The following is a 72,089-nucleotide window of genomic DNA, read 5'->3' as shown; positions in this document are numbered from 1 at the left end:
GCCGTCTACTCTTTCTGATCGCAAATTCATATCATTTATATATGTTTTTGTCATCATCAAAAAGGGGGAGATTGTTAGAACAAGATTTGTTCTTATCAATTATCTTAGTTTTGATGATAACAATAATATGAATTTTGCTTAAGATAATATGGTACTCTAATCCAATGCAATTTCCCTTTCAGGAAATATATAAAGAGTACGCATAATTCAGCGCTCAGAAGTTGTATCTCAAATGGTTCAGCATGCAACATCAGAACATGGTCTGGCAAGACATCAGAAGATGGTCGAAGCAGAATCAGAACATGGGTCTATGGAAGCATCAGAAGAACAAGAGATCAGAAGCACTGAAGATCAGAAGATGGTATCACGCTCAGAAGCACTTCAAGGTCAGAAGATCAGAAGATGCTATGCACCAAGCTGTTTGACTCTGATGATATTCAAACGTCGTATTCACAAACATCAGATCAGAAGGAAGTACACGTGGCAGACTACGCTGACTGACAAAAGGAACGTTAAAAGCTACTAAAGGCTACGTCAGTAGACACAGCGTGAACAAGGCTCGAGGTAGTTGACAAAAGCGTATAACATTAAATGCGAAGCTGTACGGAACACGCAAAGCATTAAATGCATTCAACGGTCATCTTCTCAACGCCTATAAATATGAAGTTCTGATGAGAAGCAAGGTTAACGATCCTGAACAAAGACAATTCAAATTAACTTGCTGAAACGCTGTTCAAATCAAAACTCAGAATCTTCATCTTCATCAAAGCTCACTACATTGCTGTTGTAATATCTTAGTGAGATTAAGCTTAAACTGTAAGAGAAATATCACAGTTGTGATTATAGCTTTTAAGAAGCATTTGTAAACTCTTGAATTGATTACATTAAGTTGTAAGGAACTAGAGTGATCGTGTGATCAGTATACTCTAGGAAGTCTTAGCAGTTGGCTGAGCAGAAAGTCTTAGGAGTGAACTAAGCCTAGAGTGATCGTGTTGATCAGTAGACTCTAGAAAAGTCTTAGGAGTGAACTAAGCAGTTGTTCCTGGAGTGATCAGGTTGTGATCAGAAGACTCTGGAAGACTTAGTTGCGGACTAAGTGGAAAACCATTGTAATCCGTGCGATTAGTGGATTAAATCCTCAGTTGAGGTAAATCATCTCTGCGGGGGTGGACTGGAGTAGCTTCGTTAACAGCGAACCGGGATAAAAATAATTGTGCAATTTATTTTTATCGTCCAAGATTTTAAAGTCACACTTATTCAATCCCCCCCTTTCTAAGTGTTTTTCTATCCTTCAAAGGTAAGGGTGGGATTTCATGTTACTATGGGTGTATATGATGTATGCAATGGGTAGGATACATGATTTAGGAATGGGTACTTCAATTTCTAGGTTACGAATACTTAGGTTTTGAAATGGAATCCATGATTTGGTGTTTTGAATCTTGTTTTGATAATAATAATCGAATGTTGTTTGATAAAGTAGTGGGGTATTTGCTTTCAATTGATGCATAAAATGTATATTGGTTAATGGTGGTTGTATGAGGTGAATAGGGAAGAAAAATTATGATTTATGGGTTTTCATGCAGTATGAGTCGACTGCTGCAGAGTATGAGTCGATGTATGGGTCGACCTGAGCAGTCCCGCGAGTTATCCAATTTTGACAGATTTTGTAAACACCATAGCTTTTGAACCGTAACTTCGTTGTGTGTGTCGTTCAAAGTGTTGGGAAGTTAATGCAATAACCATTATAATAGAACTAGGTTTGTTGGTATTGGATGATTTAATCATTATGTGGTTATGTAAATGACATTTTTTTATGTATACGTATGTGATGAATTGATAAGATATGAATAACATGTGTTGGTATGACACGTTATATGTTATGTGTACTATGTGTAGATGTTTAATGCTATTTAAATGCATTGCTGATGTTGTTTACATGATAAATGTATGTTGTACAATTTATGGATAATTCAATGTGTTGAGTTTTGGTGATATGCTTGGATGTTAAAATTATATGGATAATCTTAATTTCATATGTTTTTGGTAATTGTCTGTATACATGATGCTTGAATTTAGCAAATGTATATGTTGTTTTTTGTGATTGTTGAGAATAACATTGGTTGGCTTGTATGCTACATCTTATTTGTGATTGATAAATGCTATGTGAATGCTTTATTGGTAATGTATGTATGTTGTGCAACGTTTTGGTGGATAATTTGATGTGTGTGAATTATTGTGATATGCTTAAATGATTTAGGTTGTGAGATAATCTAAATTGCATATATTATGAGTCTTGTTACACATGCATTCATGGGAAGATTGTACTCCATTTTGTGACTTTGATCCTAGTGTGGAAACAAAAGCAGTGGACTATATGTTCATATTTGGGCTTTGGTCCTAGTGTGGAAATGGTAACGGTGGATTATATGTTCATATTTGGGCCTTGGTCTTGTCTGGATCAGAAGCGTGACTCTGATTCTAGAAATTGAATCGAGGGCGAGGTGATCTAGATGTTCATGTTGGTAGCACATGCATGAGTCACAATTGAGTTGCATTGGAGTCTCGTATGTCAATGTATGATGATTGTTTTGATTGTGCTATATGCGATAATGAAGTGGATTACGATAATTGTGATGTTTTGCTTTGGTGTGCAATGTATGATAATTGATTTAATTGTTACATGTGATAATTATGATGAAATATCTTTGGTATCTAGAATTAAAGTAATGTTGCATACGTGAACATATGACATGCATTGGAAACAGTGAAATACATGAGTATGTGAATTGTTGTATTAATGTGCAATATGTGCTAAATAATGTAATTTGTTACATTGGGGGATTTTGTGATTGAATTATCTTTGTACCTTGACTTTTTGAGTAATGTGGTATATGTAAACATGTGAATTGGATTGAGATATGCTAATTACATTTTCATATGAAGTGTGATGAATTGTTTTGGTGTTTGTATGTTATACATTGCTTATTATTATATTTTTTATAATGATGTGAATTCTCACCCTTCAGTTGGAATGATGTTCTATGTGACCTTGCTCAGATATCGAAGAATAGTTGTACTTTGCACGAGGAATAGCCGAGGAGCTTGTTTGTTTATCCACTTGATTAGGTAGTGAGTCGATGCTCTGGTCATGTAACACGAGAGGTATTTGAACTCATGTTTATGTTGATAGATATTGTTATACTCTCTTATTTTTTGTATTGTATTCTGAGATGATATGTTGAGTGGCCTTAGCGCCCAATGTTTAGATCATATAACTTATTATATATGAAATGAATATATTGTTGGTATATGATTATAGTATGAGATATAATCATTAATATTTTTGTGAAAGAATTATTCCGCTGTAATATGCATATGAAACATGAAGTTTAAATATGTGTTATTATTATGACCAGGTGTATGTTGTTTTGTTGGTTTTCATTGTTGTAGAAATGACATGTGGCACCCTTTGTTTTATGCATGCTATCTTACTCTGTTTTTATGCTAAATTATTTGAGGTTAGAAAATGGGTGTTATATGGGTGACTGAAAAACACAAGAGACTCTCAAAACCTAAGAATTCTAACCTTCCCCTAATTTTACAATTGTGAAAAACTTGGTTACATTAGGTCTAAGGATCTCTTTAAATAGTCTTCAGCAGTCCATGTGTAATGCCCGTTATATTTTACTTAATTATTCAATTTCTTTATTTTGAATTATTAGGTGAAATAGGAATTTATTAGTAACTATGCAATTATATTATATAGTTGACTAATATTAATAATAGTAAAAGATAAAATAAATAATGAATTGGGTCATAATTATGTGTTAGTGTGTTTATTAGTGGGGGTGTGTGTGTTAAGTCCAATAGAGTGAAGAGTTAGGGAAGGATTAAGAAAAAAAAAAGAACAAGGTACGGGCTTACTTGAAGTTTTGTGAATAAAGTCATTTTTCCAAAATGGTAATGGCGCCTTTAGTGCAAAAATGGAATGATTATTTGGTTAATGATCAAAACACTTGGACAATGAATCAAATACTTGTGTAAACGTATGACTATAGGTAGATTTAGAAGAAATTGGACCTGCAACACAAGATTATGCAACTTTGGTTGGGTTTGCAACTTGGTTTGGACATGGAAAATGACCTTAAGAGCATCTTCATGGTGCCATCTTTATAAATTCGAATCTCCTAGCTCACAAATACTATGGAGGAATTGTTGTACTTTTTGGAAAGCCCTAAAAATCCTCTACAACTTTGGTGTTTGGAGTTTTCCCAAATTCACAAGGGATGTTGATGGAAAATGGCCTCAAAGTTGGTTACTTTTTGGAAGTAAATCTGTCTTGCAAATTTTTTGTAAGTGTTTGGAAAAAGTTAACAACTTCATGGCCTTATAACTTGAAATCCTTTCATTTGTGGAAAAATCTTCACATAGACAAAGTTGTAGATCATGACTTACTCTTCAATTCAGGTTTGGGAGCACAAAAAATGGTTATTTATTGAAGAACTTACTGACTTTCAAAGTTAATCATAACACATGTGTTTTCTTCATGAAAAAGTCAAAACCCTAATTTTGACTTTTGGTTCCTTGGTTGATTTTACTGATTTTTCTTGATAAATGACTTCAATAATCTCATATTCATTATTTTGATCCTCAAAAGTCCATGGTTGGCAAAATTTCTCAAAAGTCAAAGGTGATCTTAAATAGTTTACTTTTTCTAAATGAATTGCATTCTTCCAAGTATCAATTGAATCAAGCTCTTCTAGCCAAATGAATGTTATGAGTGGATTATGATGAGGCATTGGAGATCCTTAAATCATGTTTTGACCCATAAGACTTTACTATGACCAAAAGTCAACTTTCGAGAGAATCAGGTCAAAAACCCTAATTATGTACCTGATGAACTTGAAAGTTGTTGACCTTGATTTGAACCATACTTGGGTTTGAATATTTGTGAGGGAAATCACTTGAGTATATGAGAAAGCTTGAGCCACCTTGTGAGCCACAAAAATATAATTTGTCTGAGCTCTTTGATTAGTCATATATCTTGTGAAACAAGCAACAAGCAGACACAATCCTTTTTTTGTATATTTTAGTTAGTAAATGATGCATGAATGATTTTGATATGAAATGAATGATGGTAATGAAGTGAGATCTTTGGGTCAAAAATTGGGTATGACATTAGGCATGCAAAGTTAATTTGTTAGAACATACATAACTAGATCATGAGAAAAACCACCATAATCAACATAAAAAATACCCACCAAACTGAATTGAAACAAAACATTTGCAATCTAGCCTTCAATTTGCATGTAGAAGGCTTCACACCCCAGCAAATTCAGGTCAAAAGCCAATTCAAGTTGTCCTTATATGACTTAAAACCACTTGATTCCATTAGCTCTACGACAATAGATTCTATCTATCTTATATTCTCAGGTTTCAAGTTCTTGATTGTAATCTTCTTATTGCATAATGTTCCATCATAAGGTTTAACTATGGTGATGTTATTCCTAACATCTCCAGCTTTCTTGGCCTTATTTATCCAAGACTCTAGCATATCACTAACATCCTCAGGAACCTCAATTTCTTTTACATGTAAGCTCTCACTTGATTAGTTGGATGAATCTCCAGAATATTGATTCATGTTGAGCATTTGAGCTCGAAGAATCAAAGATAAATCTCTAATTTGAGAGCATGTTAACACAAGATGTTTGTTTATCTTACTTGTAATTGCAAACCAGTTATACCACACTTGGGATAACAAAAGAACCTGCCTTATTTTTTGTGCTAAAGTAGTCTTAGATGAGATAGACACTTTTTCTCTTTTCGCACAACTCCATAGCATTAATTGACATAAACCTCTACAGATGCAAATACCAAGGACCCTCCTTAGTTTTTCAAATTAATTTGCATCCAACACTTTAGTGAAGATGCCACAGACCAATGTCATACATATTGTCTTGCATTATTCTTCTTCAATATTTGCTTTATCCAAATTAATTTCAAACTATTGCTTTTTGCTGCAATGAATTCAACTTCATCAGAAGATACGATTGTAACATCATGCTTTAAAATTTACGTTTAAACGAGTCGCCACCCATTATCTATTTTATGGGAAAGTGGGAAACCCTTGAAAAAAGAGATTTGGGTAAATAGGTAAATTAGGCAAAGGAAAGGTGTTAAGCACCATTTGCATCCCTTGTACTCAGTGAGACCCATTTAGCCTTTAGGTTTTTAAAAATAGGCTTTTGACAATTGTTAACTAATAAATAAAAAATTATAAAAAAAAAAAGAAGGAGGCCTCATATCAGGGGTTTAATCACTGGCCAAAAATAAACATTTTTAGAAACGGGGACCTCATATGAAATCATTGGCCCCAAAAGCATAGGAATTTTGATAAAAGGTTTAAAGCTTTTTTGCGTAAAAAAAGAAAAGGTTTGTCGTTGTCTTTTAAGTCAACACAGTTAGGGTTTGTTCAAGACAAACTCTAGGACAAACCTACAAGAGGGAGGAGAGAAGCGTAGAAAAAAGAGTTTGAAGAAAGTATTTAAGAAATTGTACGTGAATGTAAAAAGAATCCTCCTCAACTTTGAAAAATAGAGGACTATTTATAGATTGAAAAATTAGGTTAAATTGCTATAAAAGGAAATTATTCAAACAAAAGAAAGCCCAGAGATTATATATTGACCAACAAGTCTAAGAATTTGGACTTATTTGTGACTAGATGCAAGATAGATTTGAAAAGATTTAATTTATTTTTTTAGGATTTTTGACTATTTGTTGAATAAAATAATGATTTTAATGAAAAAATAATATTTTTGAAAATGCATTAATTCAAAATACGAAAATTAAAATAATAAAAAAAATATAATTTTGTGATTTTTGAAAATAATTTAAAACAGAAAAAAAATTAGTAACAAATAACAGAAAAATTATTCAAAGTGTATCATGTGAGATTTGAATCTCATGACCTCCATACCAATTATGCTATATTACTTATTAGAAATAAAAAGCTATTTAAAAGCATATGAAGGCGAGCAAATATTTGCTATTTAAAAATACAAATTATTTTAAATTAAACAATTATATATTTTTAAACAGACAAAATAAAAATAAATATAAAACCCAAAATATTGTTGTAAATAAACAAAAAAAATTTAAAACCCAATATGTTAGTTGTAAATAAACCAAAGAATTTTAAAACCTGAAATGCTAGTGTAAATAAACCAAAGAATTTTATAAAACCCAAGTTTTAAGATTATATGACTTTTTGAAACAGGGTGGGAAAATTTGGGGTATGACAACAATCACATTGATTTATTCCTTATTGATGAGGTTCTTCTTGTCTGTCACATAAACTTTCTCCAACAGTTCTACAACTTCTTCAAATGTCAAAACTTCTTTGGACAAAAAAATATTGAAATTTTGGTATAGCAGATTCCAAATGTCATATAGGATCGCGACATTGGATTTGTCTTAAACAATACAGCAAGGGATACATCACTCAAAACAGTACTGAAAAGTAAACATCACACCAAAATTGTTAACTCAGTTCAGTGTACAACAACACCTATTATGGAGCTATCAAGCAAGGAAGGAAATCTTTAACACTCTTCTAAACCTCGCGAAAATTATAACATAAATCAGAGTAAATTAATCATGCTTGAAAGTACTTGTTTATTGTCTTATTGGCATCCATGCTTGGCTAAAACATAAAAGAAGCTGAATGTAATACATTGTACTCTTGCATATATTAATAAGTTCAAAACAGGTACTGAAGCAAGATGTTACAAGTAATGTCATGACATCAACCATGACATCGCGCCTGCAGAACTAAGGAAGAAAGGCTCAGTTTGGTTTTAAAGATACAAAGCCTTATGGAATCCTATGTGGCGCAGTTTTAAAGGTCAAAGAATCAAGTCAGAATATTGAAGAATCAAATCTGAAGATTGAAGATTCAACTGTTACTAATTTAGGAGATAAATTAGGTAACTTATGATTAAAAGACCTTGCTTGTAGCAGAAGAAATCTGCTGATTTGTAACAGCAAGGAGTGTTGTGATTTCAAGCCCAAGTCCAACTAGAATTAGGTTATATATAGGATTCTTTGTAACCTTGTAAACCTAACGATCATAATGTAGACATTAGGGTTTGTTGTATAAGTGAACCTCCCGGATTGTGGGAAGGTCACCATTGTCCATCTCAAAGCCCGTAGGCAGGAGATGTGTTGTTATTCTCGAAACTGTTAAGTAAGAGAATTATTGTTCTCACTCTAAGCCATTAGGTATGAGTTGAGTATTGTTCTTGAAGGAAGCTTTTAAGCAACTTCAAGATAGTTCTAAGGTGGGAGTATTACGGCTCTTAGTCTTAGGATAATTGTGCTGGAAGTGTAACTTCTATTTGAAGAATAACTGGTACAGTATTGATCTAGGAAGAGAGATGGTGATATCTCGTATCTAAGTGTGGTATCTTAGATAGAAGGATCATTGGGTAGTTATTAGGTATACTGTGGCAGTTGCCTGCAAACCTGAGGTTGTTTGTAAGAAAATAATACTACTGATAGTGGACTTCTCTCCTGGCTTGGTATGCCCCCAGATGTAGGTTGTTTGAACCGAACTGGGTGAACAATTCTGAGTGTTATTTACTTTCTGCTGTGTTAATTATACGATGTCACAACATCAGGGATGACATCCGGTATTCAATTGTTAAGCAGTCTGTAACAGAACCAGTTCAGAGGTGACTCTGCATAATTCAGCGATGCAATGTTTATAATGGTTCTGTAGTTTGTATGATCTCAGATTAATCATGGTCAGAAGATAATTTAAGAGATCAGTTGTAATACCCTGCATAATATATCTGCACAGCTAGATGTCTTAACATCGTGCTTGACATCTGAGACTGTCATACCAGAATTTCAATTGGTATCAGAGCGGGCATCCTGTCTGTTTCTGGATGAGATCTTTGGGAGATACTTTCTGGTTTTATGCAAGGTAGATGATGTAATCAACAGATAGAAGAGGAAGACAACAAGTGGCAGTTGGCTTTTCTCTTGTCTTGGATTAAATTACTCTTGGGCAGAAGGGTGATAAGATTGAAGACTCAAGAAGATGTGTGTGCTCTAAGCTGGTTGATTGTGTGTGCTGAATGTTTTTGATTGTGATACAACATTAATAAAGAACCATGAAGGGAGCATGAAGTCTGAGTACTGAGAAAGATTGTGTTCAATGAGGAATTGAACAGAGGGTGCGCTCTTGAAGACATGAAGATGCGTCTTATGTCTTCCATTCATCAAAGTACAAGGAAACATGTGTTGTCCTGGATAAGGGGAAAGTATTACTGTTGTTGTGCTGATTGTGTTTCCAACATGTTGTTTTTCTTGGTGGAAGGTGAGATTACCAAGGATGTGTGTGATGTCACACCTCATGTGATAACTTGCTCTGCTTAATCTGGAAGTGAAAGCAGACAAGGTACTGAAGCTTGAAGAGCAACACTATTGTCAAAAGTGGCAGCTTTGACTTAGTGTGGATTGGAATGGGCAGATTCCAATCTGGATGGCAGTAGTGTTCTAAACTACTTTCATGTTGAAGACTTCATATGACATGAAGAGAGTTACTTGATCTTAAAATTGTAAGATCTTGGTAACTAGGTGTGTTTGACTGGTGCCAGGACCAGTTTGTTGTGTGAACATAGGGGTGTTCATATTGTTTGGTTCCTAGAAGAGAAGGATGGACCAAACTGTAGGTCTGCTAGACCAAATTGACCAGTAGATGTTGTCCAAGAAAGTAAAATTTAGAAGATTCAAGCAGGAGTGAATATTCTTGAATTGCTTTGTTCAACATTCAACACAGTAAAGACTATGATAAGGTAATATCTGTTACTATCTGATCATGAGTAGGTTTTTGGGTCTAGTGTGTAGCTTGAAGATGAAGCAAGCTATTTGTTAGGGTGAAACCGTTGTTATGCCCTATGTGTGTTGCTTACTATTATAAGATGTGGAGTAAGCAATGTGTTTTCTGTTAAAATGAGACTGTTTTCCGCTGCTTAATCTATAGATCACAGTCTAAGTTATTTCAACAGAAAGTATTTTAAGAAGATTCCTACAGCCATAATTGAAGTGTCAAAGATACTTGAGTAATCTCTCAAGTCCACTCATTTTTGACATGGTTCATTATTGCTGATGAATGACTCTTGATCAAAGCCATTCATAAAATCTGCATGCGGTTTCCTGAAAGGAGGAATAAATGTCACACTAAAAGTTGTGACATCTGTGCTGGTATGCAGCTACCAGTTGAAGAACAGATGTTCTGGTGCTAAACAAATGTAGTGTGAGTACATATGTTTGGAACCTACTCCTGACCTGGAAGAGGAGACATCTGACTATGATTGATCAGGACACGATCAATTAGTAATTCTACAACAATGTTCATACATGTGGAAATTACTTATTTTGCTCAAAGTGCCATAACTGATTTATGAAGGTATACCTTTCTATCCCTTTATATTAAAATCAAGTTGAGCCTATATCTGGTTTTTTCTTCTGATCAAAGGAACCAGATGTATATTGTGATTCATTACCATAGAACAGTTGTTGGAACTGAATACTGTGTCTTATACACAGTGAAATATGGTTATGGATTGTGAACTTCCCTAAAGTAATATTCAAAGAAGGAAGTTATGTTGAAGAATCAAGGATGTCAGATGATCCATTGAAAATCTGACTTATTCAGTGTCATGCCATTCCTAAAGTCTTTCCAGAAATCTCTTGAGGGAATCTCCTCTAGAGGTATAGACTATGGCATCCAACATCTCATAATCAGAGTGTGAGTCTGTAGTGGTATATTGAGATGCTGGCTATCTATTCCTTGATTATGCTGATAAAAGAACTCTACTATCTTCACCAAACTGTAATGAACAAGCTATTGGAGATGTTAATCAAGAATCATGAAAGATGATGTCTCATCTGATGCTATAACATCATCTCAAAGTCTTCATGTGTTAAAGTTAATTTAGTGCTTATCATTGAAGACAATCTCATGGTTATACATTCTAAGTTCTTCTACAACGAGATGCAGTAAGTGGCAGACTGTATATTGTGTAGCAAGTAACTAAAGTATTCCATATTTGGAAACTGTGGCAAGTCCAAGTGAAGGATGCTTTAAGTTCAAACATCAAAGATATCCTCTGTTTGTATAAGTAAGGGGGAGTAAAGGAGTTTGAAGATCAGCAATGACAAAGTTAATCTGCATATAATCTTCATGGAAAGTCTATCAATGACTAATCTCAAAAGCAGATGAACAATGTCATATGTGATGACAGAACATAACTCACAACATGTTTTATCCTTGAAACCAGCAAGGAACATTCATTGATTTATCAACTAAAACATGTTCTGATGGTGTGTATCACTTGTTCTGATACGGTGCATATTCCAACCATTGCACAAATTCACCTGAAGCAGAATTCTCAAATAACATCTCTTGATCAAGACATTTGTTAAAGTCTAGGTATGTTATGCATTATGCTCAGGTTTATCGAGTCTTTTGTTTCAATCTATTCTTTCTGTATTTGAGTCACTTATATTCATTGTTGAATATAAGATTAGTCCTCTGTCTAGAGTTTAGGTTATGTTTATCAATCTGTGATAAACATAGGGATTAAGGGTAGTGTTCAGATTTTGCAAAGTCTGAGGTCAATCTTTGCAGTTGTTTTTGCATAAGATCTTGTGTTTTCTTCTTGCTCTTGTTTTGAGTCTTTATTTTCTAGTCTGAATACATGTTGCTTCTTGTATTCTCTGTTGTTCAATATAGATGTGTTGTCTATTTTGAATATGTCTTGTGAGTCTATAGTCTTGAACATTGACTGTCTTGTGTTCTGAGTCATCCAACATAGAAAACTGGTTTACTATACAAGTAATTGGATGGGCCAAGTGATTTTAGTATCATAGTGTGTATCCTCTTCTGTTCCATAGAGGAAATAGAGTCAGTGAATGGAACTGTGAAGTCAAGGAGGGGTGGTCTATGGTCTATGATTCAAGAAATAAAGTGTGCTTCCCAATGTAACAGACCTGAAATGACAATGTCTGATCTGATGTCGGGACATTAAAGAATAGATTCTCCTGCATGTAATGTCATTGGTTATTCATTGAAACTGTTCTTGTCTTTAGAAACAGTCAAAAGAGGCTGGGCGGTGGTCAGTGTGTAACAGAATTCCTGCCCTCAATAAGCGCTCCACTCTATTAAAAGCCTTGACTATCGTTACTTCCTATGATTCTCCTATGGCTATAAATAAGCATATCTGCAGCAGGCTTCAGTTATCAGATCACTCAAAGATGTGTTTCCTATGTGTTTGTGTTGGGTGTGTCCAGATTTGGTATTGTGATGGGTTCCTCTATCAAAATCTAATCAGTATATCACAGGGTGGGGAAATCATGGATCTGTACCAAAGATGTTACAGAAATAACAATTACATGCATCCTCGTGTTCTGTCTTTAAGAAGGAAGACTTTAGTTGTGATTTGTGATCTGAGTTATGAACACAATTGTGATTTGTGTTCTGAGTTACAAGGGCTAGTTCTTGAAGAACTACAGTGGCAAGAATTTGTTCTCGTATCTTCTTCCTCATGTGCAGGGGGAGTTACAGGTTCTTCCACTGCATATTATGACATCGTGTTCATCTTTGTCATATTATGGCTAAAAAGGGGGAGAGAGGTTGATGCTGATTTTGCTAAGGTCAAAAGAAACAAAGGAAGATCTGAAGACAGAAGTAGAATCAGGCTGAAGATGTTATGATGTGGTCCAACCTCTGAAACCTGAAATCTGAAAGTTGAAGCAGCTGCTCTTGGAGTTTTTTTTTATGTTTTTGTTTCTAGTTTTTTTATATATATGTGTTTAGTTTTAGCCACAATAAGACAAAGGGGGAGATTGAAAGTACTTGTTTATTGTCTTATTGGCATCCATGCTTGGCTAAAACATAAAAGAAGCTGAATGTAATACATTGTACTCTTGCATATATTAATAAGTTCAAAACAGGTACTGAAGCAAGATGTTACAAGTAATGTCATGACATCAACCATGACATCGCGCCTGCAGAACTAAGGAAGAAAGGCTCAGTTTGGTTTTAAAGATACAAAGCCTTATGGAATCCTATGTGGCGCAGTTTTAAAGGTCAAAGAATCAAGTCAGAATATTGAAGAATCAAATCTGAAGATTGAAGATTCAACTGTTACTAATTTAGGAGATAAATTAGGTAACTTATGATTAAAAGACCTTGCTTGTAGCAGAAGAAATCTGCTGATTTGTAACAGCAAGGAGTGTTGTGATTTCAAGCCCAAGTCCAACTAGAATTAGGTTATATATAGGATTCTTTGTAACCTTGTAAACCTAACGATCATAATGTAGACATTAGGGTTTGTTGTATAAGTGAACCTCCCGGATTGTGGGAAGGTCACCATTGTCCATCTCAAAGCCCGTAGGCAGGAGATGTGTTGTTATTCTCGAAACTGTTAAGTAAGAGAATTATTGTTCTCACTCTAAGCCATTAGGTATGAGTTGAGTATTGTTCTTGAAGGAAGCTTTTAAGCAACTTCAAGATAGTTCTAAGGTGGGAGTATTACGGCTCTTAGTCTTAGGATAATTGTGCTGGAAGTGTAACTTCTATTTGAAGAATAACTGGTACAGTATTGATCTAGGAAGAGAGATGGTGATATCTCGTATCTAAGTGTGGTATCTTAGATAGAAGGATCATTGGGTAGTTATTAGGTATACTGTGGCAGTTGCCTGCAAACCTGAGGTTGTTTGTAAGAAAATAATACTACTGATAGTGGACTTCTCTCCTGGCTTGGTATGCCCCCAGATGTAGGTTGTTTGAACCGAACTGGGTGAACAATTCTGAGTGTTATTTACTTTCTGCTGTGTTAATTATACGATGTCACAACATCAGGGATGACATCCGGTATTCAATTGTTAAGCAGTCTGTAACAGAACCAGTTCAGAGGTGACTCTGCATAATTCAGCGATGCAATGTTTATAATGGTTCTGTAGTTTGTATGATCTCAGATTAATCATGGTCAGAAGATAATTTAAGAGATCAGTTGTAATACCCTGCATAATATATCTGCACAGCTAGATGTCTTAACATCGTGCTTGACATCTGAGACTGTCATACCAGAATTTCAATGCTTCTCATACATAATTCAAAAACCACAAACACCTGTCATGCTCAATAACACTTAATTAAAATTCATACTTTTTATACACTTTCACGTAGTATGTAGCAGCGGAATCAATTTCATTCATAATGAATATAATAATTAATCTCATAATCAACTCATTTATTTCACCACTTAATTCAAATAAAGTAAACAAAATAGAATAGAGTATACTATAGTGGAATTGAAATTGCTAACATCCTGCAAGTCTGGAATTGTATGAAATCTCATGGTACTTTTCAGATGATGAAGGTGTATCATGCACTCATGGGAGAGGCTACTAGAGTGGATTGGTATCATTTGATGAGCCATAATTTAGCTAGACCTCGAGCTAAAGTAATTTTCTGGCTAGCAATCCAAAATAGACTGTCTACAAAACAGAGATTGCACAAGTTTGGCATCCTGCAGCAGCAAATGTGTGAATTGTGTGAAGAGAAAGATGAGAGTATTGACCACTTGATGTTCCACTGCCCTCATACAGTGGGAATCTGGATTGTCATCATGCACTGGATGGATATCAGGGATACTAGGAACATGGATTTTGAATGGATCAAGAGAAAGACCAAAGGTAAAGGAAGGAAAATGGGCCTGCTAAAAGCTGTGATTACTAAAGAGATATATAGCATTTGGATGTATAGAAATAATAAGATTTTTGGTAATATGGGGAATTATAGAGACCATGATAGTGTTATTTGCAACATAAAGGATACTATTGTATATAGAGGGTGGATGAAACCCACTTATAGAGAGCTTATAGTTAATCTCCTCATGTAATTAGGTCTCACTTATATGGCCTTTAGGCCCTGCTTGTATTTGTTGCTTTTGAAATAATATAATCTTTTATTTAAAAAAAAAGATTATATAAAGTATCTCTCAAAACTTGAATTCAATCGTTCCCTAGTGTTACATGATCAGAGCATGACTCAAAACCCAAAAATACTAAAATACTAAATAACAGCTTCTCCAGCTCCAATCGAACTAGAAGTAACTCCAATCTTTGGTACCTGCGCAATGCCGTTATAAAACATCATTCCAACAGAAGGGTGAGAGTTCACATAATTATCAAGAATCATATAATAATATATAATGTTTAGCATATATGCACAATATGAATTCACCACACTTCATATAATTCACATACATAACATCACTCAATTATAATACGATTTTCAAGAATAAAATCACAAATCACAAATTCACAAAATGCATTCTTTCCACACAATTCACACAATTCTACAATTTCACATAACCACAATGTGACTCAATGCAATACTCATGCATGTGATACCAACCATCTGTTATATTTTTTCGATTTTTACATTTAAGCCGTGTCCGTCCTCTAGACCAATAACACACAAAAGCCCGTCCTCTAAGCTTCAAACCCCATATCCAGATTTAGGACAAGTCAATAGCTTCCACGAAACTACCAAATATCGCCTCTAGATAACAATGATGCGTGTGCAAATATCACAATCATATGCAATTAAGACTGTCCTCTAATCTTAACATCCATGCATATCTTCAATAATTTATCACATTTGAATCACCACACAATTGCACATACAAACACATATTCATGAATTTTTTATATACAATCCATATTCATAATATTCCTGCACCAAAACATTATCACAATACACAACAACTAATCCATAATTACATTGCAATCCAATATTTTTATAAGTTGAAAACATCTCAACAAAGTATTGTTGTTAATTTATTCTATACTCCTAACTCTTAAAAATTATAAAATTATTTATAATCATAACCAAACATAATTCCCAAGGAACTCTAATAAATTCTACAACAATCTGTATGACTCTAAAGTGCTCCAAAAATACTCTACTGACAACCCTTACCTATAATTCTTATATATAAGGGTAACTCTTATGAACTTAATTGGCTAATGGTCAAACTCAAGTAATAATAAAACAACTCTAAAAGATCAAATACCTTTAATTTTAATGGTTATCAGATTTTACTCTAAACAACTCGAAAGCAACTTTGACAACCCTATTGACGACTCTAACAAGATTGAAAATAATTTTAGTTAGCCCAATAATCCAAATATTTCTCTCTAACTCAAAACTCCTAAAAATATTATATCAATGATATTAAAACTAGTATTATTATTATTACTATTATTATAAATCAAGTGACATGAACTAAATGTAATTACGCTACAGTACGGTTGGCTATATAACGTAAGCTACAGGACATGAATATATAAATGTTAAGAATGAATATACATGAGAGAAAAGTGACATACATACATGGCATAAGAATGAAAAATATGTATATGAGAACGAAAACTACGATACAATATATATTCATTCCAGACCATCACACGAATTTTGGTACAAAATTATAGATATCAAATCACACAAAATTAATATCAATAAACTCAGCAGAACATCTACTTCTCATAAACACAAAATTCATCAAAACCTAACAATTACAAAACCATAGAAATTTAGGGATTTCATCCTAAGCATGTTTTTACCCATCATACATTATCATTAAATTCCAATAACCATGTAAGAACCCACCCTTACCTTAATTTCTCGAGGAATTGTTGAGTTTCCTCCTTAAATTTTCTTCTCCTCTTTCTCCCTTGTCCTTTTCTCTAGGTTTGCCTCTTTTCCTCTTTTTCCCTTTACTAACCTTATTTTCTCCTTATATATAAAACCCTTATAACAACTAATTCTAGTAACTAATGGGCTTACTCATCATACTCCCACCTGTACTCTTCACATTCTCACCTAGTAGGCCCAATTATCTTATTTCTATATAATTATTACTAATAAAATAATTATTTACTAACCGACATCAAACTATCTATAATTTTACAGTTCACCAATTCAATCCGACTAACACGTCAAATAGCACATATCAATTAATTTAAATAAAAATCAATTATTCACAACATCAATTAATTAATTAATTAATATAAATATATATAACTAATTACTAAAAATTGGGGTGTTACAAAATCCACTATTAGTAGTATCAATTTAAAGTACTATGCAAACAACCTCCGATTCACACGTAAACAACCTCCGATTTACTGACTTCTCACTTAATCCCTAACCACTGCAACTTTTACCTAAGAACTTCATAGATAAGAGAAACCCCTCTCACTTCCAATCACCATAGTGATGTCTCACACTAACGACCCATGTTATTGATATTGGCGACCCTTGACCATAATTGTCAACTACAAACAATACATGATTAAGACTCTCTTAACCAACAAATACTTGATCTTACTTAAAAGCTTCAATCAAGAACAACACTCACTCTTGCTTCACAACTTCGAGGAGAATAATAATAGAGACTTACAACTCTATAACACAGTCCAACTCACAACCCGAGGGGATCACACAAACCAACTCTCCTAAAGAGTGGTACAAAGACTAAGCCATAATGCTTCTACATCTTAGACTCGTACACTTATAGGTTACAAAATGTAACACCCCATTTTCTACCCGACATTTATATTAAAAATCAGAGTGCTAACTTGAGCAACACATCTCATTGCCGAAGTGGGATTTCTGAAACATTACGACTGTAATCCTCTTTGTAACTTGCAGCTGAACCTCTTCCGAGACGCAAGGCTATTCAACTGACAACTTCGCAGTACACCGGCAGAGCTGATACATTCCAACTTTCTAATTTTCCTCTCCTACAAATAATCCTCAATTACATATAATCATCCTCCTTCAAGGTGCTCCAACTTGATTACTAGCCAAGTCCTAATTCTAAGTCACCTTCAATTCGGGAAACAACAAACTCCAACAACGCTTGCACTGTTGCCAACAACAGCCTACCGAATCAATCATCTTACAACTGAAACATAACCGAAAAGCGAAGCTTCTCCCCCACTTGTTTCAAATAAACTTCCGCAACAAACAACCAAGTACCGACAGTGATTCACTCACATGTCGCGTACCAAGGGATAATAGGTCGACAGTATACAACTGTCGCGCAACTCAACTGACTCGACAATTGGCCGGACGGACCGACCTGCTCTGATACCACTAATGTAACACCCCATTTTCTACCCGACATTTATATTAAAAATCAGAGTGCTAAAATTTTCAAACATAAAACAGGATGTCACATTTCAACATAAAACCACAAAGCAACCTGTATTTCTTTTAATATGATACATAGCATTCGGCTGAACAACTCACAACATATTTATTCATAGGAACATAACAACCTTTTTAATATTAAAACCACATAATTACAACTTCCAACTTATAGATTAGTTAGCAACTTTATTCAACTAAAATATCGTTCAATTTATAATTATTCAACAATTAGTAATAACAGCAACTTAGAAACAACACATAAACATCCCCCCGAGTGCTACGTATCAGAGCAAGACCAACTCGAACTAACAGTAACTAAAGACTTCATAAAGTTACTTCACTTCCACAGCTATTCTTGAGTACCTGCTCAATTACCCATAATAGGTAACATCATTACAGAAGGGGTGAGATATCCAACAATATAAACAAGCGTATGATAAGTAATATATTAAGATTAGATCATACAATATCACCACTTCATACTTATTCAAACAGCAGTTATAATAACAAATAGCAACAACTGTTATAATAATTATTTACCAACAACAATTATGATAACAATATTCAGTAACAAGTATAACAACAATTAGTAACAACAATTAGCAACAACAACTATAACAATAGTTATAATAATTATTTCACAATTTAAATCATCATAAATTAATAACAACAACAACTTACAATAACGACAACTTATATCAACAACAACAACGTAATAACAACAACAACGAAACAACAACAACAACTTCAAATGCGACTCAACTGTGCAAATGCATGTGGTACCATTTGGAGTAAAACTCCCAACTTAAACATATGCCAGGTTATCGAGGCATTTCAACAAGGCGTAAGCCTTCAACGTGGTGCCATTAAGGCCAAGGCATAAGCCTTCAACTTTTCAACGTGGTGCCATCAAGGCCAACTTAAACAATGCAAATGTATGCATGCAACAACAACCACAACGTCACAACACAACAATGCAACAACCGCAAACAACTTAATCAACCTTGGTCATAAGACCTGCAACTTAATCAACGCATCATCAATAACTTAAACAACATTGGTCATAAGACCTGCAACTTAATCAACGTATCAACAACAACAACCAGAACAGCAGCAACGAAAACAACAACTTAAACATGCATCAGCTGCATCAACTTAATCATTACAAAACAGCCCCTAAACATCTAGGTACTAATTCTTCAATTCTACTATTTGTTAATTCTATTTTTAAATCCAATTATGCTACTAATTTAGCCTGCTACATATATCATCGTTATTACTACTGCTATTTCTTCTTCACACCAATTCCATCTTTATACAAAATCCATTAACTACATATCTCATCGCTAAGAATCATCACTATAATTTCTACTAATTAAATTAATCAATTCCAACGGTATAATATTCTAATTAATTTAAACCAATTTCTTCACTAATAATAATTAAAATTCTTCTCAAGTTAATCCTACTAAGGCTTGATCCCAACAACCAACATAAAACATCAACAGCCAGAAATCAAAACATATTTCTAACACTCGTATAGCACGCGCCGCGAACACCACAGAAACCTTCAGTTCGCGCCACGTCCAAACCTTGGCACTTACCTGCATCTTCCAACAAAATTAAAACTCAATTTTCTTCCTTCGATTCCCGTACAATTCAATTTCGACCATCACATGAACATAGCAATATTATAGTTATACTTCACCAACATCTATCAATTTTCTACAACTAATTCCTCAATAATAATAATTATAAACCCTAGGTTAATTTCCCACAATCATTGATTGAACTTTTATAACCTTATTCACCGACGTCAATCAATTTCAACATTCAACAATACAATCACAACACACAAAATAGAGGCAATCATACAACCATAACCCCCACATATCATTCATCATAATCCCGTTTATAGAGCTAGAACCCCACCCTTACCTTGGATATGAGATTGCTTTACTCTCCCGGTTGCCATAGCTTATGCCGCCGCTTCCAACTTTTCTCCGAAAATCTTTTCTAACAACATGCAGAGACGCACCAAAAACCTGTTCGGAAATCGCTTTGTCAGACGAACTTAAAATCATCAAAACGAAAATCGCTCCGGTCAGAAGTTACCTCTACGAGTCTGGAACGTTGTGTCCAAGAACCACGACGATCCAACGGTTGGATTGGGAGAAACGTCCGTATTACTAAGGTGTCTCATTGCAGAAACTTGCTGCGCAAATTGGACTTCCTCTAGCTTTTCTCTTCCGCCATGGCTCTCTTCTTCACCTCTCCTCTTTCTCCAAGTTTTCTTCTTTCTCCACGTCTACTGAGACCTAACTTCTCTTCTTATTTCCTTTATTTTATTATAATTATTATTATAATTATAATCTTCATTTGGGCTTACTAATTAACACCCCCATGATTACTATCACCAACGCAACGTCTAAGCCCACTTAAATAAAACACTCTCATAATCCATAATATTAATTCTATTATTATTTCTCTCCACCAAATTGACTAACTACCGACTATAAAATAAATCGTCCGAACCACCAACTCAACATATTCAATATCATTCTCTACGGCTTAAATCAACTTAAATTAATAATAGTCCATTATAGTAATATTATCTCTAATATTATTCTCCGATTAAACCGACTAATTTCTCGATCATTAATTTATCCGCCCAGCACAACGTATAAATTCGAATTACGCCTCTTATAATAATGTCAATAATTCTAACTTCGACTAATTCCAACAAATAATTTCCTTATACAATTTAATTAAATAAATAATTAAATTTCGGGTGTTACAACTCTCCCCCACTTAGAATATTTTCGTCCTCGAAAATTCTATCCACCAACTCCTACCTCAACTTCATTCCACATCATCATTTGTCAGGTCACTCCCATAATAACCTCAAAGTAACTAATTTAATCAACTTCGTGATATCTCAGGATATCACTCGCCACCTACGGTAACCAACAACAACATTACTACAACAACGACTAAATTATTATAATACTAATCTGACAACATAACTTGACCGATAACCACTCAACTCATCATTGACCAATGACTTACAAGAAATCCTATTTCAATCATTACTATTTACAAGGAAACACAACACTTTGGCACATCACGCTTCAGCTGCGCAACTCTGATCATCCATCTTAATTCACCGTCCTCATTAGAGTTTCTATCAAGTTATAATTTACAAGCTTTACCCGAGCCTCAATTTTTTTTCCTCAACATTAAACGCTTTCTGCATCATCGAGATAGTAAAATAAGTCTATAACATCCAATACAATTCCGTCTAATATCAACAAGAGATTAAGGGTGATCAAGTCCTTAATTTGTCAATAAATATCCGACAATCGTAATGGAGTATAACCATTATTACAAACTACAAAATGTTCCTTCGGAAATTGCACTCACACCACCAAAAGCATCATATTTCAACATCTGCAAAACCATCTGAATCTGCTAACACCGACGTCTTACAACTTCATACTACCACACGCCTTGTGATACTATCAGAACAAAATTCCCTTGTGCTATCATCATCAGCACTCCTCATTCTTGAAGTTATGCTCTTCGTACTTCTAACAACTGCAACAACTCTTATAATTACTTACTAACAATCCATAACAAGATCTATAATAATCCTACACTTAATCATTGTCCCTTCGTCAACAGTTGACACGATATCTACTCAAACAGACAATTTCATTTCTTTCCAACATAATCCTGCCACCAATAAATTTGTTACAGATGCTGCCACTATTTTTATAAGAAAGTTCGTGTCGTTAACTTTCCAACGCTTCAAACGGAACTCAAATCGGACGTCTAGAACTCCAGTTATGAATTTTCGAAGTTTCATAACGATTCAGCAACTTTCCTGCGTTTTGCTTGCCGAAATTCCACTTCGAAACTCATCCTCTTCAAATCAATCACATTCTATGCAGCCCCTTATCATATCTATTCACTTCCAAATATTCTTATAACTTGAGCAACACATCTCATTGCCGAAGTGGGATTTCTGAAACATTACGACTGTAATCCTCTTTGTAACTTGCAGCTGAACCTCTTCCGAGACGCAAGGCTATTCAACTGACAACTTCGCAGTACACCGGCAGAGCTGATACATTCCAACTTTCTAATTTTCCTCTCCTACAAATAATCCTCAATTACATATAATCATCCTCCTTCAAGGTGCTCCAACTTGATTACTAGCCAAGTCCTAATTCTAAGTCACCTTCAATTCGGGAAACAACAAACTCCAACAACGCTTGCACTGTTGCCAACAACAGCCTACCGAATCAATCATCTTACAACTGAAACATAACCGAAAAGCGAAGCTTCTCCCCCACTTGTTTCAAATAAACTTCCGCAACAAACAACCAAGTACCGACAGTGATTCACTCACATGTCGCGTACCAAGGGATAATAGGTCGACAGTATACAACTGTCGCGCAACTCAACTGACTCGACAATTGGCCGGACGGACCGACCTGCTCTGATACCACTAATGTAACACCCCATTTTCTACCCGACATTTATATTAAAAATCAGAGTGCTAAAATTTTCAAACATAAAACAGGATGTCACATTTCAACATAAAACCACAAAGCAACCTGTATTTCTTTTAATATGATACATAGCATTCGGCTGAACAACTCACAACATATTTATTCATAGGAACATAACAACCTTTTTAATATTAAAACCACATAATTACAACTTCCAACTTATAGATTAGTTAGCAACTTTATTCAACTAAAATATCGTTCAATTTATAATTATTCAACAATTAGTAATAACAGCAACTTAGAAACAACACATAAACATCCCCCCGAGTGCTACGTATCAGAGCAAGACCAACTCGAACTAACAGTAACTAAAGACTTCATAAAGTTACTTCACTTCCACAGCTATTCTTGAGTACCTGCTCAATTACCCATAATAGGTAACATCATTACAGAAGGGGTGAGATATCCAACAATATAAATAAGCGTATGATAAGTAATATATTAAGATTAGATCATACAATATCACCACTTCATACTTATTCAAACAGCAGTTATAATAACAAATAGCAACAACTGTTATAATAATTATTTACCAACAACAATTATGATAACAATATTCAGTAACAAGTATAACAACAATTAGTAACAACAATTAGCAACAACAACTATAACAATAGTTATAATAATTATTTCACAATTTAAATCATCATAAATTAATAACAACAACAACTTACAATAACGACAACTTATATCAACAACAACAACGTAATAACAACAACAACGAAACAACAACAACAACTTCAAATGCGACTCAACTGTGCAAATGCATGTGGTACCATTTGGAGTAAAACTCCCAACTTAAACATATGCCAGGTTATCGAGGCATTTCAACAAGGCGTAAGCCTTCAACGTGGTGCCATTAAGGCCAAGGCATAAGCCTTCAACTTTTCAACGTGGTGCCATCAAGGCCAACTTAAACAATGCAAATGTATGCATGCAACAACAACCACAACGTCACAACACAACAATGCAACAACCGCAAACAACTTAATCAACCTTGGTCATAAGACCTGCAACTTAATCAACGCATCATCAATAACTTAAACAACATTGGTCATAAGACCTGCAACTTAATCAACGTATCAACAACAACAACCAGAACAGCAGCAACGAAAACAACAACTTAAACATGCATCAGCTGCATCAACTTAATCATTACAAAACAGCCCCTAAACATCTAGGTACTAATTCTTCAATTCTACTATTTGTTAATTCTATTTTTAAATCCAATTATGCTACTAATTTAGCCTGCTACATATATCATCGTTATTACTACTGCTATTTCTTCTTCACACCAATTCCATCTTTATACAAAATCCATTAACTACATATCTCATCGCTAAGAATCATCACTATAATTTCTACTAATTAAATTAATCAATTCCAACGGTATAATATTCTAATTAATTTAAACCAATTTCTTCACTAATAATAATTAAAATTCTTCTCAAGTTAATCCTACTAAGGCTTGATCCCAACAACCAACATAAAACATCAACAGCCAGAAATCAAAACATATTTCTAACACTCGTATAGCACGCGCCGCGAACACCACAGAAACCTTCAGTTCGCGCCACGTCCAAACCTTGGCACTTACCTGCATCTTCCAACAAAATTAAAACTCAATTTTCTTCCTTCGATTCCCGTACAATTCAATTTCGACCATCACATGAACATAGCAATATTATAGTTATACTTCACCAACATCTATCAATTTTCTACAACTAATTCCTCAATAATAATAATTATAAACCCTAGGTTAATTTCCCACAATCATTGATTGAACTTTTATAACCTTATTCACCGACGTCAATCAATTTCAACATTCAACAATACAATCACAACACACAAAATAGAGGCAATCATACAACCATAACCCCCACATATCATTCATCATAATCCCGTTTATAGAGCTAGAACCCCACCCTTACCTTGGATATGAGATTGCTTTACTCTCCCGGTTGCCATAGCTTATGCCGCCGCTTCCAACTTTTCTCCGAAAATCTTTTCTAACAACATGCAGAGACGCACCAAAAACCTGTTCGGAAATCGCTTTGTCAGACGAACTTAAAATCATCAAAACGAAAATCGCTCCGGTCAGAAGTTACCTCTACGAGTCTGGAACGTTGTGTCCAAGAACCACGACGATCCAACGGTTGGATTGGGAGAAACGTCCGTATTACTAAGGTGTCTCATTGCAGAAACTTGCTGCGCAAATTGGACTTCCTCTAGCTTTTCTCTTCCGCCATGGCTCTCTTCTTCACCTCTCCTCTTTCTCCAAGTTTTCTTCTTTCTCCACGTCTACTGAGACCTAACTTCTCTTCTTATTTCCTTTATTTTATTATAATTATTATTATAATTATAATCTTCATTTGGGCTTACTAATTAACACCCCCATGATTACTATCACCAACGCAACGTCTAAGCCCACTTAAATAAAACACTCTCATAATCCATAATATTAATTCTATTATTATTTCTCTCCACCAAATTGACTAACTACCGACTATAAAATAAATCGTCCGAACCACCAACTCAACATATTCAATATCATTCTCTACGGCTTAAATCAACTTAAATTAATAATAGTCCATTATAGTAATATTATCTCTAATATTATTCTCCGATTAAACCGACTAATTTCTCGATCATTAATTTATCCGCCCAGCACAACGTATAAATTCGAATTACGCCTCTTATAATAATGTCAATAATTCTAACTTCGACTAATTCCAACAAATAATTTCCTTATACAATTTAATTAAATAAATAATTAAATTTCGGGTGTTACACAAAACACTTCTATTTATAATCTTTTCCCAACTGAAATAGGGATTCAAAATCATAGGATATCAGCTGCTACAAATCTGCAGAAGATTCTGAATAAAAATAGGTCTTCTATCAAATCTTCCTAATTTATCTCCATAATTAGAAAGTCCAAATATCTTTGATTCTGACTTGAGTTTTCCAAACCTATAAAGAAGTGCCACATAGGACTTCATAATATTTCCAAAATATTTTGCAACTGTCAAATCATAACAGAATATATTATTTCAGTTGCATCAGTCCGTGATATCGAATGACCCTGCTTAGGACATCTTGTCCGACATGTTGCTCCACTTGTTGAGACATATCAACGCAACATGTTTCTTCATGAGATAAAACTCCTTGCTTAATACGTTCTTGTTAGCAAGTAAACACATGCTACCTATCCTATAGCTGCTATATTTGTTTTACAAAAATTAATGCCAAACCTAAACGTAGAGAACTTACAATCACCCTTCTGACAAATTTGGCCTAAAAAAATTCATAAAAATTAGGGTTAATAGTCACTTACCCCCCCTATAATATAAGCGTGTTTTGATTTACCCCCTTTAAAAAAATTTAAAACTTCTTTGAAATATTAAAATTCTAAGTCTTTTACCCTTCAGATGGAAAAATTACCCCTTGTAAATATTTTTTTTTGATTTACCACCTTGGTTTTTACACGCTTAGGAGGGGTACCCCAAAATTAAAGGGGGGTATTTAAAAAAAATTAAAGGGGGGTAAATCAAAACACGTCTCTATTGCAGGGGGTAAGTGACTACTAACCCTAAAAATTACAACCCAAATTACAGCAATAAATAAAAATTACAAAGACTTAAAACTCAGAGTCTACAGTCTTCATCAGCTACTAATTACAACAACATAACCTCAATTTTGAAGTAAGAACATCTTGTTCGACATCTTTTTCTCAACAGCTCCAAAGTCAACACCAAAGAACAACCTTAGGATAAGGAGTAGAAAGTCTTGAAGTCATTTGGTGTACATGAGGAAGAAGATACCTTGCACTCCCCCTCAACCGAAAAACATTTTCTTGTCACAGAGAGATAAATCTTCCTCTCAAGTGGTGGCATAAGAGAATCATGGAGAATAAGAGAACACCTTAGCATATCTAATCCCCCTTTTTAGCCACAAATTGACAAAGAAGGCCTTCACATGGCTAGAACTAACCATGCCTTATCAAGAGCACTGATAACTACATCCAATAGCCTTATGTCACGACAAGTTGTCTGACATCACAAACTCATAAGAGGTATAAAAACTTCACGAGCTTGAACAACTCACAAGCTTCAAAAGAATATGCACCCTTGCAACAACAACCCATAGACAATTAAATTTACTCCCCCTGTCACATATAACTAGTGCTTATGCTGATCATAACCACTTGAACACCAGATGAAAGCACATGAAAGTCTTCATACTCTCATAGTGAAGATTAACAACTTCTCACACTTGCTGAACACCTTTACAAACCGTAGAGTCAATCCTAAGTCAGATATTCTAACTCCTTGAGGGCACTTCAACAAGGACAGTTTTGAACAATGTCCTTATAGATCCTCACACCATGTCATGATTCTTAGAGGGCCAAGATATCATGCAATCTACTCCAAGAATATCAGTTTACTTAAAAGCTTTACTAAAATCTAGACTAACCCAATAACTCCTAGGGTAACTTGTAGCAGAAGAAAACATCTCAAAAAATATATCGAATCACACTATTTGAAAACATTCCTTTGCCCTTACATTCATTAGCAGTTTCTGATACTAGTGAAGTCTTCAATACGGTGGTCATGCATTTTCCAAGCACGCCACTGTTGACAAGATCAAAATCTGCATATTCTGATCCACAAAGTCATAACTCTTTCTTCTGACAACCATGTTGATCCTCAAACATAATCTCAAACCTCCTTTAGGGATAAACGAGAAATGATGTTACACCATCATTCAGGACACTAGATTTTCTTCACATAACCAAACCAATTGGTTCTTGATTTAACATTTAAAGAGCTCATTAAGCTTGATAGTCCTTTTATGAAAAATATCTCAAAAGATCACACCTTCTACAACTTATTCAGAGTGTCATACATACCTGAACACCAGATGAGAGAAATAAACTCTCATAGACTTTCTGAAGGTTTCAAAAAGCAAATATGCATCCTCACATCAGATAAGTGCCCAGCTCCCGACAAGGACTTTACCATCAATCACATGTACATCTCCACCAGATCAGACTTATGCTTAGCTCTCGATAAGGTATTTGTCATCAGAGGAAAACTTCCTCACACACAAACTACAAATAATGCTATCTTTTCACAAATGTCAAGACATTTGTTCTGACATCCATCTTCTTCATACTCTTAGCACACGAGGATCCTTCATAACATTCCAGACTTGGTCAGACACTGGACTTCAACTCTGTTATGATCATACATTCCAACTTTGGAACCCCATGGTGAACAATAATACTCACCCTATGATCTTCAAAACAACTTCCTTTATATAGGAAGCACATAACTTGAGATGATATCCTGACATCAGATAAGACATCACTCTGAATTATACGGAGTCCACCAATCACTATGGTTATGGAGATAACACCCATAGCAACTCCATACACGAAAAACTTTTAAGGGGGAACACAAGAGCATCACACTTCAGCAGCTGACCTTTTATTTAGAAACATCAGTAACTGTCACTATACATCAAAACGCTTCTTCACAAGCAAGTTTCAGACCACCAGTCTGACTTTGAAATATAAGGTGCCATCCTTCTACACTAAAAGAGGAGATTCCCTTTTCAAGCATACTACAATAACCATGGTATTTACTGATCATCATACCATGAGCAGACTGTCCAGATAAGTCTTTTTCTCCCATTCTTCAGCCTTGAACAATTCATCACAAGTAACATGGATGATACCAATAGACCACCGGCTGAATCAAACCATGACAAATTATTAACTTAGCTTAGGTTAATGCATATCCATTGCGCACAACCCCTTGTATGTCTCCCCTAATTTACCAGAACAAGAGTTTCATGTTCTCGTAGACTTGACAAGTGATATTAATTTTGAGTAAGCAACCTCCATCTTGTTTGAGAGAAACACCATTCGTACATATTGAGATAAATAAATTCTCAATACAAAGATGTTAAGACATAATATCTGGCATCTCAAGAATCTCCAACTCCAAATTTGGGATTCTTCATCATCAAATGCTATGAACTCCTTGAGAATCAAACATTCTCTTCCTTAGTAGCAGTACAACATGCAGTTAGTGCACACCCACATAAAGCTCTTTCAATAGAATCTGTTCCATGGCCACAAATAAGATTCCATAAATTTGGCTCATTTGATCAAAAGGATATCCCATACACGTCCGTATCTTCATTCGATACTCGTCCTTATCATTCCCATACACTCGTCCGTGTTAATCTTCTCTTTGATACTCGTTAGTATCTTCTTTTGATACTCGTCTATATTGGCATTTCAAAACACTCGTCCATGTTGATCGCTCATTAATACTCATTTGTATCTCCTTTTGATTCTCGTTCATAATGATTCAAACACTTGTTCGTGTTAACCTTTCTCAATCTCTTTCTATTAGTCCCCAACATTCGTCCATGTTAACCAATCTTTCCCAAAAAAAATCTTGTATTGACATCGTTACCCCATTACAAGTTATCACCATTCAGCCACAATTACTTACCAACCCTTTCACCAGAAAACAAAAATTTTCTTTCTCCAGCAGATATCCCAAGAAATAAGAAAAGTAGTAATAACTCATACCATATTCTCTTCAGGATAAATTTCAGGTCTTAATATTTAAGCTTCTTCTAACGTGGATGCTCGAAAGGTTGGCGGCAATCTCACCTTCGGGTTTATGACGATTAAATAGAGGCAGTTGTCATACCCCAAATTTGTCCTACCTTCTCAACTTTATCTGGATTAGGCTTTGCCTTCATGTACATACCTTCCATTAAGGCACCTAACACATCATGCATCATTAATCAATAACATGGCATTGGGATCAAAGATCTTGGTAATTAGATTTTCTCTATTAATCTAAGGCTTTCCCCTTCATTCAATATCATCAAGCTACAATAATATCTTTATCCAGATTTTTCAAGAACATCAAGTGTCTAGGAATTCATCAAAGAGTCAGCGTTAGAGAGAAAATAATGACTTTTAAAATGTACGCATGCATTCCAGTTTAATTTCAAAGCAATTTACCTTTTTAATTTTAAGTCTTGCATTCTACTTTTCAAATTGTCCTTACTTTTGTCTACTTTATTTGTATTTCTCAATCTTGCCCAGTTTTACATTCAATTCAAATAATAAAACCATTTGAAACTTAGCACTATGCTCTAGGATTTTGTAGCCGATCCTGCAAGTTAACTTTAATAAGAGGCTAGGGATTGATTTCTAGAAATATGTGCAAACACTTACTTACTGAGATCAAGCAGTTCATTGGTTATCAACAGATCCGTCGTTTCTTAGTGATGGTGAACAAATGCAGAATCTATGATGAAGATAACAAAGTCAGATCCGCCCACTATAAGAGTACTAGTGAAAAGAAGAATAAAAGTCATAATCGCCTAAGAGACTCAACTTAAAGTCTCGCCTAAGGGACTCAACCTAAAGTCTCACCTGAGTGACTCAACCTAAAGTCTCGCCTGAGGGACTTAACTTAAAGTTCGACTTGGGGATTCAATTTAAAGTATCACTTGACAAACTCAACTTAAAATCTCATCTAAATGACTCTAAGTAAGGGAAAACCAACTAAAATCACTCCGCCCTCGATTAATGCCCCGTGCTTGAGGGGCTGTGTATTTGAATAAGTGTGAAAGTCCTCCTGTGGGTGGTTGAAGTTTCTCAAGAAAGGCGAGGTGGTCACCCATTCCCTGGATGATTCGCCTAATTCCCTAGTCGATAATTTATTAGGATGAACGCCTATTTCACAAATATATCACTTCCTCCTTTGATGACTCACCTGATTCCATAGTCACTAATTTATTAGGATGAACGCCTATTTCACAAAAACGTCACCGACTCCCTAGATGACTCGTTTGATTCACGAGAATGTGAAAAGTGACATGTCCTAGTCCAAAACGGTGCGAAGGGGAAGTCAAAGGGAGTTGATCATGTTATCTAGAATAATAGTAACTGTCCAATTTTTCCGCTCCTTGAAGGAGTTGATACTTCTTGGGAGCTTGATGTCCAGGCCCATAAACTTCTATAAATAAGTCAACCCTAAAGTTAAGGGGGGATCCAAATTATGATAACAAAAATCCCACATACATAACTTCATACCTCGTTGCGTGATCTAACTCTAACATAACAACAAATCTTAAAAATATTTGACTACCCTTAATCATTAGCGGTTGTCACGTATTATACTTTTAAGAAAAATACGATATGATTTAAAGACTAATCATAGAAACAAATAATATAAATGATGAATTTAAAAAAAAAAAATTAAACTTCCATTATTGAGCGTAACTTGTCTAAAATAAACACAAAGTATCATTTATCGTTTGACCTGACTCGTTATTGACTTATCTACTTTAAAGGAGAATTAAGGCCAAACAATATTTAGAAAAAACTCCTTATAAAAATATAACTTTTTTATTAAGAATAAAAATATAATTTAAGGTGCTTCTACTAAAGTAGATGGAAATAATTCTATAGAAACTTTTTGGAACATTTACTTGTACATAATTCTTCACACTAACATATATTTTCATAATTTTTTTCATATTACTTTATTTTATCTAATTAAAAAAAAATTATTTATCCATGTGCCGCATTGTCGTTATTGTTATGCATTATTTAACTACTTTAACTACGATGGATAATTTGTTAGTTTATTTTGCTAAAATTATTTATTTTAGAAATGTTAATTTTTTTTCATGATGACAATTGTTTTTTTAAATTAGTAATTTACTCACTTACACACATATTTTTAAATGTTTATAAGAAAATATTCATTTTTTTATAACATATTTAATAAGAGATTAATTGGAATACACCGTCAGTGTAAAACTACTTTACACCGTCATCCAATTAGAATTAGTTATTGTGACACATAAGCATGTAATTAAAAATAAAAATAAATAAATTTTAATTAAACTATTTTAGTAACTACTTTTTCCATGTTTATCTCATTTTATTTGTCAAAATAACTAATTTTAATTGGATGACGGTGTAAAGTAGTTTTACACTGACAGTGTATTCCAATTAATCTCATTTAATAATTGTATTTTATTTAATTTATATCCATTTTTATGTAAATTAATTCTACATATATAGTTAATATATATTTTTTCAAAAATATGAATGAAAATCAGTACTTTTATTAACAAATATTTAATATAAAATATTGTATTAAATCTGAATGAAAAACTAAATTTTATTATTTTTTCACGCATCTATATATTAAATAAAATGAAATGACGTCATGCTTTACTTTTTCACATGTATGTGTTAAATGAGATGACGTCATGTAATATTTACACCCATTCGCCATATAAAGTGGCGACTGCTCTCTAATAATTGACGCATAGGTTTTGACCATTTCTGAAACAACAATGCTATTTGTACACCAAAGTGTACACCTACACCGTATGTACAGACGACACTGTTCATGTACGGACGGTACTATTTACCGTCCGTACATGAACAATGCAATATTATATTATTATTATTATTTTTTTTTTTAATTTTTTTTAAATATTAATTTTTTAAAATTTGTTTTAATGTTTTTTAAAAAAATATTTGATAATACCTGCAGATTTACTTCCGGATTTACCTGCATTTGACATTACCTGCGGATTTACCTAAATTCGTAGATAAATTCGCAAGTAAATCTGCAGGTATTGTCAAATTCGTAGGTAAATCCGCAGGTATTGTCAAATCCGTAGGTAAATCCGCAAGTAAAATTCGCAGGTATTATCAAATCCGTAGGTAAATCTGGAAATAAATCCGCATGTATTGTCAAATATTTTTTTAAAAAACATAAAAAAAAATAAAAAAGACATAAAAAAATATTAATATAATATTGCACTGTTCATATACGGACGGTGAATAGTACCGTCCATACATGAACAGTGCCGTCCGTACATACGTTGTAGGTGTACACTTTTGTGTACAAATAGTAGCATTTTTCTTTCTGAAATTGGGTTAGTTGCGTAAATATTTCTGAAACTTCATAAAAAAATTAAAAATAATTCAAAAAACCAAACTAAAATTTAAAACCCTCCAGACATAAAACAATTAAAACCCTACATTGTATAAATAAACGAGTTACAGTCACCGAACTCATCTCGCCGGAAAACGCATCGGAGTTCCTCGTCGGCCGCCACGAATATCGCCTAACTCCGTCCAGGTATTCTTCTTCCTTTTCTCCTGCAGCGCCGCAAAAGAGAATTGCATAACAGCACACCTCCATTTCGCATCGCGATTCCTCGATTCATTTTCCGCATATTTTCTGAATAATTTACCTTTTGAAGAAATGAAATTGTTCGATTGTTTTTGGTTTTGACAGAGGTGAAATTCGAATGGGTTATCTTCAATTCGGAAGACATTGTGTTAGGCAGATTATTAGAAGTAAAGATGCTGTTAACGATAGTGTTGTGGTGAATCCACTCTTGTATGCATCTCAAGGACTTCGCTACAACCGGAAGCTCCAAGTCATTCTTACAACTGTAATTATCTATCTTAGGGTTTTAAATAGCGGCCGCGGTTATAACTCTATTTGATTTGAATTTGATTCATGTTTATGATGTTTATAATGTTCAATTTATAGGATATAGATAAGCTCGGAAAGGCTGGTGAAACTGTCAAAGTTGCCCCGGGATATTTTCGTAACCACCTAATGCCCAAGCTCCTTGCTGTTCCGAACATTGATAAGTTTGCTTATCTCCTCACCGAGCAGCGCAAGGTTATCTTTTTCGCCTTTATGTCTGTTTTGTTTTCGGTACTTATCTATACTATTAGCAGGTCAATGTCAGTTATGTAAATCCATATCTTTGCGTTTTACAATCTCCTGGAGCAATGTTGTTAAGTAGCAGTGGTATAGCGTAGTAGAATTTGAACAAATAACTATTCTTCCATGATATGCTATTTAGGAGTAGTATAGAATGCTTTTTTCGTGATCTGGATTGACAACATTGTTCCGGAGTAACTTTTGAATTTTTCGATATAAATCATGATAACTGTTAAGAGTCCCACATCGGACAATATATGGCCTAAACATGTACTTATAAGTGGGGGCAATCCTCACCCTACTAGCCGGTTTTGTAGGGTTGAGTTAGGCCTAACCACACTTCTTAACAATAACACTGTCAGATATCTGATCTGAAGATAACATCCTTTCCTTCTTTTTCTTTGTTTATGTGAATCTGTGAGCATCAAACTCTGTTAACGTTATATTTCTATGCCTGTATGCTGGGCACGTAAATATTGGCATACTCACATAGCCAGTTTTTTTAACGAGATACTCTACCTTCATAAGTTGCTAGAATTATGTTTTAAATGTTTCAGATTTATCAACCTACCGAAGAAGTGAAACATGAAGATGTTGTTCTTGTTAGTGAGTCGAAGGAAGATCTGATGAAAGAGTATGAAAAGGCAGCACAGATTCTTGATAAAGCTAAGCTGGTTAGTAGTTTTTCTCTTCAAAGCCTTTCAAGTTTGTTTAAGAGTAGTCATTCCCCGAACCCTAAAGTGGGATAGCGTATGGTGGGATGACCGCTCTATTTGATCCTATGATGCATAGGTACGGGTACGGTACCCGGTGCGGGTACTGGTACGGGTACATGATACGTCATTTTAAAAAAAATCAAGGTACGGGTACGTTAAGAAAAAATAAGAGTTTTTTATAAAATGTATGAGTAGATAACTAAATTGTAAGGTTCATAACAAAATATCACTATAAAAGTTTTAAAAGATCAAAATAATGTTAAGATACAATAACAAGGAAAGTAAAATACATAAATATACTATATTGATATTTGAAAAGACCATAAATTTCACTCAAAATTGAATAATGAAAAAAAATGAAGTACCACGAGTACGGTACGTGTACCCGGTACCGGTGCGTAACCAGTACCAATACTTCACCATTTTAGAAGTACCCACTACCCATGCTTCAGAGTTATTTTGATCTCTCTTTTTGGACAAATTACATACAATAATTATAAACATATGTTTAATATAAAATTAAACAAATAACTCAAGTCATAAAATATTCATAAATCAAAACACACATGACTCTTGAAGTGAATAAACGACTATGAAGGAAGGTTAAGGTTGACTCTCAACTCAAATTTGAATGAAAAACCCAAGACTACCCTTAAGACGTTGAAAATTTAAAGGGAAGTTTGGTTTTTAGAGGGGAAAAGGATATTAAGCCAGAAACCGCTCCGGGCCAAGAACTGCCCTACTCCGCTATCCCACTATTTACCCTATAGAAACCACTTTAGTGTTCTGCACCTCTAAATCTCTTCCCATAGCGGTCGGCCTTTGCTATAGCGGGATAGTGCCGCTATTGGCCGGCATTGACTACTGTTTGATTGAGACCATTTCTGTGGTCCTCTCTTTGGGAATTATTTTTCTTAGTTAGATGATTGCTTTATAATTATTGCCATTTGTTGCGGAATTTACCATTGCTAAAGTACTGAAAATGGACTTGTCATTGAACTGGTGAATGTATTATAGTTCATTGTTTGATTGTGGTTGAATTGGTGGGAAAATACATATTTTTAATATTATATAATACATTACATAATACACTAACATTAAGTTATAAGAAATATAAGATGTAAGAAATGATTTTTAGTTAATTTAAAATAGCCAAATTGTATTTGTGTTGTAAGATATACAATCAATAAGGCTAAATTAATAACTCATTGGTGAATTTTACGGGCCAACTTCTATCATGTTATTGGTTAAATTATAAATGTTTAAACAAATATAAATTTTTTTTGTTCCAACTGGTTCTTCATCATTAGTTTTGGATTTGTTTAACTGAACTCCATTGCTTTACAGCTATCAGTTTAGATTAAGCGGACGAGCAACTTAACATATTTATGGGTTTTCTTGTTGACTCCGTTGGTTTGGATTTTTAAAATATGGTTGTGATGATGATACTCACAAAAGGCTGTAACTGTTGAAGTTACAAGATAAAATGTTTACTTGATAATTTGACAGTTTTTCATGTTAAGACTCAATAGTTAATGTGATGATACTCTTATAGGTCTTGCGGAGGTTAATTGATGTTCAAAAAGCAAAGGCGCGTGAATCAAAAGAAGACCCCTTGGAGTTACGTATACCAGTATCAAAAAAAGCTCTCGTGGCCGAGGTAATATCCATTATTCTTTGTTACTTAAATGTTTTCTTGATAGCAACTAAGTAACAAATTACAATTTGATAGTGTTAAAAAATGCAACTAATGTTAATGCTTCGAGAGAGAGACTTTCTTGGCCTTCTGACCCTCTTTAATTTGTTGATATACTCCCTCCGTTTTTTATTATAAGTCGTTTTGGAAAAAATATTTGTATTTTAATATAAGTCGCTTTACAATTCCAATGAATAATTAATGCTATTTTTCCTATTATATCCTTAAATATTAATTATTCTCTCTCCTTTCAATTATATAAATTTATCTTCCACATGTCATTAATGAAGGATAATTTTGTAAAAACCTTCATAATTTCTCATTTTCATACAACAATTATTATTTTTCTTAATCTGTGTGAAAAGTCTAAAACGACTTATAATAAAAAACGGAGGGAGTATTTAAGACCAATAAATTCCCAACCTCTTAGAATTTGTTGATATATTTAAGACCAATAAATTCCCAACCTCTTAGAAACCCTACTTTTATTGTGGTACAAACTTCAATCCATCATAATATTTGAGCCCTTTGGAATGAATTACAAGTTTGGAAAAGAAACACGAAACCAGATAAGAAGTCTCTCAATCCTAGAACCGAGAGCCAAACTAAAGTGGCCAAATACACTCTTAGTCTAGTCCTAATAATTTTTTCTGCTCTCCCTCTCTCCTTTCTCTTTCTATATCACATCAAATCTATACCAGTTTCAGATTATTCCTTCCCATGATTTTCAAATTTGCTTGACACGATCAACTGCAATATTCCTTATAAATATCAGACAAAATGAAACTCTTCATTGTTAGTAAATCCTGGAAGAACTTCGTTTAATTTTTCTCAAATTGTTTGAGGGTTGCTTATGTATATAGAAAAGAGAGATGTGTTAAAAAGAAAAGAATGGAAAGACCTTCTGATGTTAGTAATATAATTTCTATGAAAATAAATAACTCCTGCTCTGAATTGCATGTACAGAAGATTGTTTTATCTTATGCTCTCTCTGCAACACATTATCATATTAAAGAAAATTATATCTGATTTGAGATGTTAGTTTCTGTAGCAAATCATATCTGATATGAAATTGGTTTCCTTTTGAAGAAAACTAGGATACTTTTCATCTTATTGTTATTTTCTTGTGATATTTCTCTTTTTCTATCACTTACTTTTTGGTTTTGATTCTTGTTGTGCCATTTTTAGGTGGCAAGACAACTCTGTGTGAACATCACACCTGAAAATATACATCTTCCATTACCTTTGTCGACCATTGGAGAATATGAGGTGCCACTACGTTTACCAAGGTCCATCCCATTGCCAGAGGGCAAGCTTAATTGGACTTTGAAAGTTAAAATCCGAAGTAAATAAGTTAGTTTATCTTGTTAAATCCAAGTCCAAATGAGTCTTGGTTTATACTGATAAATTCAACTTGATTGTAGAAGTGCAACCTTTTTCCAAACACATTATTTGTCTGTCCTTGGGTAATATCACATATGGTGTTGTGAGCAATCTTCTTTTATCGTGCAGATGATTTTGGTCATGTATTGCCTACCACCAAAACCGATTTTATTAAACATAATAACCGTCTTCCTATGTTTTTTTCCAATTGGGACTTTGGTGGACCAATTTGTAACTTTCCCCTTTGGAGGGAGTAATACACTTCTCAATTCAATTGCATGTGTTATTTTTTAGGTCACAACTTATTTTTATATAGTTTGAAAAGGATGATCAGGATAGATATGATTCATTTTTTGAGCCATTGAAAACTTCAATCTTTTGAAAAATGTTCAAGTACTTTCAAAGAAATCGCACAATAATGAGTAATCGATTAGTTACTCTTTGATTATTAGTTAACCTAATTGCAGTTAATAAACATTTCTGTTTGATTACTGTTTAATTTAACCAATTTATTTAATTATGATCAACTTTTAGTGTATTAATCTAACAAGCCTAATTAATTATTATCTTTTTTTTTTTGACAAGAATTATTATCTTATTAAAACTTAATTGATTAACCTTTAGTTTCTAACAAAGTTTACACCTTTAATTTCTAAGTAATTTGACACCTTTAATCAATAGTCAATGATACCTAATCGAAAAAAAAAAATTGCAATTGAATAATTATGGAAAAAGTTTACAATTTATCTCATGTATTTGTATGAGGTTAAATATGACATATATTTATTTGTAAGAGGTTAAAATCAGTTTAAAATAAGTACAGTGAACAAATTAAAATCATATATCAGTTTAAGACACTCAACAAGATAATTCAATTTTTCCTAGGATTGTAAAAAGTGATTTTGATTGCTGCTTAATTGTAGTTCATTTTCTAAATGATCAGTAATCAATATCATAAGTTTATTGACTTGCCCATTTCTTATTATTTTTTAATAATAATACAAAGCATGTCATGTTGTATTATGTTAAATTTGCTTTATTTAAAGAAACTCTTAAAAGAGAACAGTTAGTTGACTGAACGGAACAAATTGTTTGTGATTCTGATAAAAAGGTAGCTTTTGCGGTGAGCGTGGATCGAACACGCGACCTTCAGATCTTCAGTCTGACGCTCTCCCAACTGAGCTATCCCCGCAAGTTGTTCTTCTCTTTCTTTTCATTATTAACATTCCTTTAACCTTGTTGTTTGTGTGTTTACTGAGTTCTGCTTGGATCCTTTTGAGTTTGACACTGTTGGCTGGTGTTCATGCTTCGGTTGATGGCTCAGAGTGCAAAATTCTTGATTGTCCACATTTATATTTGACTGCAAGCCAGTTTCCTGCAAAGGTTCTGTATCCTCCATAAAAATTGCCTTCCATGTGTAGCCAATATGTTTGCATGATCTTATTAACAAACGTAGTGTGTCTATATTGGTGACGTAGTGGTTAAGTTCATTAATTTTCAACGTCATTTGTTGGAATTGGAACATGCCTTAGAAGCAAATGAGGTTCTACGCCTTGAATGTGAATGCAGCTAAGTGTATGTTTAGGGATTCTACTAGAAAGTTTACGAGTTTTCTAGTACACATCAAGGGTATTGAGGCAGATGAAAATAAAGTTGGAACCATATTAGAGGCAAGGGCAACTTGCATTAAGAAAGAGTTACAAAATGTTGTAAAATAATGTTTTGACATATTCAAAATTGTAATTGCAATGATGAAAATAATCTTATTTAAATAGAAAGAAAAAAATAAATTTAATTAATAGAATTTTTTTAATAGGTCTTAGACTCACAATACAAATTACTATTTACATTTATTATTTACAAATTACTATTTACATTTATTATTTACAAATTTCTTGTGCTATGGCTCTAAATTTTGCTTCAGCAGCAGTTGACCAAACAACTATACTTTGTTTCTTAGTCCTCCAAGCAAACATCATAAATTCATAATAGTCATAAGTGGATCTTCTATCACTCGGTGATCCTTCACTGATCCTACATAATCAACATTAGTGTAAGCTTCCATAATAATACTTCATCCTCTTTTTAAAAAAATCCCTTGTTTAGAAGTGAATTTGAGATATTAAAACACATTCTACAACTTGCAAGTGTCTCTCCCTTGAATCATGAATAAATTCACAGATCATGTTAATAACATATGTCAAATATGACATAATATGTTAACAAGGGTTAATATAAGAGATTAGTGGAAAAGTTAATTTACTTGTACAAGTATAAGAAATAAGAATGATTTCAAAAAAGACGAATGAGTAACAGATTCCCCCCCTCGCAAGATCATGTCTTTGGAAGAAATAAGAATGATTTAAAAAAAGACCAATGAGTAATAGGTTCCCCCCCTCGATTGTCACCAGGTGAAGTATAGAACTGGGTTGGTAAACTACCAAAATTTACAGATTATGGTGAAACACACAAAATTCAAGAATACGTGGTCAAACTTAATTGGACAAAAAGAAGTACATTTTAGGACCTCCTATATTGGAAAGATAATTTGTTGCGGTATAATATTGATGTAATTCATATTGACAATAATTTTTTGATAATGTATTTAACACAATGATGGATGTTCAAGGCAAAACAAAAGATAATGAGAAGGCTAAAAAAGGACATGGAAAATTTGTGTAATAGAAAAGACTTGGAGTTGAAGTCTCGACCGACGCCAACACTGGAAAGTTGCATGGAATGAAAAGTCACGATGACCATATTTTCATGGAATGATTGCTTCCAATTGCGTTTAGTTCACTACCCAAACATGTACTAAATCCACTAACCGAAATTAGTTACATTTTTGGAGATATTTGTGCGTCAACTTTAAAAATGGGTGACATCATTAAGTTGAACCAAAAGATTCCAGTCATTCTATGTAAGTTGGAACGAGTTTTTTCGAATCTATGGAACATCTACTTGTGCATCTTGCATATGAAGCTTATATTGGCGGCACAGTTTAATATAGGTGGATGTATTCGTTTAAAATATTCATGGGTGATTCAAAACGATTAGTGAAAAATAAAGCTAAAGTTGAAGGATCAGTATGTGCATATTACTTGCATCGGGAACATCGCATTTTTGCAGTAATTAATTCAATCACTTGATGTTAACTCCAAGTATCATAATGAATGAGGTTAATGTTAACAAAAGAAGTCAATTCGCCTTATCGGTATTTGATCTTCCCGGTCGTCCCTCTGGAAATAAGAATGTGCATTGGTCGCCCCTCTGCAATCTACGCATGTTCATGTCTTGATTAATTGCGTTGAAGTTGAACAATATCTTAAGTAAATATATCTCAACTACCTATTTATCTTTACAGATTGAATTATTACCTTCAAACTAATTATAGTGTGTTTCTTTATAGAGCATTTAACACCTCTTATTTTCAAAGAACCAGTGTACAAGCAACTATTGTAACGCCCTGATTTCGATATTTATTTTATTACTTATTTATTGGTGTATTTGGTGCTTGAATTGGTATTTTATTATTATTATTATTATTATATTAGTTTTGTCAATTTAACTATAATATAATAATAGGATGATTTAATTAATTAGACTAAGAGTGTGATTAGTAGATAGGGGGTGTGTACTAAGCCCCTTAGTAATTTAATAATAAGTATGTTTTAATAAAAATAATAAGGGAATTAAGAGGAAAAAGCGAGATTAGTGAACATTAGTGAAGAACGTGAAATTCAGAGAAGATGCTAGGGCAAGAGGTAGAAGAACTCCACCATTGTTGAGGAAAAATCAAGCTTCAATCCAAGGTAAGGGGGATAATGGGTTCACTAAATGGTGACTTAATCATGAGAGGGTAGTGAGGGTTCCTTCCCCTCTTTAGGTTTTATAATTGATGGGTTTGATTTCTTCTTTGATGTGTGAATTGATTTGATTTGTATGTTGTTCTTCTTGAGTAATGATAATGTATGATTTCTGGACGAAATTCTGGTTTGAATTGATGAATTATGGTGTGGATTTGGATGTTGGTTGAGTTGTTGTTGTGTTCATAAGTGAAACTGAATCTGAATGTATAACAATCCAATTTGATGAGTAGAAATTGGTAAACTAATTGATAAAATTAATGTAGGATAATAGGTTAATGAATTTAGATGAAAGTTATGTGAGAATGGATGAAAATATGTTGCTTTAGGCTTAAAATCGCAGGCTGGAAGTGATGAAAACAAACAGAAAATGGACTGGTACAATTGCAGGTTTTTGGATTGCGCTGGCCATTTGCATATGATACGCGTATGAGGGACTTCCCAGGGGGCCGTACGCGTATGGTATGCAGCCCTGTCCCGACGCAGCGCAACCTTCTGCTGGAACGCGTATGAGACGCGTATGAGAAAAGGTGATACGCGTATGGACATGGTGGTACGCGTATGAGTGTGTCTTTAGTGAAATTCAGCTTCTGCTGAAACGCGTATGGTACGCGTATGGAACAGAGCGATACGCGTATGGACAAGGTCGTACACGTATGGTCAGGCTGGTGTGCAAAATTTCCCGTTTTTGTGATTTCGTTCTGATTTTCGAGTGCAATGAGTATCCTTTCTGAGTTCCCTTAATTAGTAAGACTTAAGTAGATATAGGAGGACTATAAAGGTTATACTTTTGGACATAAAATGTTGTGGTAAGATTGATGTTGATTGTTGTGAATGTTGATTATAAGAAAATGAATCATCGTTGCGTGTTGTTGAACAAGTTGATAGCCTAACGACAATGAGTTGAAGGCTGATGCTTTGTGTTGTTGGATTGTGTTGATTGGATGTTCATATTGCATACATATGTCGTTGAGGGCTTATGCTCTATTGTTGGCCTGGATTGGCATTGTTGAAGGCTTATGCCTTGTTATCGCCTCTAATTAATGGAAACTGTTGAGGGCTTATGCTCTGTTGGTACCACATGCATGTAGTGTCGCTAGTCGCATTGCATTCCACATAATTGATTGTTAATGTCGTGTATCGTTGTTATTGTGTTGTTGATGGTGTGAGAATCTGTTTCGTGACTTCTATCTGTATGACGTGTGAATACTACTCCTTAGCATGTGATATTTCACTGTATATTTATTGAATGTAATTCTCACCCCTTTTCTGTTGTTGCGTCTGTGCTTCTTCGGAAGTACAGATAACCAAGTACCAGGGTAGTGCTTGGATTTCGAGTATTACCTGATCGAGTCTTAGGAGTCGCTCTGATACGTAACACGGGAGTTTTGGGATGCGTTATGTTTTGATTTTCTTTTTCTGTTAGTTGTTAATTGTTACGTATCTCGATTTTGACATTATTGTTGGACCACGTGTTTAGTGGAGATGATTTATTTGTTGAGGCCGTAGTGCCATGAGAACTAATAAGCCTTTTTAAATTCCGCTGCGGTATTGGATTTATTTTAATGAAGACTTATTAAATAAAGCGATGTTTTTATGGATTTTTAGAAGATGTGACATCCTACTCGTATTACTCTGGTTGTTTGTGTATTTATAATTCATATTTATTTTAGATGGGAAAGTGGGGTGTTGCAACTATCGATCACATACATGCTTATTTTCTAGCATGGTTCAAGGAGAAATTGTCATGCATTGTTGCACCGACTCAAGAAATACTCCATTTGAGAAACCTATCTAAAGGCCCTAGTCAAAGCGCAATTAAATGACACACATACTTTGTGAACAAATATAAATTTCACACTCAGGCATGGACATAAGGAAAAAAACCATAAACAGTGGTGTATTCGTAAAAGGAGTTACAGATGGTGGTTAAGACGACTTCTATGGCGTTGTTACCCATATTTACAAGTTTGTATACAATTACTTGAACTCGGAAAATAAAGTTTTCTTGTTTTATTGTGATTGGTATGATTCATCTGTCAAAGGTACAAAAATAGATAAGAAATATAACACTATTGAGATTTGAATGAACTGAAGGTACAAACAATATGGCCCTTTCATAATGTCACATATTGTTACGAAAGTTTATTACATTCTTTATCCTTCAACTTAGCCACATAAACGAGGATGGTGTGTTGTAATCAAAACAAAACCATTGGGTCATATTGAAACTGACGATCTAGTGGAAGATGTTGTTTACTAAGATGATGAAATTTCTCAAATTAATGATGTGATTGAAGTTGAACAAATTACAAGTTTTTGTGATACATTCGTTGGGGGTCATCAAGTTGATGTATCTTATTGTTGGTAGAAAATAATGTGAATGAAGAGCATGCAGAGTTTGGATCCGAGGACAATATCAGATCAAATGATGAGAATAATATGGATAAAGAGCATGAAGAGTTTGAATCAATCATTTTTGTAATTTTACCTAATGTATTGTGTATATAATATATTGATGCATCTATGTTGTTAGTAGAAAATAATGTGTTGATTTATTAAAATGTGTTATGTTGATTTATTGCTTGTATATATTGTGTTGATTTATTAATTGTATATTTTCTCAAAATAGATAAAATGTCACCCCGGCCTAATAAGGGTAAGAGTATGTCCTAGCACCGCCAAAAGGTAAGGACATGTGAGGTACCTCTGTCGTCCATGTATTGTCCTCCCCCACAGAGTCAGGAAGATCCCATGTATATGGACGCTTCTCAACCTTTGATGTCACTACTCTCCTCCCATTATTATCCTATGGTCCCATATGGAAACCTAGTTTTCCACATCCTACACAGGTACCCTCTTCCTTCTTGCAGCAGCCCTGGAAATCTAGTTTTCCACTTCCCACACATGCACCCTCTTCCTTCATGCAGCAGCCTAGGGGATCTAATTTTCCACATCTCACACATATAGCCTCATCCTTCATGCAGTTTAGGGATCACACACCCCACATCCCACACGCTTACCCACGTCATCCATGCATCATGGGGGATCATGCACCCCACATCCCACACATATACCTGCACCTATGGAGTGGATTATCCTATTTTGGAGGATATGAGGAGCAGTCAAATCCCACTATTTATATTTCATTATTTTGTTGAATTCTTGTATCTAACTAAATTGTATCTAATTAAATGGTTTAAAATATATTGAATTTAATTTTTTTTTGTATGTGTAGGAGGCGTATAAGAGATTTCTCACATAATTTCTTGTTAAAAATCCTCAATATACACTGATAGGTTCTAATCTGATTGATTCAAGTGTGGATCTTTATATTTGAAGTTTATCCACTGACGAGAAGGGAACTAATGAGTGTTTTTTTGATGTGGGATTTTTTGCCGGCAACTATAAAAAAACGGACAGAATTTTTATTTCAAAAAGTCACATATGGGAAAGGAGGTGTGTGAAGTCTATAAGCGTTGCCCATAGAACAAGCAACACAAAGAGGTAGAAACATTGGGGAAATATTATAGTGGTTCATTACAAGTTTTAAGTGTAACCTAATTTAGCGTGCCATAAATATTGTAAATTATGAGATGAAAATAAGGATGAAAGAGACTTCACGGGTTGGAGATAAATGCTTGGAAACTTATAGAAACCATCACATTCAAGTAAGATGTAACAAATTCTAGATTGCTCATAAGTCATAACAGGTCCATAAATGACTCTAATCATGTGCATAGGTACACAGGCTATGTCTAACACAGCTGACATAGTAACTAACTACTAGTAGGCATGGAGGTGAGTTAGGTCAAGCAACTTTTTATTTATTCAAGCAATGTTCTCTTAAAGTGAAATGAAGTGGAATAGTGTAAATTTTTTATTTTATTACTCGAGTATTTTATGATGAAACAAAACAAATTTCACATTCTATTATTTGAAAACTGAACTGTAAAATATTTTTGCACAATGAACTAACATAAAAAATATATATATTGTGGGGTCTTAATTAGACTGGTGTATAATTTTTTTTAAAAGTTATATACATATTAAGTCTTTTAATTAATTTGATTTGGGTGAATCCAATCAATCTAAAATTTTGTATATTAAAAGGAAAACAGAATTGGACTACAAAATGTTGTCATTAAAATTTGGATGTTTTAGACACTACTCAGTGCATTTGTCTTCTGCACTAGGGTTGATGTGTTAACCAAGGCAGTTTTTGTTTTGATAGAATTTCTGTGAATCCCATATATTGGTCTATAAATCATTTTAAATCTATTTATTGAATGGAAAATACAATCAGAATCCAAGGATCCATTTACTAAAAAAATGTATCAATTCTGAACAGGCATACGGTATTATCTTAACCAAGATCAGCATTAATGTAGAACTGAATTTACATCCAACGGAAGTTTTCATGTTTTCGTACCCTGCTACTGTATATTCAATGCAACTGTGTATTTCTCACCACAAGCACATTGGATCTCATGACAGATATCCTGTAAAGTCAGGGGAAATGATTTAAGGGAAAACTAAAACACGTTTTTGACTTTTACTTAAGACAGAAAATCTTTATTGAATATTGTTAATAGAGTATTTCTATTTGATGCCTGCACTCGAAATTCGAATACATGTCATAACAATTTTGTTGATTCTTATTCAAGTCAAACAAAAGATTTCGGCGGAGTAAGCCTATTTTACCTTGAGTTTCCCAACTTGTTTCTCCATAGATTGCAAGTATTCGGTTTCTCCAGCTTTGTCTGACAAAAGAGCATTATACTCCTCTTCAATAGCAGTTATATCAGCTGCTTTTAGCTCGGGCTAGCTCATTCATTAGAACAAATAATTAAATAAGTTCTTCTGCAAAATCACTTCTTAAAAGCCACAAAGTTATTGATTGTTTCCAATCAAGAAAAATTAAAGAAGCTTACTTGTCCATGATAGTGCTAATTATTCAGTATATAGAAAAAAAAACTCAAGAAATATGTGTTTGTGTGTGTGTGTGTAATATGCAAATGTCTTCTATATCTCTGGATGTATGTGTGTGCACCCCTCATGTATAATGAGAATCTCTCCCCCTTGTCCATCTTAAAGAAATGTTATGATAATCACATTCCTAAAACCTCTGTACAATAACCAACCTTAAACTCGTTTTCTCTGCACTTGACATCCTCAATAGCGAGTTTTATCTAAAATGAAAAACAAATAATAGTAAGAAGCAAAGAAAGTTTGAAGATCATACTACCGTATTAGCATAATATAAATCAAATTCAAATTATCACATTTGGATTATGGCTATAGAAGTCACACATTTGCTAACAGTTTCACAAGACTTTCTACCTCATAATTTTTTGAGCCGATACTTGGACTCCTCTGAGAATGCAAAATACTGATTTTTGAAACAATCAACAGAAACTTTAACAAAGGAAAAATGGTTGCATCTAATTAACTTTGTGAAAGCTTAAAAACTGGCAAGTGCAAAAATAAAATTTCCAGCTGTTAAAAGTAGTAAGGACATTTCATCTATGAAGAACTTATCGACTATTAGAATTGAATGAATCATAATTCTAAACCAAGAGGCAGCAAAAAAAACAGAAGGAACAGAACGTTAGGATAAGATGCTCAAAATATTTTGTTTTCATTTTGAATGCAGTATTCAACCTTGATCATAGTAGATAGGATGTGTGATGCACACATTCCAGCATGTGTTGTAGAAAATACGGATGAAATGGAAAAAAAGTGTAGACATTGTTGAAAAAAATTGGAAAAATAAAGAGAAGTAGGAAGGATATATTGAACAAACAAAATTTCAAATGTTTTACCATATGGTAAAACTAAACAACCAAAAACTTGAGGAATGAATAATGAACAATTAACAGTCTAAAAAGGATGCAGTTAAGTGCCTTTTCGATGTCCATGGGAATCTTGGATTTCATCGCAAGAATCTCATCAAGCCTTTCTTTAGCTGAATCCAGCTCTGTGATTAAGTCCCTCTTTGCATCAATCCCCTGTCAGATAAAGATAAATTACCAGCTTCCAACTCCGTGCAGCACAAATTGATGAAAAAGGTAAAATACCAGCTTATCTATGGCACGGTTATCATCAGCACTAGTCCTCCCTGCATGTTAGGTTTAAGAAAAGAAATTTCGATATCAATTTAGTTTCATAAAACTGCTCTTAAATATATAATGCTCGTGGTTGTAACTCAATAACTTTTCCCCTTCGTATAATGAATATCAAAAAACAAAAAAGTGGACATTCAATTCAGTGTTTAGCCATGCCTTCAGATTCACTTCTTTGTTCATGAACTATATCCCCAACCTGCATAAATTCAACATAAAAGTGACTAGCAGAGACTTGTCAGTGAAGCACTTTCTTTATTCTATCTTTTGGTCAATATTTTATCAGACACTTTTATGTTTGAATCCTCTCATGTATGGACATTCAATGAGGAGCTTGTGTGGGAGATCTCAATATTATAATCCATTTAATTTTAAGTTGTAAGACTCAATAAATTTTAATTGTGAGATCTGCCACATAAGCCTCTCTGCGAAATCCCCATATGATCAGAGCACTCAAATCTAAAATTCTAAATAAGGATCTTAAGATATTTATATGAATAAGGAAAATGATACAAACTTTATGCTCTTTCAGTTCTCTGCTAATCTTCTTAGATCTTATCCATTCCTGCCAGAGATTTCTATTCAGTGCATAGTTGCAACAAACCAAATGAAAGAACAATGTAAAATATCAAGGAGCTTAATCATTAATGTTGAATATTGAGACAAAACAGTGAAATTTAATTTCCATGCTAAGCATGTATTTCAAATGACATTATTTTCCTGACATAGTCATACTCATCCCTTTCTTGTCAACATTTGTTTTCAGTTGTTAAAAGATATTGTTTCAGGCATTGAGCCTGCCACTCCAAAGGTAAGAATTACCATTAAAATAAATAAATAAAAGAAAACCTGTTGCTTCTCGAATTTGGCAACCATGTTCTCTGCAACTGTGCTATAGTAGGCTCTGAAAATGAAAATCAATTTAGATGGATAACCATAAAATGTACAAAACTCTCACACCACTCAGCATCCTCATTTACCTCCTCTCTGAAAATTTGGCAGATAACCCAACTTTCTCTTGCCGAATAAGCTCCATGGTCTATCGGAAGAGATGGTCACGAACAACATCAGGAATGCATAACAAGGCATACATTTTTTTTCTCTCCTAGCTTTTTCTTTTCTTTTCTTTTCTATTTCACCATTCATTACCAAGTCACATGTCTAAACAAGAAATGAGCTCCAAATTCTTCATAATCAATCCCAAAGCCCCATAAGTATTTATGAAGTATTCATATCCCCAAATCGACTCTAGACTTATACACTTAATTTGGAAGTCAAATCAAAGACGCAGCAATTAGTTTTTAAGTTTTATTGTTACTGTTATAAATTTCTAGCTTCTACAATTTAGTTTTGTACCCCAAGCTAATGTATGAAGTGTAATAGCACACGAGCTATTTTGAGTCCCAATAGAGCTTATAGAAACAATCAGGTCCTCCTTTTTCTTCACATCCACCTCAAATTCTAATTTTACGTAGAGAATGTAAATAGTTTTTCAGCGTGCATGTCATAGCGGAAAAAACTTGCTAAATCTAAGTCTATTTGATATAAACTCTTATAGTAACTGTTTATATTTTCCAAAATGCCAAAACAGTAACTGATGAAACCAAATATACCATGCATTCCACTAGAAAGGACCGTTGATTACAATTTACAAAAGAAAAAACAAAAAGAAAGTTCAGTCATAAAAAATTAGATTCATCATCCTTGCAGTTTCACATTGTAAATAGAAATAACTTTAACAAGATCTATCAATGGACAAATCCTATATACCTGCGTAAGTCTGGATGAATCAGACTCCAAGGCAGCAAGCTTTTTCTGGTTTTCCATTATCGTCGAGCATATCTCAACCTTAGACTTATTCATCTTCTCCGTATCTCCAACCACTTGCGCAATTTCAGATTTCGCTGCTTATAATAATCATGAGAATGTTTAAAAAGTAATAAATCACAAATCTGCAGAAAATTACATTCTGAGATTCTAATTCTATATAGTTACAAAACTTTGTTCGTTTCACTTCTTAGACTATAAGCCGTGTTTGGATCAATAAAAATGACGTTAAAAGTTAAAACTCAACGCGAATTTGAACTTAAACTAAACAGCTCTGCATATGAGAATAAGAAATTTCAATGTATGAGATTCCAAATCTACCAATACTCTAGCAATTTCGATTGTTCAGATCTTGGATAATAGACATTGTTTAGATAGATGAAAAAGATATTGAAATACAGTGCGAATTTGAAGGAAAACTAAACCGCTGCATATGATAGTGATGAATTTCGATGTATGCAATATCAAGTCTACGAATACTATATAGTTCATACAATATATTCAGCAAACTTTGATTGTTTCACTTCCTAGACTATAAACAGTATTTGGATCGATGAAATAATCACGAAAATTTGACGCGAATCTGAAATTTAACCTGAATTGATGTCGCTTTCCAAAGTGTGAATGTTCGTCATCTGCATTTGTTCTTCTGCAGAAATTTTTGCGGCTTGATCCTCCGCATCTGGAATCAGTTTCAGTTTTCAAGTTAAGATTGAAGTGAAAGGTATGAAGTGATTTGTGATTTGAGATTTGGAAGGTACCGTTCATGTGAGAGCGTAGAGTCTTCATGTACTGCAAATATTCGTCCATCTTCTTCGCGATCGCGGTTTCGATGATTTCTTTTCGGTTTGAATTGTTTGAATGAAAGGGAAATTTGGAGGGAAAGGGTATTTATAGAACTTGTGTTGATGCAGTTACACGTTGGGGTTCCGTCACTAATTTTTTAGACGAAGGTATCACTTTCAAAACAAGTAAACAAGTAGCTACATATGTGATGCAATATTTACCATAGTATATAATATTTTAATGTATTAAAACTACAGAAACTCATTTTTTTTTATATTCAATTTTATTTTCAAACTAATTAGATATCTGTGCCTTCGCATGAATCAATTTAATTTTTATGATAAACAATTATACTGAAATGCAATTGTATGAATATATACATGTCATTTAGTATTTCTCTCATATATTTTGGTATCTAAAATTAATTATGTCTCCCTTTTAAAATACATGTCACTTGTAGTAATCAATTTTTAATGAAAAAATGAAAAAGAGATATGAATTTAAAATAAGGAGTGAATAAAGGTAAAAAACAGATATTAAAATTATAATTCAATTTAACTTTTAAATTTTTCATAACTCTAATAAATTTTAAAAAAATTTAAAACTCAATATACATTGATTTAAATCTTAGAATATTGACTGAGGCATCTTCTGACCTTTTAGACTTTTAAAGAAATACAAATAGAACACAATTCAAAACTTGTGTTTCTTAGCCCATTTTTATTGAGTTAACAGAGTTATGTAATTAAAATTGTATAATGGTATTTTGTGAAAAAGATTGTATTAATAATAAAAGATTACATTTGACCAAAAAATAAGATTTCAAAAAAAAAAAAAAAGACTACTAGTTAATTTAACTAAGATTGGTTGTGGTTGGTAAAAGAAAATGCATACTTAAAAAAACATAATCCTACCATCCATCACAATATCAAACAGAGAAAAACTGAAACAGGGCCTCGAGATTGCACTTTACTCGTAAGAAAATTAAAATTAAGATTTCTCAGGCAGTATCACAATAATCTTATAAATGACAAATATTTAAATTCAAAAGAACCTTTGTCCATTTCTATTATGAGTTTATTCTTTCTGTATTCACTCACTTCAACCTAAAATTAAAACCGAATAAGTGCAAAAATGCATTACGTTTTCCAAAATCCAGCATTGCTACAAAGTATTACAAATAACCCCTTTTTCTTATAATAACTCATCTCTTGGTTTTATCAAGAACTTCAATAAACCTCTTTGGAACTCCATATTGTTCAACCAAATGTCTTCCCAGGTCATCAATAACTCCACCTTGAACCAGAACCTCAGGCCCTTTCTTACCTGCAAACAAATATTTTCAAATTTTAGTGACAACGTAGAGAATCCAACTTTATAATTCATAACTCTGAATGTCACAAGGCTGTGGTGTCTGACCAAATTCCTGAAGCCATTCAAACAAAATATTGTTGTCGGTTCACCTCATCCTTATTCACATTGTTATATTGATGCAAAGAAGGATAAGATGGAATGAAAGACATTGAAGACAGTATAAAAAACATTAAGGTCTGTTCGGTTTCAGGAAAAAGATTCAGTTTAGATTTCATGTTTTCACTTTTAACAACAAAAATTGCTACATTGTTTCTGTTTTTAAATATTTCTACATAAAACAACAAAAACAATAATTATTTTCACTTATTTGAAAGAGAAAAAAAATTAAACAAGAAAAAAGTTTTACAGTTAGAAGCAAAAAATGGGAAAACAAATTCTTTTCTCAAAATGAACAAAGCCTCAACTTTTTGTTAGAAAAAACACAAACACAACAGTATTACATCATAGCAATATAAATCCCCAAAAAAAACATCATAATAAGCTTTTGGCAAAACTTAAAATAAAAATCATAGCAAACACAACCCGATATAAAACTTCCAATTTTAACATGGCTAACAAATACCTGGTAGTTCTCCAACAGTGGTGCTGCAAGCAAACTTCTTCTGAAGTTCTGATGCTAATGCTTCAGCATCTATGAGAAATGATTCCATACCAGATAGTTTGGTTACCTTCTTGTTGCCTTGCCGCCTTTCTGTCATTATCTGAATTGTTTTAAGTGCACCTTTACGAACTACAGATTCATTACCTCTTGTGACAACATGGTGAGGTTGCATTCGGTTCACAAATGTTTGGCCTAAATCTTTCTTGTGAATTTCTGTAGGATACGTAGTTCCTTTTTTAATAGACCCCTTGAACAGTGCATCGCATAACATCGCATCTAGAACCACAAGGGATTTATTTGTTGGTTTCACTAAATTTTCCCTTTCAACGTATGCGAAGACAACATCAGTGGCTTCACAAGCAGTATAAAGATTCCCCGTATCAGCTCCTACAGATGAAAAGATGGGATTGACATGTACACTTGGCTTGTAGATTTCAGCCACTTCCAGAGTTTTGGACGATCGAACTTCATTGGCAGATTGGACACTGGACTGCTCAGTTTTCTCCACTGGCCTTTTTTCAGGCTTAAAGGATGAATAATCAGCATGTTTTCGGCTAACTGATAATAGTACCACTTCTTTTTTATGCTTATCTTCTTTCACTGATATCTGTCCAAAATGAAAATCTACATTATGAACCCAGAAATGACATTGCAAATAAGTTCAATGCAAGAAACTATACTAGATGTTACCAGATGATAAAAAGTAAATATTAAAAAGTCAATAAATTTTGCTCACAACTTACACACAAAACAGACACGTATTTTAAACTTATTTTATCCTTCGTTTTTTGTATGATGCAAATATGACCCAAATATAAATGGAAAACCATATTGAATTGGGAGATACGACTCCTTACAACCAGAGGAGTTGCCTTTGTTAATGCATTAAACTGAACTGCTAAAAAGATGATATGACAATAGAATGGAGCTATGCTCTTCGTAAGATGCTGAAGAATTAATAAAAGATAAAGCCAATTCTGAGAGAGAACCAACTTCTCTACTCATCTCAAAACAACCCAAATCAATTGTTAATTCTTACATGCCTCACCAAGTATGTTAGACTCCCTCTTAAACTCCCTATCATACTTTTCAGAGTGAAGTAATGGAGTACTTCAATCCAAACACCTATATCTATTCCAATTCTTCATGAGATGATACTCCCTCCGTCCCACAATGAGTGATCCATTTATAAAAAAAAAAAATGTCCCAAAATAAATTACCCTTTTCAATTACCAAAGCATTATTAATCACTTTTTCCAATTCTACCCTCTAATTAATACCACTTCCATCATTTCCAATACTTGATAAGGGATATTTTAGTAAAAATATTATTCTCTCTTCCTTTTATACACTTTTCTTAATCTGTGTGAAATGGTCCATTGGAGTATTACAAAATAAAAATGTTGCCAAAATTATTTATTTCACCATAGTGGCTTGGATTTCATAACTAACATGCTAAAATTATTTTTTGAAGCAAAATCTAAGCTCCTAACTTCATTCCAATTCTCTATGTGACAATACTATAGAAACAAAATCTTGCCAAAGTTACTCTTTTAACCATTTAGCTTGGCTTACAAATCTAACATACTAAAGAAGTTACAAATTGACTGAATGCTACTGTTTAGTTCATCCTAACAATAAAATATCACTTATTAAGCATACAAGCAAAATGGGACAAATTATTCGAAATTCAAGGACTAGAAGACACATAAAATAATAATTTACAAATCAGAATGACTAGGTCAAGGGATAAAAACGTAGCAAAAAATGGAGCTGACCGAAGTACCGAACAAGAAAGATCCATTTCACAAAGACATATTCTAAATTTGTCTCAGCATATTCCGGTCAATGTCAACAAGCTTCCATTTATTATTATTTTACCTTTCCTACTAAAAAAAGAATTAGATGACATACCAAGCCAGTGGAGGATTTTGCCTGTAACCACTTAGATAACTTCTTGTATGATGACTTCTTGATGTCTAAGGTCATTCCTGAAGGCCTACATGGCAATACATGGTTTGACCTACAACGCCCAAAAACAAATATTTGTTAGATTATTAGTAGATGTAACTTTAAACTTTTAGTTCAGCACTCACTAACTGAAAGTGTATGCGCAATATAATCTGAAAAGAATTTCAGGAGAAAACAATACTAAATACAATTATGGACATTAGTGGTCACTGATTGTACTATGCAAGCAAGCATTCCTTACTTATATCATCAAATGACGATAGTTTCCTTTTACATAATATCTTTATGATAGACAAATGCACAGGAACAACTAAAACTGTGGTTATCAAATCAAGATTCAAATTTTGAATCGGAAGATTTATTATCCAATTATCCCAATCGTGAACTGAATGTTATTATGGATTGCAACTTGTAAGATACATTATCAAAAAATGTGACACTTTTATGTAATAACAAGTGACATAACAAACTTAAATGAGCCTCAAATATTTCCAGATTCAAGTCATAAATCAAATGACAAGAAAATGAGATTCATGTTAAAAATACTGGGACAAATAAAGAATCTAGACTCAAAATGAGATTAGAATGAGATTCACGTCAAACAAGTATCCTAAAACACTCGTTAGTTATCTACTTTTCTTCACACACAAACACTTTCAGCACACAAAAACTAAACTATTTTCAAACAACAATTTAATGTTAAATTCTTCAGCACTAATATTTAAACAAATCTTTTTCTTCATTAAAATAATATCCAGACTGTTACGCAGTATAAGCATCAACAACTTGAAAATCACACCAAAGCTCGAATGATCTCATCCAATTAAAAGTGGGCTACACAGTGGTCATATATTATAGTTAATTATGTTAAACCAGTTTTTTTTTTTTTAAAAAAATTATAAACCAGAGAATAATTGTCAACCAAAGTACTAGCTCGTGGGATTGCACAGTTTTTTGTCTAATCTATTTACAATAGGTCAACTTGGTCAACCAAGAGAAAGGGATTTAGTCCTACCATAGAGTGCTTCCAGGAATGGGGAGGTCTTTATCCTTCAATGTTGTATGCAGTGCTTGCAAAAGGCACTTATCTAACAACAAATCTACATCTGAGGTTGATAGAGTATGTTGGTCATTTGGTTCATTAGACGAGCCAATATTATGTAATTTCAGATCAACCATGCCAGCAGTTATTTCATCCTCCGTATTTTCATCACTGTTTGGTCTTGTTAATGGGCTGGAGTCGGCTGGTAACTCACTTACATCCAGAGATCCCTCCGCTTCATTACTTTTCGTGTTGTTTTGTTGGTCATTTGATGTCTCACCAGAAGCCTCGGCCAAATCAGTGTCTTGAGAAGGTGGTGATAATAGAGAAGGATGCCCAAACACAACATCTTCCAAAAAACCTTCATTAGGCACGTAACGGCCCTCAACTGATTCCCTGCAAATCCAACCAAGCAGCACAGATAAATAAAATAACAAATAAAAAATTTGAATATCTGAAAGATTTGTTAACACTAACTAATGGAACAGGGACAATGGCAGATGGCAGACATGGACCATGGTAGAAAGCCAACAATCCATCATTTAAAACTGCCATATCCGTCATAAAACACCATGGTGCCACCATTGCCAACAAATCTGCCACTGCCATCCATCATGGTTGATATTTGACAGCATTGTTCATAGAACAATCAGGCTCTAAAATTACTTGCCAAAGCAAATCACGATAATAATGAGTTATTCTCAATGCTTTTCCACGTAATCCAGCTTTCAAAGCTTCGACGCTGCTCATCGTTGTGCTCCCAACCTTGACAAGAAAAAATGAAAATTTAAGATACTTTCAAGTATCAATTTACAGGAAACAATCAAAGTAAATAACTAATACCGCAATGGGTGCAGGATTTTCGGGTACTTTAACTGCCCATGTTTCCCCAGCCGCAAATGATGGAAGACCTTCAGGAGGCACAAGTATACCAGGGAACATCAAGTCAGCTCCACCTATAACATACCGAGAAACCTCGCCGCCCTTGAGTATGAAAGCTGGCAGAAGCTCAGGGACCATCCATAGAGCATAAACTACAATACCACCATTCGAATTGATGACTTTAGTATTATTTGTTAATCAATCTATTCTATGAAAAAAATCTTCCCCTAGAGCAGAATCTACAACGACACCACTTGAATTCAATATTAAGTTTAGTTGCATTGCATTAGGTTATGAATCTTATTATATTTAGAGAGTTTGTTACTTTAAACTAGCCGAAGTATTTTTATTAGAAAAAAGAGAGAATATAAACATCATTTAAACTACCAAGAGAGAAATGAGAAATCACTCATAATGAATGTCATTACTCTGGGCAAAAAGAATGACTCGGTTAAAATGAGGTTTATACCTACCATCTATATACAACAAACTATGGCTGCTAGAAAATAAAAAAAAAAAACTCTCTAACTATCATAAGTGCAGGCACAACTAACTCTAGTTGTAGTTAACACTTAACAATCTCTTACATCCGTAATAAACATATGGAAGAATTTCACACATGTTTCCTGCCATTTTTTCACTGCAATCTTGCAGTTAATATTTACTAGTTTATTATTTACAAATAAGAAATCCCACTTATTTTCATTTCCAAAAAACAATCAAAATATAAATGCCAAAGTACCTGTTGGGAAAATGTCCGAACCGCGACCATCAACGTCGAAAAACACAGGAAAACCTCCCTCCACAGCATACACATGAACTCGAGTTTGAAACTTGGCGACTGTTATCTCTACCTGTTATTAATGCATTATGTTAATTATTAATGTTAATACATTTAAGTTAGTTGATTAGCATTGATTAAATAATACAAAACATGAAAACTCAAGATCTATGCAACATTGATAAACATTCAAGCACTTTGAAAGCACTCCTTTAAAAGGAATTTATCACGGGGGAGAACCAATCCACTTAAATACTCCACCAAGCATTTGATACTACTTGATGTGCCACTTTGAAAACACTCTCTTAACAACAGCCATCTATCAAGGGGAAGAGTCAAGCCACTTCAATACTCTACAACATCTGATACTAGTTGATATGGCACTTTGAGAATACTCCTTCAAAAGAAATCTATCAAGGGGGAGAGTCAACCCACTTAAAAGTTAAATAATCTACCAAGCAATCAAGCGCCGATACTACTTGATGTGCCACTTTGAAAACACTCCCTTAAAAGCTATCTACCAAGTGGAAGAGTCAAGCCACCTAAATACTCTACTGAGAGTCTCATACTACTTGATGTGGCAATTCGAGCACACTCCCTTAAAAGCTATCTATCAAGGGGAAGAACCAAGCCACTTAAATACTCTACCAAGCAATCGAGCATCTGATACTACTCAATGTAGCACTTTGAAAACACTCCCTTAAAAGCTATTTATCAAGAGAAAGAACCAGACCACTTAAATACTCCACCAACCATCTCATTCTATTCCATATAGGACTCGAGCACACCATAGTACCCAAGTTGTACCTATCACACCGAAACTTCAAATTGAGCGTGTGTCCGGTGTTCAACGCATGTCAAAGTCATACACCAACACAACAACGATATATGATTGATTGCATTCAATCACTTCTATTTTTTAAAATTACTACCGGTGTCTGTCAGTGTCGTGTCTGGTGTCTGTGAAGCCTATGAACCCCAAAAGAAATACATTATAGTTACATTCAAACACCTATATTCTCTAAATTCTCTAAAATTACTATCAGTCTGTACATCCCAGACTCTATGTTGGTGCTTCATAGCTCAAACTATGATTAGAACCAATTAGGTTATACAAGTAACAGAATATGAAAAATTCAAAAATCAGTATGAATTAGAAACGAATAGAAAATTGATTATACCTTGGGAGGAAGTAGAATGTCTAGGTCAGAATCAGAAGCTCTTGGGAATTTGTCTTTAATTGTTCGCTTTAGCTTCTTCCTGTCGGCACCGGATAATCTCTGCTGAGACTTTGCTTCCACCGCCTTCTTGAACATCTTCGATTCTCAACCCTTGTTCGTATTTTCCTTCCACTCAGTGTTATAGCAGAGATGATAGATGAAAATGAAACGATGGTGGGAAAGTTATTATACCTATTTCTTTTGTTTCCGTAATGCGTTTGTGCGTTTATTCCCGAACTTTCCTTCCTTTCTTCGCTAAGATCATGGTATAGCTGTGAATTTTTATTTTTATTTTTCAAAATTACATTGGCATTTATATCTCATTACACCTCTTAATTCTTTGAACCACCTAAAGAAATTCTAATTATAAATTTTAATTATGCTCATATTTTCGTAGATGCATATTCAAAAGTATATTTTTTTCTAAAAAAATTGTTTTTTCGTAGGAGCAAAAAAGTAGAACGGTCAAAATGGACTATCTCATATGAGCCGGCCCGTCAGGCTCAAAAATTCATAGAGCTTAGGCCTTAAAATTAAAGTCCGTATTTTTCAGAAAAATTATACCATGTACCCCAACAATTATTCCTATACCCCAACAAAATATTTAATTGGACGAATTTACCCCTGTATAAATAGTTAAAAAAATTAAAAGTTTTCACTTTTCACTCATTTTGCACAAAATTGTACTGAGGCGCATATTTTTGTTTTGCACAACCGGATAACACACAAGTAGGTTTTTCGGTTCTTTTTTTTGGATAATCACGAACTGGACATCACAAGGCTGGGTGTTCCGGTTTTGGAAAATTTTGAAAACACCAACCGGACATCCCAAAGCTTGGAGTTCCGATTTTCACAAACAGCAGCCGGATAACCCAATGCTTGGGGTTCCGGTTTTCACAAACAGCAGCCGGATAACCCAATGCTTGGTGTTCCGGTTTTGGTAGTTTTAAATATTTTTTTAATATATATTTTATTTATATTTTAATTATCTTTTATTTATTTTTTTAAGTGGTTCGTAGAAGAGGAAGTTTGATCGACGGAATGCGCCGAGGAGGAAGACAACGTCGAGAGGCTGAAGGCGAGGGACATCAGGAAGCTGCACCGGAGGCTGGTCCGCAGCACCCGGGATTTCTCGGAGGACCGAGCGATACTTCTCTTTTTACTAGGTATCAGGACCATGTTGCCCGCCATTTATGGTTCGGCGAGGTACGTTAATATCTCGTTTTAGGTTGAAGAATTTAAAAATTTATGTTGAATAATTTTAAATTATATATACTTATGTGTTAACACATATATTACAAATTATTTTCAGGAGAGACGACCAAAGACAACCTTAAAGGTTGCTGCACATGACAGTAAATTAATAGGATGGATTCTGCATCATCTCCCAAGGGCGATGAATGATTGGTTAGTTGCCTCTGGCCTGTCATCACTGTCGTGTACTAGTTTGGAGAGAGTAGATACGCATCTTATATCTGCTTTTGTTGAGAGATGGCATCCTGAAACATCGTCATTTCATATGTTGTTCGGCGAGATGACCATTACGCTAGATGATGTTTTGTGTCTTCTTCATTTATCTATTCGGGGTGAGTTGGTTGACCCCGATTATGTTGTCACTGATTATGATGCTATTCATCTGCTATTGAGTTGTTTGGTGTTTCACTGAGTGATGCATCTGAGGAGGCTTCTTCCGTAAGGGGTCCTTATTATAAGTTAGATTGGTTGAAGCAAGTATTTGAGCAACAAAGAGTTGCTGATAACTTTACCGGTGCTGCCAGAGCCTACATGATGTTGCTGTTAGGTTGTACTATTCTTGCCGACAAGGCTTTTACTCTTGTCGAGGCAAAATATTTACCATGTTGAGAGACTTGGATAAATGCGGTATATATTGTTGGGGGACAGCTACACTGGTCAATCTATACAGATATTTAGGAGATACTTCATTCTATTCATGCAAGCAGCTTGGCGATTATTATAACACCCCCCACATAACTGACTAGTATATTATGCATGAAACGTTAAAATTGGTATTGAGTACATACAAAAGTTATAGATATAGAAAGATCCATAATAAATACAACATGAAAATATACTAGGAATAACAAAACGTGTATCTTCAATGGATCTGCACAGCGGAAGATAAGATCTAACAAGGTCTTTGAGCCAACACCACTTCTAAATCTTCAATCCGAACCTGCTACAAATCACACACTACAAATTGCACCTGAAAAAGATAAGATGATTGGGGTGAGATTACTAAATCTCAGTGAGTCCTCCTATCCTATGGGTCCACTCGGTTCTACAGGGTACATGTACCAACAAACCGAATCGACCTTTGATTCGGGGGCATCCTCACATCCGGTACACATACGGAGCAAACACACGAATCATCCACCATATGAGTCATCATATCACAAGTACACAAATAGTACAACAAACACGTATGCAGACCTATACCCATGTACGGGAAATCCAGAAGTACGTTAATACCACTACTAGGTTACAAACACACCCTCAGTGGGTTCACCCATGCCTATTTGTCAAGAGACTTGCACAAGCATCCTGCAAGAGTGATTAGATAGGTTCTCACAAGCCTACATAGCTGCGAGATGACCTTGCCTAAGAGGCGACATCGTCCCATTAATCACCTGTACGCACGTGGTGTTAACGCTAAGTGCAACACGCCGTCTCGACGCATTAGCCCATCCGGGTAGGAACCTAATGATGTAGCCTACATGGCATCACTAGAGATGGTTTACCTGTTATGCGTAGGCCTACTTAGCCGCATAACGCCACCATACCGAGTACGCGAGTGTGTTAACGCCATGTGAGTAAAATGTCTCCAGACCCTCACAAACACACTGCAACAGTAGTTCAGGTGTGTGCCTCTGTGATCCACGATCAGGGCAGTCCCACAGACGACTCAAGGACCCACGGTCCGAATCGTAACCTAGTACCTGGTCTACTTCGATTCAAGCATACACAGTATGACAAGCGTCGAATCATACAATACAAACAATCCCGAATGTTTATCCAAAACAGCGGGTCATAGTAATCCATCACATACTATTGCATTTCATTCATGTGCATAAACAATTATTCATGAGCAATTGAATTTCTATATTCCAATATTATGCATAACACACAACATATATAATCGAATGGAATTACGATATTACGTGTCATAAAACACCGCACATGTGACATATAGATATGTACTATTAGTCGGGGAGGAGTCCGATTCCGGCTACGGGACCAAACTGCACTCAAGGGAAGAAAACACAATTTCTGCATCAGAATAGTTCACTACGTGAATTTATGTTCGCTACAACAAACCCAAACAGAAGCAAACTTCTCTTCGGCATAGGCAAGTTCGCTACAGCGAACTGCCAGCGAAGCCCCGATTCACTATAGCAAACAGTAGCGAGCTCCAGCGAATAAATCAAGTCAACTCCCAGACTTATTCGCTATTCAGTTCGCTACAGCGAACCAAAGTTCGCTACAACGAACTCTGTTATGCACAGCAAAATCAAAGCGTGATTGGGGTCTCCAAGCCCCAAATTCCCACACGCAAAGGATAAGAATCATAGTATAACACTAATCAAACATGCATGTAGCTAACATAGGTATGTATAAAGCAAGTAATTATCACATGCTATCAACAATGAACACCAAAACATTTTTAACATCAAGATCATGGATTATCTCTCAAAATCTCTAACCTCAATTGTGCCCAACATGCAAAACCCCAATCTTCTATCTAAGGACTCACCTTGTTAAATAGAGGTTAGAAATGTGTTCTTTGCTGCCATTGAACTTGCCTCTTGATCAAAACTTCACTTCTAACATGAACAAACCCGTAACCCTCTTTTTCACACTTTCAGCATGGATCACTCAACTTCAAACCTGTTTATCTCCATCAATACAGTACCTATGAATGCAAACCATATATGCAAATCGTAGAGAATTTCGTTAGCTTTCCGAAAAGTCCTAAATTGTTTCAATCGGAGTTACGAGCAGAAAGATATTACCTTTTTAGTGGGTGCTGCACCATTGTTGCGAAAATGACTTTGTTGAACATAAGTTCTTCTTCCTTTCCTTTGTTTCCAAGTTTCTCTTTCATAAAATTCTGATTTGGCATATAATATTCCACCAAGATATTATTATGTCCATGCAACAAGAGATTATTGTCCGTTATGCCCTCCAACTGGGCTTTAATTACACCCTTGCCATATGGTTGGTTTCTAACCAATATTCTTTGGTTCTAACTATTCTCTTCACCTCTAATTGCTCCACTAACTCACTTATGATCAAACTTAGTATATAAATGTACATGCTACTCATCAATTGGAGTAAGACCAATGTGCCCTTTAATTACCATTTAACCAATTAAATAATAATTACCGGTGTCGGAGAATCGGGGTGTTACATTCTCTCCCTCCTTAAATAGAATTCGTCCTCGAATTCTTTTCGATCACAATGACAACGATGTCTTCGTGTCCCTCCCTTGGATAGATCTTCCGATTCCGTCCGAAAGTTGCTCCATCCGAGAAAGCACAACCCATCGAAACACTTGTGCTCCACTACTCATGACCAAAACCCTAATCCTTACTCAACACATCTCTTCAGATACTTTGTTTTGACATACCTGGGAAAAGATTCTTCCTAGGTCCTAGACCTTCAATGTTCTATATTGGACTTCCATAACTCTAGAACCCTAGCGGCGTCTCATGTCGGACATTCGCCGTTCAATCTCTGGTGTGCTCACCCTTGCTCAACACACATTACTGATTCACTCAGCTCCTTGAATTACTTCCCATTCGAGAATTACTGCCACAACGTCACTTCTGCGACGACACTTCAAATTATTCTCCACTCGAGTCCATACAATGTCGTTAGGAGATCTCCAAATTCTGGGTCTTAAATCCTAACTTCCCGGTGCTCAGTATGGTTGTTCCAGGTTTACCCTTATTCATACAATCAAGGCTCCTTACTTCGATCCTCATTTCGGTTTTGAACGTAACAATCGTCACTACAAGCCACAATGGTGTAACATTCCACAACTATATCATTGATATTCAACAACTTCGCACAAGATTCCACTGATGAAAAATGAAATCCCACAGTTAACCTGCAACCACGATCCAATCTTCATGCATACTCAAGTGTACCATACATAGCTATACAGAGTCTATGTCAAATGAAATTCTACATTTGTATTCAGCATTCCCGCAGTCATGATGCTCTGTCTAACCCTTAATACCTACAAGCTTAACTGATGGTCTACGAACATCGGACCACATGTCAACCACAAAGTCTCTTCCCATGTTGACCCGTTAATAACACCTCTCGAGGTTATGATGGATCCTCGAGAGAGGCTGAGATGAACGAAACGGTGCTCCGACGAGTTCTCTCAGGAAGATACTTCTATCCCAACATAAAACCTACCAGTAGCTCGTCCATTCTTATCCCAGACTCATGTGGTCCTTCTTTTATCCGTTGCGCTACTCTGACTCCAACAAGTTACATACTTTTGAAATCCTCTAGGTCACGTGTGTCGCTACCGCGAAAAATGGAATCAGAGTCGCCACTAATATATTCATCCCATCGCGGGAAAGGAATATCAGAAAACCTAACTCGAAATAAGAACAAGGTCTTTCGACCAGAGAAACAGGGCACGGGAGTCGGTTACGCGAGGGGAAGGTGCTAGCACCCCTGACGCCCATCGTACTCGATGGTATCCACCTATGTTTGTTTCTATCTAAAGGGTGTATCTAATGTCTAAACCTGAATGCGAATGAATGCAAAAGAAATACGGGGAAAAGAAGGAATTATTTACAAGTGTGCTCGCTTAGGCCCCGCGACCCAATGCCTACGTATCCCTTTAAAGGAATCAGAGCGACCGTAGTTCGGCTCCATAGTTTCCATTTGTTTTGTGTTTTTTAGTTGAACAGAGGTTAAGGTCACGATCCACGATGCTCGACCTTTGGAGACTTATACGCCTAGTTTTGGAAAGGACTTAACATGTTCTTAAGCGCCTAACAAGGCAAAAGAGTGAACTTGGGTTTGTGTTTTTTATGTAACTACATGATGAACAAAACCCAATACAAGGTTTCGCACCACTTCGTCACTTTGTTTTAATTCGAGCCTTTATTAGGTGTTTTAAATGTTTTTGGTTGGGTATTTTTTAAGGGAATTTACTTCACGATTCGAATCACATAAAATGTATAATGATCTAGAAGCAGATTAGGGAATGAATCCCACTCACTTCTATCCCATTATATAATGTTCAAGAAACAGATTAGGGAATGAATCCCACTCATTTCTATCCCATTAATTAATGTTTGAGAAACAGATTAGGGAATGAATCCCACTCATTTCTCTCCCATTAAGTAGTGACCGAGAAACAGATTAGGGAATGAATCCCACTCATTTCTATGCCACTAAGTGATTGAGAAACAGATTAGGGAATGAATCCCACTCATTTCTCTATCACTTTCTTAATGTGATTCGCCTCTTTATTTATTAGTGTTTTAATGTTGAAAAAGAAAAGAATGAACAAAGGGGAACTAACCTATCTTCTAATCTAAGTTATTCTAATCTACAAATGGCCCTAAGGTCAAGGATAAGGGATCTCTACCTATGTTATCATGCATAGACTACAACCTAAGTTGTTCTATGTGACTAATCTTAATGAAGATTGAAGTCACCACCCTAAGGGAACATGGTAAGCATATAGTAAGAGATAAGCAAAAGCAACAAGCAAGGTAGGTGACTTAATGAAGTCCCTAACCAAGTCTACTCCTAAGAGAGACTACACACAATGAATCCCAAGAGAAAATAATCCACAAAAGGTGGAGGAAGAACAAACAATCGTCGCCTCTTAAACTAACAACAATCAAAGCATGAAAGAAGAGGCAGAGCATGAAAATGAGAGGTAAAAGCTCTATGGCAGTAGCAAATCAAGGAGAAAAGTGTCCTAAGTCAAACACAAAAGCACTATAACATCTCACAAAAGTATTCACAAGAAGTTACCAAAGTATCGCATAAATCGTTACTTAACAATTAGCGAACAAACATCGAACAAACATCCATTAATCAAAACAAAAAGGAAATGAAAACATGAACAAAGCTTAAAGTCAGTAGCAATTAGTTCATTTATAGGTCCAAGACCTTATACCAAACTATGTTAGTCAATTAACTTGAAGCAACACAAAGTTCTAACAAAAACTAGACAAAACTAGGTCAAAACTAGTTAGTAAATTCAAATTGTGGATGAAGTTTAGAAAAATGTGATCAAGTGATAGAAATCAGTAGCTAATAACCTCTAATAGGTGTCTAAACAATCATGGGATCAAGTCAAGAAGTCTCATACAAAATTATAGGTCGTTTGGACAAGTTACGATACAATCGTTAATCAAAAGCAAGTTGTTTACATGTAAGGAAGGAAAATTCAATTAAAATAAGAAGAAACAATTTAAAAATCTAATTCCAGGTCTTAAGACCTCTAAACGTGCCTAATTATATGTACAAAAAGAACCTAAGTCAATTGCATAAATGCAAAGCAAATTATAGGTCAAATTCACATGATTATCCTTTTAGAAACGCACATTAATCGGGCATAGAAAACCTAATGAAAACATAACCAAAACATGGAATTGGACTTTTATTTTTTACACACAATATGGTATATGAGTCTACTGAAACTACACAAAAATTGGCAATTAGATTCAATCCCTAAGGCCCCTAATCAAATTAGTTTGCAAAACCTATCAAAACATGAAACATTGTGAACATATTCAACAAAATGGCCCAACAAAAATAGTAAATCAAATCACAAAAATCCACAAAAATTATGACAATTACCTAAACACAAAATTCAATCTAAAACATATTTTTTCACATTTTTATTTGAGCTAAAAATTGATTAACCAAACAAAAGTTAGAAGAGAAACAAATTGCAAAAGGAGAAAAATCTAACAACACATGGGGGTGCAGAAGCAAAATGAAATGCATTAGATTTACACTAGGGCGCGTTCTGGGCCTTAAAAATGGGGGTGGACAAAGCAATTCGTGAAGGCCCAGGATTTGATGCATTCTCAGATTTTTGTGTTGATCCAGAATCATGTTTGATTTAAATTATTATTTCAAACTATATATTGCTTTCATTAATCAGACTTTAATTACAATTAAGCAAAATTTATTCATATGCAATTATCATGAATCAAATGCATTAATAATAAAAAACATAATGAGAAGAAAGGGGTTTAGGGTTAACTCATTTGCGACGCATCAGCTTCTTTGACCGAGCCTCCCTCTCTTCCACGATGAGCCCAGCGGCGGTGGGACTCCCTCTTCTCCGATGAAGGCACTTGCAGAACCACCACGAAACCGTGACAATCTTCGCGTCTTTGACATCTCTGTATCAAGCTCAAGCCCTCCGCCTCGCACGCTCGATTCTCACTTCCTCTCTTCTCTGATGCAACTCCGTCGCTCATCTCTTCTCTCAGTGCTCTCTGACTCACTTTCTCCGATTATTTCTCTCCTCTCTCTGAATCGAACTCTAGTCTTGACCGGAGGGATGGCATTCGTTATTGTTGCAGTGTGTTGAAGTTGTTGATGGAGAAACGATGCTGAAGTTGTTGAAGTCGATTCTGAGCGTGAATCTGCAGGTTTGCGATTCGATTTCTTCCTCTGCGCGTCAACCTCACATCTTTCTCTTTCTGAACTCGTAATCCGTTTATATGCTTTCGTTGAAGCTCTGTTATGACGTTGAACGTTGAACGTGTTGCAGGTTGAAATCGAAGACGAAGATCGTTGTGATGTTGTTGTTGATTGATGTTGATGAAGAAGTGATGCTGCGTTGAAGATTGAGTAATTTCTGTCTGTGATTCTTTTGTGCAGGTTTAATCTGATGATGGAGAGCAATACGATTCACAGTGATGAAGATCTCTTGAAAAGAGATGAAGATTGACGTGTACGAATTTGTGGATTGGACTTGAAGATGTTGAAGAGTTTTGTAGAATTTTCTTGTGAGTTCTTGGAGAATCAAGGAGTGTCGAAGAAGATGAATATTGATCAATGGAGAGAAGTTTCTGTATTCTGTTGAAGCTTGGAGAAGAAGACCAAGAGAGAGCCAGAGTTTGTTACTAATGAAGATTGAAGAAAATAGAGAGAGTTTTCGGTTAGGAGTTTGTTACAAATTTTTCTCCATTCTTTTCTTCTTGTGAATCTTGTTATGCTATGCACTCTCTTTTTTCTTTCGTGAATTTCCGGTTTTCTGTTATTGAATGATGAAGATGATGATCTCAGAATGTGCAGAGGTGATGAAGATGAAGATTAATTTTCTGGAGATTGATTGGAGATGAGGATGCGATGAAGGCAATGAGGAAGAATATTCAAGGAAACGGTTATGGTGATGGTTGAATTTTTGTGTAGAAGATGAAGAAGATTGAGGAAGAAACGGAGCTTCTGTTATGAGAAGTTTGTTACCGGTTTTTGGTGAGTTTCCTTTTTTCTCTTATCGTGAATCTCCTCCTCAATTGAAATTCTCTTGATCCCTCCTCTTGCAAAGGTGAACCCGTTTAATCATATGAAGCTGATTAGTTTTTATTCTTCGAACCGAATCGGTTCGGTTTATTTTGTTTTTTTTTTCAGGTTGAGTTCCGGCTGGCTGCAAGTTGGAACCGGTCAGAAATAAAAGGCCAAGATATTTTTTGTAATTCTGTAATGGGCTTGAATGAGCTGGGCCTTGTAGACATGTAATGAATTGGACTGAATATTGTAGAAGCTCCCTGAAGATTAATGAAGTTTTAGATTTTCCATTGCAATTTGATATTTCTCTTTTTGTAAAGAACTTTGAATGATAGGCCCAATTTGAGACCAAAGTTGAATGACATTGAACTTGAACTATATTTCTTTTGTATTCTTGAATGAATTTGATGATGTTGAACGAAACTCAAAACACTATTAGAATCTTGTAATTTTTGAACTCGAAGACACGTTTCTAATACACAAATCATTGAGAACTTTCACCCAAAAACGTTTAAGGATTTTGGTTCCTTTTTATTTATCCTTCGAACTCAAATTCGCTTCGACCTTTAATGGACACAAACCAAATCACCTTGCCACTTCAATAAACTCCGACTCAATTCAAAACCCTTAATCTAAATGTGAGTCAAGCAACCAATATTAGGAAGAATAGTGCCTTGGTCTTTGAAACAGTCATGTCATACAGGATATGGGCTTCATGTATTAAAAGACAGCTGGATCCACTACTCCATAAACCACTGTTCTTGCATCATAACTACCTTAAGGGATCCTTGAAGAATATAAGAATTGAAGCACAACAAGAAATCCAATAAACCTCGGTGAATTAATGATTGCGTATGCCACATATAAGAAACTCTTTATTATTTTCTTGATTTTGGTGAATCTTCATAGAGGAAAACTTTGTAGCTTTAGGAGGAAGAAGTCCACCATGAACAACCACACAAAAACCCTAGCTTCCAAGATCCTTGATCTAATGCAAAGTTATTGATTAATGATTGCATGAGTGTTAGATGGCCTAGATGGAAGATGCATATGCACGTGAGATGAGATCCCAGTGGGGAATAAGTAAGTGGGCAAATTTTGGGGTGCAACAGCTGCCCCTATTCAATCTTCTTGAACCTGAATGTACGAACGACACAAGTTCTGGACATGAGAGGTGTAAGTGGATTGAATACCCAAAAGTACCATCAAAATTTGAATTCTGTGGTACGACAAATAGTGTTGCATGTTATCAAGAGATACCAGCTGAAGGTGGATCTTAAATAGATTGCTAACCTTAGTTAGACTTTGAAAAAGAAGACACAACCGTAGCGTGATTCCACAAGGAAGAAACCATCCGTAGACGACTCTACCAAATTGCTAACCTTAGTTAGACTTTGAAAATGAAGACACAACCGTAGCGTGACTCCACAAGGAAGAAACCATCCGTAGACGACTCCACCAAATTGCTAACCTTAGTTAGACTTTGAAAATGAAGACACAATCGTAGCGTGGCTCCACAAGGAAGAAACCATCCGTAGACGACTCTACCAAATTGCTAACCTTAGTTAGACTTTGAAAAAGATTGCTAACCTTAGTTAGACTTTGAAAAAGATTGCTAACCTTAGTTAGGCTTTGAAAAAGATTGCTAACCTTAGTTAGACTTCAAAAAGAGACACAACCGAAGGGTGACTCGATAAAGGATGAAACCAGCCGAAGGGGAATCCGATCCTAATTTGCTAACCTTAGTTAGCCTTCAAAAAGAGACACAGCCGAAGGGTGACTCGATAAGGATGAAACCAGCCGAAGGGGAATCCGATCCTAATCGCTAACCTCAGTTAGACTTCAAAAAGAGACACAGCCGAAGGGTGACTCGATAAAGGATGAAACCAGACGAAGGGGAATCCGATCCTAATTGCTAACCTTAGTTAGACTTCAAAGAGAGACACCACCGAAGGGAGATTCGATAAAGGATGTAACTAGCCGAAGGGGAAACCGATCCTATTTTGCTAACCTCAGTTAGACTTCAAAAAGAGACACAGCCGAAGGGTGACTCTAGATCTGAAAAGGTATGCCAATAATCATTGGACTTTATTGAAGAAGACTAGTAACGACTAGACTTTATTGGGGATGTTTATGAACACTGAATTTTGAAGGCGATTCCAATAAACATTGGGCTTTGAAGGCGATGCCAATAACCATTGGGCTTGACTGAAAGAAAGGCTAGTGACAACTAGAATCAATCAGGTGATGTCAGTAAACACTGGGCTTTCAGGAAGATATTGATGCTTGCGAAGCATAAGAATTACATGGATCCCTCAGGCCAAAGGCGGGGTGTAATCTTCAAGAGTGGCATTTATTCGAATTGCCACACACATAGTATGGATTTCAAATGATTGAAAAATGAGATGGGTTGAATGCCCACCCTCATTCGCACTCTAATCTGCACGCAGCATACGGGAAAATAACCAAGGAAAACTTGCAAGAAGCAAGAGGTATCCCTTATGCAAAAGGCAGTAAGGGGACTCACAAAAAGTGAATACAAAGAGAGGACTGGTGACGACCAGACTCTATTAGATGATGCCAGTAAACACTGGACTTTGAAGGAGGTATTATTATTCACGGAACATAAGAACTACATGGTTCCCTCAGGCCCAAAGGCGGGGTGTAATTCTACAAGAGTGACAATCATTCGAATTGCCACACACAAAGTAAGGGTTATCCAAACGATTGAACTCAGAAAATGGGAAATAACCAAAGACACAATGATCTTGATGAAGAACGACATCGTATCCAATCCACCCTGGATAGAGAAGGTGAGACTTCTTCTGGGAATATATTACCTTGTGCCTTTGGAGCACACACAAACCGGTTTATGCATTGATGCATGTTTGAGTTTTTCCACGGCGTAATGCTCCATATTCATGGAAATGCTACGCGTTTTTGTAGATGCAATGTGAATGCAATGATTACTATATGTGGAGATAACGGGGGGCCCTTTAGAGAATATTTCACTGAATTGTCGATTGAGCTTTGTCTCTGACCTCGTAAGAGGTAAACGCACAGGGAGAATCCCCTTAGTATTAAGAACTCTGTGGAGATGCCAATAGACATTGGACTTTAACTTGCAAGATATACTTCTTCGTTGACTTGAAGAATGACTTCTGACTTCTCACCATGTGCCATTGCTTGGAGAATTTTCAGCTCGAGGAGATTCCCTCGACTCACCTTGTTGGGGATAAGAAATATTGATGAGGAACCCTTTATGGGATGAGTGGAACAACTCCGAGGAGAAATAAACTCCTATACTTGGGGAGAGAATGAATTCTCAGGAGAAATAAACTCCTATGCTCGGGGAGTGCCTTTTCCAGGAGAAATAAACTCCTATGCTTGAGGAATGGAATCAACTCTCAGGAGAAATAAACTCCTATGCTTGGGGAGAGAGTAACTTACTGGGGAAAAGCATTGTGATACTTCTCCATTATGTGATGGCCAACCGCACCTTACAGGTTAATGGCGATTTCTTCAATACAAACCAAAAGAGTATGCCCCAGGCTGCCTGACTTGTGGAGATATATGATTTAACGAAGACATTTGCCTCGAAAGGATCCTTACACCACAATTACTTGAGAAAATTCTACCCCTAGCATATTCAAGCGTTTGAAATATTCCTTCTCTTGATTCACGGATCCTTGAAGAGATTTGTCGAATCTTGACGTAACTGCCCCAGATTGAGTGAGCTTGAGAGATTCCTCGACGTCACTACTTCAGATTGATTGAAATCAAGAGAGAGATTCCTCGACTTGATTAACCCTGATTGGTCGAATTTGAGATGTCAAACCTTGACTTGCTTGCCCCAGATAGGATGAACTCACGAGAGAGATTCCTGTCGCGGGCGAAAAATCGTTGTCCTTTTTTCGGGATGAGACACCTGATGCCTTCTTTGGGCTCGAGTGCTCAAAAAAATGATTTTTCTTTTGTACCGACCAAACTTTTTATTGTTTCCAAAAGAGGAAAAGGAAAAAAGCTGCAATAACCTAAAAGGTGGGGGAGAGATCTTTGGGTAAGAGGGTTGGTTATACGAAGGGAAGGTATTAGCACCCAACGTATCTATAGTACTCTATAGGCTTTTTTTTTTGTGTTTGTTTCATTCTATGTTATGGTGGAGGTTCTTGTGAGAAAGAGGTGGGACCTAAGGTGTTTGTTTGATTATGCTCGCAAAGATCATCGCGATCCTCTGCATACATATCCCTTAGAGGGAATCAGAGCATCTGTAGCTCGGGGTCTACGGGTGCTAAGGTTTGAATGGTTTGAGAGAGAAGTTTTGCTCGCCAAGGATACGACCTTGTGCCTACGTATTCTCAAAGGGATGTTGAGAAAGTCAGAGCAATCGTAGTTCCCACTTATGCTAGTGGAAGCAAAGGAAAAGAGACAAATGTCATCTAAATGTTCGATGTATCTAATCTATATCATCACATACATCTGTTTGTTTTTTGTTTGAAAATCTTTTCATTATAAGCCCTGGGCCATGCCACTTATGGCGCTTAGAATGATAAAGATGTTTTTGTTTAACCAGCCTTGTGGCAAAAGTTTCAATGAAGTCAG

At 34.9% G+C, this 72,089-nt stretch overlaps 4 protein-coding genes and 1 non-coding gene across 5 annotated transcripts; 2 read left to right on the top strand and 3 right to left on the bottom strand.

Annotated features, from left to right (window-relative positions):
- Positions 1-32,939: 32,939 nt before the first annotated feature.
- On the top strand, positions 32,940-37,798 carry LOC131632339 (uncharacterized). The gene is made up of 6 exons (XM_058903097.1): positions 32,940-33,083; positions 33,243-33,402; positions 33,504-33,638; positions 34,241-34,357; positions 35,955-36,059; positions 37,284-37,798. The coding sequence occupies exons 2-6, from the start codon at positions 33,256-33,258 to the stop codon at positions 37,446-37,448; spliced, it is 669 nt and encodes a 222-aa protein (XP_058759080.1). The 5' UTR covers positions 32,940-33,083; positions 33,243-33,255; the 3' UTR covers positions 37,449-37,798.
- A 799-nt stretch (positions 37,799-38,597) lies between these two features.
- On the bottom strand, positions 38,598-38,670 carry TRNAF-GAA (transfer RNA phenylalanine (anticodon GAA)). The gene has a single exon. It is a non-coding gene; the product is annotated as a tRNA-Phe (tRNA).
- A 6,682-nt stretch (positions 38,671-45,352) lies between these two features.
- Positions 45,353-50,262, bottom strand: LOC131632344 (uncharacterized). Its single transcript, XM_058903102.1, has 12 exons — positions 50,058-50,262; positions 49,892-49,978; positions 49,240-49,373; positions 48,450-48,508; positions 48,319-48,373; positions 47,864-48,034; positions 47,629-47,668; positions 47,425-47,465; positions 47,251-47,355; positions 46,489-46,536; positions 46,049-46,168; positions 45,353-45,846 (listed from the first exon to the last, which is right to left on the bottom strand). The coding sequence occupies exons 1-12, from the start codon at positions 50,104-50,106 to the stop codon at positions 45,781-45,783; spliced, it is 975 nt and encodes a 324-aa protein (XP_058759085.1). The 5' UTR covers positions 50,107-50,262; the 3' UTR covers positions 45,353-45,780.
- Positions 50,263-51,103: 841 nt separating this feature from the next.
- Positions 51,104-58,230, bottom strand: LOC131632346 (uncharacterized). Its single transcript, XM_058903104.1, has 8 exons — positions 57,915-58,230; positions 56,695-56,806; positions 55,914-56,104; positions 55,741-55,835; positions 55,044-55,466; positions 53,972-54,080; positions 52,019-52,664; positions 51,104-51,408 (listed from the first exon to the last, which is right to left on the bottom strand). The coding sequence occupies exons 1-8, from the start codon at positions 58,047-58,049 to the stop codon at positions 51,287-51,289; spliced, it is 1,833 nt and encodes a 610-aa protein (XP_058759087.1). The 5' UTR covers positions 58,050-58,230; the 3' UTR covers positions 51,104-51,286.
- Positions 58,231-58,994: 764 nt separating this feature from the next.
- On the top strand, positions 58,995-59,619 carry LOC131632343 (protein MAIN-LIKE 2-like). Its single transcript, XM_058903101.1, has 2 exons — positions 58,995-59,159; positions 59,266-59,619. Exons 1-2 carry the CDS (start codon positions 58,995-58,997, stop codon positions 59,617-59,619), a joined length of 519 nt encoding a protein of 172 aa, XP_058759084.1.
- The last annotated feature ends 12,470 nt before the right edge of the window (positions 59,620-72,089 follow it).

The sequence above is a fragment of the Vicia villosa genome, unplaced genomic scaffold, assembly GCF_029867415.1.
Source record: "Vicia villosa cultivar HV-30 ecotype Madison, WI unplaced genomic scaffold, Vvil1.0 ctg.000936F_1_1, whole genome shotgun sequence".
Classification (NCBI taxonomy): Eukaryota; Viridiplantae; Streptophyta; class Magnoliopsida; order Fabales; family Fabaceae; genus Vicia; species Vicia villosa.
Note: the sequence above shows the minus strand (reverse complement) of the source record. Positions and strands in the feature narration are given on the sequence as shown.

Excerpts from the sequence above, each read along its gene's own strand:
- LOC131632339 (XM_058903097.1), top strand. The coding sequence starts at position 33,256 with ATGGGTTATCTTCAATTCGGAAGACATTGTGTTAGGCAGATTATTAGA. Across the intron at positions 33,403-33,503 it reads TCCAAGTCATTCTTACAACT|GATATAGATAAGCTCGGAAA; the intron begins GTAATTATCTAT and ends TTCAATTTATAG. Across the intron at positions 33,639-34,240 it reads TCCTCACCGAGCAGCGCAAG|ATTTATCAACCTACCGAAGA; the intron begins GTTATCTTTTTC and ends TAAATGTTTCAG.
- LOC131632344 (XM_058903102.1), bottom strand. The coding sequence starts at position 50,106 with ATGGACGAATATTTGCAGTACATGAAGACTCTACGCTCTCACATGAAC. Across the intron at positions 48,035-48,318 it reads CCAAATTCGAGAAGCAACAG|GAATGGATAAGATCTAAGAA; the intron begins GTTTTCTTTTAT and ends AATCTCTGGCAG. Across the intron at positions 47,356-47,424 it reads ACCGTGCCATAGATAAGCTG|GGGATTGATGCAAAGAGGGA; the intron begins GTATTTTACCTT and ends TTTATCTGACAG.
- LOC131632346 (XM_058903104.1), bottom strand. The coding sequence starts at position 58,049 with ATGTTCAAGAAGGCGGTGGAAGCAAAGTCTCAGCAGAGATTATCCGGT. Across the intron at positions 56,807-57,914 it reads ACATTCTACTTCCTCCCAAG|GTAGAGATAACAGTCGCCAA; the intron begins GTATAATCAATT and ends CATTAATAACAG. Across the intron at positions 56,105-56,694 it reads TTCGGACATTTTCCCAACAG|TTTATGCTCTATGGATGGTC; the intron begins GTACTTTGGCAT and ends GTGGTATTGTAG.
- LOC131632343 (XM_058903101.1), top strand. The coding sequence starts at position 58,995 with ATGCGCCGAGGAGGAAGACAACGTCGAGAGGCTGAAGGCGAGGGACAT. Across the intron at positions 59,160-59,265 it reads GCCATTTATGGTTCGGCGAG|GAGAGACGACCAAAGACAAC; the intron begins GTACGTTAATAT and ends AATTATTTTCAG.